We start from the raw sequence: 72,089 nt of genomic DNA on the forward strand, positions 1-72,089 counted from the left end.
CAGCCCAGCATTTCACATGATGTACCCTGCCTATAAGTTAAATAAGCAGGGTGACAGTATATATCCTTTTCGTACTCCTTTCCCAATTTTGAACAAGTCCATTGCTCCATGTCCCATTCTAACTGTTACTTCCTGACCAGCATACAGGTTTCGCAGAAGGCAGGTAAGGTGGTTTGGTTTTCCCATCTCTTTAAGAATTTTCCAAAGTTTTTTTTTTTTTTTTTTTTTTTTTTTTATCAACAGAGTTAAAGGTTTTAGCATAATCAATGAAACAGAAGTAGATGTTTTTCTAGAATTCCCTTGCTTTTTCTATGATCCAGTAGATGTTGGCCTTTGATCTTTGGTTCCTCTGTCTTTTCTAAATCCATCTTGAACATATGGAAGTTGTTGGTTAATGTTGAACAACTAGGCATGCTGAGGCCTTGCTTGGAGAATTCTGAGCATTTCTTTGCTAGGGAGTGAGATGAGTCCTATTGTGTTTTGAGCATTCTTTGGCATTGCCTTTCTTTGGGATTGAAATGAAAAGTGACCTGTTCCAGTCCCGTGGCCACTGCTGAGTTTCCCACATCTGCTGGCACCCTGAGTGCAGCACTGTCACAGCATCATCGTTTATGGTTTGAAAGAGCTCAGCTGAAATTCCGTCACCTCCACTAGCCTTGTTCTAAGGTCTGCTTGACTTAGCACTCCAGGATGTCTGGTTCTAGGTGCGTGATCACACCATCGTGGTTATCTGGGTCATTAAGATCTTTTACGTCTAGCACTTCTGTGTATTCTTGCCACCTCTTCTTAATATCTTCTGCTTCTGTTCAGTTCAGTTCAGTCGCTCAGTCGTGTCCAACTCTGTGACCCCATGAATCACAGCATGCCAGGCCAACCTGTCCATCACCAGCTCCTGGACTTTACCCAAACTCATGTCCATCGAGTCAGTGATGCCATCCCACCATCTCATCCTCTATTGTCCCCTTCTCCTCCTAACCCCAATCCCTCCCAGCATAAGGGTCTTTTCCAATGAGTCAGCTCTTCACATGAGGTGACCAAAGTATTGGAGTTTCAGCTTCAGCATCAGTCCTTCCAATGAACACCCAGGACTGATCTCCTTTAGGATGAACTGGTTGGATCTCCTTGCAGTCCAAGGGACTCTCAAGAGTCTTCTCCAACACCATGGTTCAAAAGCATCAGTTCTCCGGCACTCAGCTTTCTTCACAGTCCAACTCTCACATCCATACGTGACCACTGGAAAAACCATAGCCTTGACTAGACAGACCTTTGTTGGCAAAGTAATGTCTCTGCTTTTTAATATGCTGTCTAGGTTGGTCATAACTTTCCTTCCAAGGAGTAAGTGTCTTTTAATCTCATGGCTGCAATCACCATCTGCAGTGATTTTGGAGTCCCCAAAAATAAAGTCTGACACTGTTTCCCCTGTTTCCCCATCTATTTACCATGAAGTGATGGGACCAGATGCCATGATCTTAGTTTTCTGAATGTTGAGTGTTAAGCCAACTTTTTCACTCTCCTCTTTCACTGCTTCTGTTAGGTCTATACCATCTCTGTCCTTTGTTGTGCCCATCTTTGCATGAAATGTTCCCTTGGTGTCTCTAATTTTCTCAAAGAGATCTCTAGTCTTTCCCATTCTATTGTTTTCTTCTATTTCTTTGCACTGATCATGTAGGAAGGCTTTCTCTCCCTGCTATTCTTTGGAACTCTGCATTCAGAGGGATGTAGCTTTCCTTTTCTCCCTTTACTTTATTTTTTTATTTCTCTATTTTTTTTTTAAATTTTGAATAACCAAAATTGTAAGTTTAAAGTTTAATCAGCAATATTATTTTCCTTTTTTGTTTTTCATTTATTTATATTAGTTGGAGGTTAATTACTTTACAATATTTTAGTTGTTTTTGCCATACATTGATATGAATCAGCCATGGATTTACATGTGTTCCCCATCCTGAATCCCTCTCCCACTTCCCTCCCCATCCCATCCCTCTGGGTTGTCCTAGTGCACCAGCCCTGAGCACTTGTCTCATGCATAAAACCTGGACTGGAGATCTGTTTCACAATTGAAGAAGGCGAGGGTGCTATGATCTGAGAGAATAGCATTGAAACACATATATTATCTCCCTTGACTTTATTTTATTTATTTATTTTTTTGGCCATTAATATATTATATATATATTTTTTAAACTTTATTTTTTTTTATTAGTTGGAGGCTAAATACTTCATAACATTTCAGTGGGTTTTGCCATACATTGATATGAATCAGCCATGGATTTACATGTGTTCCCCATCCTGAACCCCTTTCCCACCTCCCTCCCCATCCCATCCCTCTGTGTCATCCTAGTGCACCAGCCCTGAGCACTTGTCTCATGCATAAAACCTGGACTGGAGATCTGTTTCACAATTGGAGAAGGTGAGGGTCGGATGATCTGAGAGAATAGCATTGGAAAATATATATTATCTCCCTTGACTTTAGCTGCTTTTCTTTTCTCAGCTATTTGAAAGGCCTCCTCAGACAACCTTTTGGCTTTTTTGCATATCTTTTTCTTGGGGCTGGTCTTGATGACTGCCTTTTGTACAATGTTACAAACCTCCATCCATAGTTCTTCAGGCACTCTATCTATAAGATCTAATCCCTTGAATCTATTTGTCACTTCCACTGTATAATTGTAAGGGATTTGATTTAGGTCTTACCTGAATTGCTTAGTGGTTTCCCCTACTTTCTTCAAGGTAAGTCTAGTTATAATTACTAAGATTCATTCCCAACCATAGAACATTTCTGACACTAAAAATGTGGGTTTTCCCCACCAAACAGTTCTCTAACTCTGTGAAGATTCCAGCTGGGTGTCCTACAATTTAATTTAGTCCTGACACTAACTACCTGGAGTTAGCTCAGCCCCACAAGACTGCTCTCCCACTCCAGATAGCAATTGCAAATATTGGGTCCCTAGTTACCCACAATTTATCTGACTTGTCTTAAAATTTGGGATTTCCATGACACTCTCTTCTAGTTTGATAATTTGCTATGACAACACATGGAAATCAGGGACTTTCCTTATTTACAGCTAAGTATATATAGGATATATAGTTATATATCCTTCTAAAGGATGTTAGAAAATATATAAATGAAGAACCTGATTAAGAGGCAAGTAATATGAGGTACGAAGGTGTCCTGAATACAAGGGCTTCTGTGACTGTAGAGGTTGGGGTACACCACCTTTCTGCATGTGGGGGTGTTTACCACCCTAGAAGCTCCCCAAACCCTTTCCTTTATGGTTTTACGGAGGTTCCATGACAAGCATGATTAAATCATTGGCAACTCTGGATTAACTCAGTCTCTCTCTCGTTTCCCTAATGGAGGTGTGGATATTTGGAGCTGAAAGTTCCAACCCTCTAACCACGTGGTTTCGTTGGCAAGCAACCTCCATCATCTAGGGGCTCAGACAGAGTCACTGCATTAACATAAACTCAAGTATTCTCAACAGGAACTTTTTAGGAGTTTCAAAACTATCTCCTCTCATCCCTGTAACTCATGAATTTCCAAGAATTCTAGGAGCTCTGCTCCAGAAACAGGGACAAAGGCTGGATATATCTTTGTTATTATATCACAATATTGTACTAGTTAATAATGAGAAGTAATTGAAAACATCTCCTGGAAGCAGCCCCTTCCTTTTCCAGAAGAGACTCATTTGTGTTGTCAGTTTATTTCTCCTCTTGTCCCTCTTCCTCATTTTTCTTCATCTGTGTGTAACCTGTTCATTGAATGAGCTGGACTCAGTGGTATATGATTGGAATATTCCTTTATTTATCTCTACCCTTGCTTGTCACCATGTTATTTTGGTTCTCCCCGCCCCCATTCCTGATAATATTCTTGGGAAAGTGACTTTTCTAGTCACTTTTGGTATTAGAATATCTAAAGTCTTAGGCATTAAAAAGTTTAGTCCTATCTACTATCAAAACTTCCATCTCTCATTAAATCCTAAGCTGGCTCTTTGACCACCTTTTACCACCTCCATCAAGTTCAGGCCTGATATACAATTTCATAGAATAGGAGGGAGTAAACTGAACTGAAGTGTGTATGGCCTGTTTTCTTTTTCTCATTTCTTTACTTCCTTTCCTCCTCCTACTCCATTATTTGGTTTGAGGGATGAGAGCTGAAGGGTAGCTAGTGCTATCTGTGATTGTTCTTTTAGTTGTTGAATATACAGTAGGGGCTTATTGTGGCTGTACTTTTGTGGTCTTCAGAATGCCCCCATACACATAATGACCTGACAGTGTACTGTTTGCTGACATCCCAGGGTAACCTCTTTGACTTTCCCCTCATTCCTGCTTTTGGCAGTATATTTCCAGTTGTCTCTGCTGAAGTGGGTGGTGGGCGTGGTGGGGCGTGGAGGGGTGAGGAAACTCTGTTGGGCAGAGGATCCAATCTGTATCCCATGGACCTTGGAGAAATTCACCATCTTGTTCAGGAGTACAGGACACTAGTGATCATTAGCAGGTAGCCCCAGCCTCCATGTTAACTGCCATTATTGCTGTTTCCTGGAGTGTGCTCAAACTCAATGATGCTATCTAACCATCTCATCCTCTGCTGCCCTCTTCTTTTGCCTTCAATCTTGATATCTCCTCCAATGAAAAGACATATAAATCTGTCTTAAATCCCTATGGATTTAGGGATAACAGTAATAATTAGTCCATCATAGTCCATAATACACTTCATTCACATTGAGATCTAAATGAAAATCATCTTAGTGAATATTTCCCCCCTTTTTTTAAAGCATGTGCTGGTGCTCAGTCATGTCCAACTCTTTGTGGCCTAATGGATGGTGGCCCATCAGGCTCCTCTGTCTGTGGAATTTTCCAGGCAAGAATATTGGAGTGGGTTGCCATTTCCTTCTCCAGGGGATCTTCCCAACCCACGGATTGAACTTTGCTGTCTCTTTTATCTCCTGCATCGGCAAGTGAGTTCTTCACCATTGGTGCCACCTGAGAAGCAACTCACAAGTATTTGTGTTATTTATCTTGTCCTAAAATCCATCACTTTCCTAGCCCCATTCCTGCAGGATTTGTCCTCTCTAGCTTAAATCACTCTGGAAATTCCCTACATCTATTGATGTGGTGACCCCCAATTCCTTTGTTCCCGTGATCCACATTTTCAGTGACTCTGACAGACTTTCTACTGATTGTGTGAACCTTACCTCCAGTGACCGTACAACACTGGCCGTCTCTAATCCCTGTGACCTACACTGGGCCCAGCATCTCCCACTTTTCATGACTATATGATTCTCACCCCTATGAATTCTATCACCCTACTCCAGTGTTCCTAAGATCTCCCTCACTGACCTCAACCCATTGACACTTTGATCCTGACCCCACCTTGATGGCACTTTACTCTCCACTACTATCATAGAAAACCACATTCATATGTTTCCATCTACCCTCATCCCCAGCTTATGTCTAGCCATTTTGTAGAGAACTCTTGACACCATTTCTGAATTGCATTTAGTAATCACTCTACTTAAATGCCTGAGGAATTGACAAAAAATTATTTGTTTATACACAAGAATTTTGCCTGAAAATCAAAGTTAACTATGATGCTTCTTAGTTAAAAGTTTTAATGGGCTTATTGAACAAATATGAAAAGCATTGAACAAATGTTAACATTGCACAGTTATCAAGGATGCAGTGATGTCAGAGACAGGGGCTATATTGTGCATGGGTTCTGTTTTTGTCACTTATTTCAACTTTATCCTATTCTGAGGCTTCTCCAACTCTCAGTGAGGCTATTTTTAAAGAACAAAAGGAAAATCCATCTATTCAAGAACATCTGCTTTCTATACAGTTTTTCTGTTTCATGATTTCTTCTGGAGACATCGTCATTTGACCTGAAACTGAAGAGTATGCTTGGGGCACAAAGATAGCAGAGTTGAGCACTCCTGTCTCCCAGCTCCGATGATCCATGTCTTTGATTGTTCTTCTTTGTACTGTACGTTTTCATACAGGCTGTGGAGTGGTAGGGAGTGTACCCTTAAATGGAAGCAAATGAATGGCCCTATGTCAGATATGAGTAACTTTTTTCTTTGCATCAGGATTCCTTCAGATCATCAGCTTTGAGAATCTAGCATAAGTCATCATTTCAGAAGGTATAGGTTTGCAGAGTGGAGATTTCCTCCCCTCTCACGTCCTTGGTTGGCTTCAGCATGTTCTCCTTTTTTATTTCTGATCATGACTCTATGGCTCAAATAGTGTGAAAAGTCACAAAGGTGCTTGATTTGGAGATAAGCATTTCCTTACATTTTAACATACAGAAACATTTCTTATTAAATTATCACTATGGTTTAGTCACTAAGATGTGTCTGATTCTTGTGACTCCACGGACTGTAGCATCCCCAGGCTCCTTTGCCCATGGGATTCTCCAGGCAAGAATACTGGAGTGGGTTGCTATTTTCTTCTCCAGGGACTCTTCCCAACCCTGGACTCGAACCCGGGTCTCCTGCATTGGAGGCAGACTCTTTACCGACTGAGCTACGAGGGAAGCCCCGACCTGGTCCACAGCCTTGATTAAAATGGCCCTTTTTCCCTGGTCATAAATCTTGTTCTATAAACAGGTCCTTCTCAGACCTGTACAGAGCTCTAGGCCATGAACACTTAAACTCTTGTGAATTTTTTCTTAACCTTTTAAAAAAAACATGCACAGGCCAGTGCCAAAGTGCCCACGAAGAAGAGAAAAGTGGTTAAATTAGAGAAAATTATTTAACTTATATTTTTCATATTTGTTTAATATTATTTTCTGAATTGATGCAGGCTCTATCCTGGCCACATTTCTTTTCTTTTTTTTTTTTTTATTCCTATAATAGAATAGCTCTAAATGGCATTATATTTGAGAATTGGAAATCTTGAATTTCCTATGAATGTTTTTGCATTCAAGCATTAATAACTCTTCCTCACAGTTTAAGAGAGTGAAAAAAATACACTTAGAAATGAAAAGTATTTGTAACTTCCAGTTAGTAACTGTATATTGATAAAAATATTCGTATAGTTATTCTATAGATTTTGTAGCAGCCTGCAATGATTTTAATCTCCCTCTAAGAAAATGACTTTCTTGAAGCTTTATATAACATTACATATTTAGGAGAAGGAAATGGCAACCCACTCCAGTATTCTTGCCTGGGAAATCCCATGGACAGAGGACAGTGGAACCTGGTGGGCTATAATCCATGCGGTAGCAAGAGTTGGACACGACTTAGTGACTAAACCACCACCACCCCCCATAAAAGAGGATGATGCAATATAGAGAAGGGAAAACACACACAAAAAAAAACAAAAACAAAAACAAAATAACATTACATATTTAAAAATAAAAACATTCATAATAATAATGTAAAATATGCTGTCAATATATTAAATGGACTTTATTGGATTTTATCATGTACTCATGTATATCAGTTATCTGTTTTTAAAGAAGAAGGAATTGAGGCAAAAAAAACCAAGGTTCTTACTCAAGAAATCTTCAACTCTTGCTATCGATTTAGTTTTAGATGTTTCATTTGAGAAAAATTGATACAAGAAAGGTTTTCATTCTGAGTGGGTGGTATTTTAGGCTTGTTCTGGTAATGTGCCTTCTTTGTTTAGATACTGGAACTCTTATCTGGTCATTGAGTATTACTTTGTTTTCAAGTCATCAAGCACGTCCTGCTTTGTGATTTTCTTCCAGGCATCAGGAATTTCACCTTTATTGATAAACTTTTTGTAATATTTTTCTTCTAGCTTTGATCTGAAGTGACAGACAAACCATTTCCAGTATGGCTGGGTAGATGTGTCTGGGGTGATGCTCCACGTGGCATACTCCCCTCCTGCTTGTCGATAGGTCTTATATGGGATTCTCCTGCCATCATTCAAAATAAAAATGCAATCACTTGCTACTGAACTAGTACAGTAATCAATGGAAAAATTGTCTGTTTGATGCCACCACATTCCACCGAGAGCCTCTGGACGGTGGAAGGGGACACTGTGGTCTCCTTCATGGTTAGGGATTGTGTTCGTACAAATTGCTTTACAGAAGGGACACTGTTTCCAGCAGCCACAGAGATGTTCAGAGAGCATTGTCTGGATTTCAGGAATCATTTCTTCTACAAGTCTAGACATACAGTTCTCTTCTACCTTCTTCATTTCAGGATCCAAAGCTTTGCTCATGGCCTCTTTGAGAAACTCGGTATCTTTTATCTCCTGGTGTTCAATGCTTATCAAGTCTTTTCGTGGAAAGATCAAGGTACTCCCCAGGTGATCACAGAACACATCTAGCCACCCAGACACTGTGTTGCTTTTATCTTTGGCTATTGCTGTAGATTCATGTATAGCTGAGAGGATGGCACTCTTGATGTCATCTAAACTCATTTGTAGAAAAGTCTTTATTTTTTTACTTCCTGTGTCAGAAAAATATCTTTTAACATGGTTTTCAATGTAATTCTTAAAAAATGATTCTGGTTGATGAAGGTACTGCCAGTAGTTGTCAAAATTTTCCTCTTCTGCCAGAGAGATGAGAATGTGTTTCTCCAGGTTAGCTCTGTTTTCATTGAATGCCCGGCAGGTGGTTCGAATGTCCCCAGCAATTTTGAGGGCCATTGTTTTCCTTATGGTGCTGGAGACAGCAGGTGTGAGTTTCTTCCACAGAAAATCAGCAAATGTTTTAATTGAAGTTGCTCCTTGACAAGAGATCTTAAAGCTCATGAAGAAATCATCTTTCTTGCTTTGCAGATAGTTCACAGGATCATTTGCTCTCTTGAATGCCTTGTGCATCTCCTTAAACTTCACTGATGCTCTTCGGAAAAAACACAATGATAAGTCTATTTCATATCTTCTTGTAAATGTGTATCTTTCCTGAGTGGGTGCAGACTTCACCTCCTTATCTATTATTATCAGGATTTCATGGAAATAAGTTGGATTGTAATCATGCTTTTGCTGAGATATTTTGTTAACAATTTCATTAACTTTTGAAATAATGCAGTCAGTAGTCATTTTTATGGATTGTTTATCCTGGGACTCTATTTTCATTGTAGAGAGTCCCAAATATTTCTTGTTCATCTTAACATGTTTGTCATAGTTGATTTCAAACTTTTCTCCAGAATAGTTCTTCAGTGTGGTTACCATGTCTTTTTCCTTTTTGAAATAGTCCAAAAGGATGTTTTCAGAATCCACTTCAATTGCAGGCCCTTTGGCTGGAGGGAGACTTGAGGAGACATCATAGATCCATGTTTCCCAAAGTGGGTTGAATTTCTCATGGAGCTCTTCCTCACTCAATTCGGTGCCATTCAGTGATAAAGCCAACTTCTGGCTTTTTTCCAATAATTCCTTTTCATAATCTGACTTTTTCTTATCCACTTTTTCTTGATTTTTTTTAAAGTTAATGAGTTCTTCAGCTTTTCTTGCACTCTCTGTAATTAGTGCCTCTTTAAGGTAATTTAGCTTATTTTCAAAATTTCCTTTCCACTGTATCAATTTTTGAATATCTGGATCGTCATTAAAACATTTTTCAAGTTCTTGTTTGATGGCTTCATATTTCTCTCTAACTGGATCCTCCAGTGCATGTGTTACCAGTGTCTGAATTTTTCCATTCTGAATCTGGTTGATCAGCTCGTCCTGTAAGCTCCGCACGTGACTCCTCAGCTCCCATGTCCAGTAATTATACTTGGTTTCCAGTTTGCTCATGGCCAGGGCCTCTTCAGTATTCCTGAAACTGAAAATAAAGTTCTCAGTCAACAGGGCTCTCCACAAATCTTGAACTCGTAATTTTACATCTGATATCTTCATGATGCTTCCCCTAGATTCCTGTTGGGCAGTCACAAGAATTCTGCTTTTTAGTTCCTGGACATTGTGGCTGTAGCGAGGATTGGGAGGGGCCATTGGGGGATTGCCATCCCAGAGGTGAGCAAAGTAGTAGACGTGGGTATTGACATCAAACTTTATGACATCTCTAAAGCAGGTTACGTCGGAGCACTGCTCTTCTTCAGCTGCTAATGCTGCCATTTTGTCCAATCTCTCCTCAAGCCTGCTTCTTCCATCCATAGTTTGATCTTTAGCTGTAACTTCCCCCACATTCTGATGGACAAAGAGACAACTGGGAGAAATTTTTACTTGTTTCATCCTCAGAAAAGCTTGGACAACTATTTGTAGAATATCTTGCATTTCTGATGGATTTTCCCCCATAATATTGATCAGAGTCAAGTTTCCAAGTCCGATGACAAAGGTTGCCAACTCATTGTCATGATTCTGGGACTTGTTGCTGAGTTCTGGGGCTCGAAGTCCCTCTGTGTCCACAACAAGCACAAAGTCAAAGCAAAGTTCCTCTGTGAATGTCTCCTCCACTTTCAGAAGCTGCATGTAGGCCCCCCGGGTACACCTCCCAGCACTAACAGTGAACTGCAGCCCAAAAAGGGCATTCAGCAGAGTAGACTTTCCTGAACTCTGCAGACCAAGGACAGAGAGAACAAAGAGCCGCTTGTCTCCAAGTTTCTCAGAGAGCTTGTCAAAAACAGCTGCCACCCACCTCAGGGGCACATATGAAACATCCCCATCCATCAGCTCAATGGGAACACCAGATATCATCAGATCTGCAGCAATGTGGGGAAGGGAGAGAAATAGGGTATTGTCCATGGATGAAGTTTCTTCCAGAGCTTCATAGATCTGTCCAGCTTCTCTAAGAATGTGCTCAGTTCCCAAGGTACAGTCATTAATCTCTCTGGAAATAGCTTCTATCCTCTTTTGCCTGTCTTTCAGAGAGCTACTGTTTGTGGCTTCTTGCTTTTCTTTTTGAACCAATGCCTTTTTCTTCTCATTTAGATTTTCCAAGTGTCGTGCAGTCAGGTTGTCCAAAGCTACATTCAGCCATTGGAGGAAGTAGAGTTTGGTGTGAGTTTCTGAATGATCTTGGAGAATTTTAAGGACAGAATCCATTAAAGCATTGAGAGGAACGGTTTTTCTCAACTGTTCCTGTCTTATCATTTGTTTCTCTGTCTCAGTCTCACTTTTATGTTGTTCAATGCTGCGATTCCCCTTTTCTCTAAGATGATAGAGTTCTCTGTCCTTTTCACACCAACGTTGCCACAGTTTTCCCTGAAGAGGTAGTAAGTTTTCCTTGACCTGAGGTATTTCCATTTTTCTCAATATGGTCATTAGAGCCTCTGCCTTTTCTTTGGCTTCCTTGCAATCTCTCTGGTCTTCATCAATAAGCATTCCTTGCTTGCGAGCAACTTGGGCACAGTTCTCCAAGCTGAGTGCACTGTTAGAGAGCTTCAGCAAATGTCCGATTGCAGTTGTGAGCTCCGCTATTAATTCTGCCTCATTTCTGTTCCTGATCCCAATTCTCACTCTTGACTCAGATTTATTGACTGTGATTTTTCCTTTATCATCAAGCAACAAGATTAAAGGTTTTGTTGACTGACACATGTCATTGACTATTTTTCGGTTTCCTTTATTGTCATCAGAAATTGACATCAGGATCACAATTATGGAAGAGACTTCCTGCAAAAAGGCGAGTTGCTTCTCATGTTCCTTTGCATCTCCATGAAGATTGGTAAAGGTCAAGCAGTTGTCAAATCTGTCCTGCTCTTCCCCCCCAGGACAGAACCAGGCAACTTCCACCACTCCTCCCATCAGGAGACAGTCTCTGCTGCTGCCTTTGCAATGTCGGTGAAAAAAGACATCATGTTTGCGTTCACTGAGAAGGCAGTTCATGATCTGAGATTTGGAGGTAGAGAAACCAGTTCCAACTCTAATAAAGGACACAATGGGGACCGAAACATGACACATCCGTTGATTTTTATAATTGCCCTTCTCCCCTTTTATTGATTTCCCTTCTTGCTGCCAGCTCCTTCGAATTTGACGGAGAGACCAGAGAGAGAATTCAATTTGAGCACTGCAAGGATTAGGTATGAGAAGGGGGAGGGCAAACTGACAAATGGAAAGTTTGTCCAAAATATATTGTCTGGCAAAATCATCTGCACAGTGAAGAATTGCCATCTGAATATCCATAGGGTGAACATAGGGTCTGACATTGGTGGCTGCTGAAGGCTTAGTAGGACTAACACTTTCTTCAGGTAGATCTTCATATGGATCAAAAACCTCCTTTTCTTGATTTGAGGTGCTTGAATAGCCTTGGTTCTCTGTGTATTCTTCATGTTTGATGATCAGGTATCTCAGCCCATAATCCAGCATCAATAGCTTCTGTAGGAAATAGAAGGGAAGTTCTCTTTCAGAGCAGGGCTGGGTGTTGCACACAGAAGTCCTGTGGATCAGTTGGAAGTTAGCTCTGCTCATTTTTTTGGGATAGTAATGTTCTAGGCCTAGACGCTCAAGCAAGTCTCGGAAAGCTCCATTTTCTATGAATTCTTCCTTTTTATTTTCATTATTGTGTGGTTCATGGAGGTCTTTCTTTTCATGGGAAACACTTTGCAATTGTTTTCTCACCTCCTCCACTGGCAATGAAGAGACAGTAGCCTCATAATTCCCATCAATGAGCAGTCTCAAGTCTTTTTCTAGGTTTTCCAAATCATGATCTTCAGGTTTGGTGAGGACATAAACAACTTCTTTAGTCAAAGAATGTTCCATGTGATGTTTTATCAATGCCAAGCGTTGTGTTTTCTCCTCTGGAGAAACAGCTTTGATGCCCACTGTTGCTGTCAGACCTGTGAGCACCAGGAATGCCTGAGCCCTGTAGTTGCAAATCTTTTTGAGCTCTTGGTATTTATTTTGTGCAGTTTGCATTTTATCCAATAGGAAGTCTAACTCATCATGCCCCAGGAGATACTGAAATATATTGTGAACCACATGATATCCTGCACCAGATGCTATCAAAAGTAGCAAGATGTGTGTGTCTGGCTTCCCCGTTTCTCGGAGGTATTTCAAGAAGGAGCCAAGAGACAAGCTGACCTCATAAGTCAGCTTTCTTTGAGCTTCCTCCACCAACTCTGTGGATTCGGAGTTGGTCTTTACTTCCATAAGGTCATTCTGTGTTTTTTTAAGTATTTCAATTAGCTCAGAAAATTGGGTGATATGGACATTTTCTTCCCTTGGTTCTGACTGAAATATCCACTGCATAATGGAATGAGCCTGAGGAAAGTTTGTTACTGTATAGATGTGAGGATCCAAAAGACTTCTCAACTGAGATTTAATAAATTTAGTTCCATAATTGGAGGATTTTTTGCAAAAGTTAACAGTGTTTACCAGAAAATTCTGCAGACCCCAGTCTTTGAGGCATATGTTAGTCCAAATGGTATAGCTTTCAGTTTTTTGACTCAATCTTTGCATGAAATTTATCAGCCTTTTAAGCTGTTCTTCAGGATCAAAAACTTTCCAGGATTTCACATCCTCTAGGAAAATCCTAGCCTCCCTCTCAATACTCAGTAATTCTTCTCCCTCCTGGATCTGGGCAGTGAGTTCAGTCAGAACAGTATAGTTGTCTTTCAGACAGTTAGCTACTTTAAGAGGATTCTTAAAATCACTTCTGTGGCTAGAGAGGACAATGTCCCAAACAGGTACCAGCTGAGTTCCACGATCAATGACACACCAGGTTTGATTATTGGCAACTAGACCATCTTTCCAGTCCAAAAAGCCAGTTGCTTCTGGTGGGCCACCTGTCTGGGCCACGGATAATTGGACTTTGGTTTGGAGATTTTGGAAGGTTGTTCTCTGAGAGGCTTTTTTCAAATGAGAGTCTGACGTATCCAGATCTGTACCAATGTTCACTCCAAAACCCTTGTAACTGCCCCTTATGTAAATATCCAGGACCTCTGCTGCTTGCTGTTTCACTTCTGTCAGCTGCTCTTTTTGGAAACCCTCTGAAATGGCTTTCCACCAGTAGATTCCTCCCAGGTGCAGAGGGCCCTGGTTAGCATGAGAGCCAAACCTCTGGAAGAAGGCTTCAGTCCTATGCCTCAGCAAGAGTAGTTTGTCTGGGTCTTCTGGCTGACTCAAAATGTCTTCAATGTATTTTAAGCCCTGGAGAGCAGCATTGGATAGTTGGAGTTGGTCAATGGGAAAGATGCAGGAGGCCAGTGGGATATAGATGAACTTGGTTGAGCAGAAATAAGAGTGTTTAGATTGTGACTTTTGTATTTTCTTGGATTCTGAATGCATGATCTGATTCATACCAGCTTCCAGGCTTATCCCCCAGCCTCCACCCTTTGCTAAGGCAGTTATACTGAAGCCCAGCTTCCCTACAGTCTGAGTGAACATGGATTCTTCTAGAGAAGATGTAAATTCCTTCACTTCCTCCCGTATACTCTGATTAGGGCCACGGAGTACAAATTCCTTGGGGACACAGAGTAGCTCTTCTTTGTTCTGTATAAGACATCTTTGGTCACTGGTTTTGTAAATTCCCTGTAGGGCTAGTCCTCCAGATGCGTATCTCACCAATTCTCTATCTGAGAGATGTTTCCTGTGAGAAAGTGCCCCTTGCATGAGGTTGAGTTGTCTCTGCATATCTTCCATGACTTCTCCTAGGGGCTTTTCCGGAAATGGCTTGAACTCTTTGGGGATCTCCATTGTTTGCCTCAGTTCTGCTTCCTTTTTCCTCACTGCCTCTTCCTGTTGTTGCTTCCCTTCTGACAACATTTCTCTTTGTTCCTGCAGAGCCTGTTCTGCCTCCTCCTTCTGTTTCTTTAATGATTCCATCCAAGACTCCTGTAACTCTGAAAGAGTATTTGAGTATGATAGGTTAAGCAGTTTCTCCAGGGCCCTTTTCTCCCAGGAATGTTGCACCTAGCATTTCAGTTTCTGGAGGCCTTTTTCTTCTAGGTGTTGTAAGGCATGGGCAGAAGTCACACCCAGGTGTTCCTGCAGCTTTGACAACTTGTACTCAACTGCCAGTCCTATTCTCTGAGCATCTCTTGGAGATCTTGTCTATTTTTGCCTCTAAACAGGGGTTAATTAGGCATAGACTCTGCTGTGTCCATGGCTGTGGGAAGAAAAGACACTCAGTTAGCCTGTGGCATGTTAATATGCAGAATTCTGTGATTTAGAGATATCTGTTGCTTTTGTATACACTAATAATGAACTATCAGAAAAAAAAATTCAGGGAACAATTCCATTTATATCACACTAAAAAGAAAAAAATACCAGGTGAAAATCTTAACCAAGAAGGTGGAAGACCTATATTCTGAAAATTATAACCACTGATTAGGGAATATGAAAATGATAAAAAGGAATGGAAAGATATCCTGTGTTCCTTGATTAGAAGGATTAATGTTGTTAAAAATGGCCATCTTATCCAAAGCAATCTATAGATTTAATGAAATCACTATCAAAATACCCAGGACACTGTCACAAAAGTAGGAGAAAATGATTCTAAAAAATTTTTTGGAACTGCAAAAGACCCAGTTGCCAATGCTGACTGGAGAAAAAAAAATAGCTGGCTGTACCATGTTCCCTATTCAGACTATACTACAAAGCTACATTAATCAAAAGAGCATGACATTGGCATAAAAGAAAACACATACATCAATGTGTTAGGTAGTTAGAATAGGGAAAAAGAGCCCAAAATGGCCATGGCTAAAAGAGCTGGAAGAGAAAAGCCCACAAAAATAAAACAAAGGAAGGTCCGAGGACTGGAGTGAGGACCTCAGGTAAAACAAACAGCACTCCTGGCTGGCCCAATTTACATAGGACAGGCCCAGGGAGAGAAAAACATATAAAAAGAGGAGCCAAAGCTAGCTCTCTCTCTCTCTCTCTCTCTCTCTCTCTCCCTCCTGTGCGCTGGGGCGCTCTTCTCTTCGCGTCTTTGGGTCAACATGACCTCACGCCTCGAGGATGATTTTCCTGCTATTATCTAAATAAAATAGAGATGTAACACTGATTTGTCTAAGAGCTATACACGGTTCATTCAAAACTTGAGAGCTATAACATGGTCTGTCCAAGACCTGAGAGCTCTGACATTCCAAGGGGGCTTTAATCTCCATCACTCCAAATCTTTGTTGTGACGAGACAAAAACTGAGGAGCAAAAACTCGCCTGACAAATGAAACAGAGTAGAGAGCCCAGAAATAAACCTACACACTTATGGTCAATAATATATGACAAAAGAGGTGAGAAAACAATGGAAAAAAGAAGATTCCAATAAGTGATGCTGGGAAAATTGGATAGCTACATTAAAAGAATATTAGGAATAAATAGGCAAAGAATAAATAGATGTTTCTCCAAAGAAGACATACAGATGACCAACAGGCACGTGAAAAGTCACTCAACATTGATAATTGTTGGGGAAATGCAAATCAAAACCATAATGAGGTATCACCTCAAGCCAATCATAATGACCATCATCATATAGTCTACAAATAATAAATTATAGTGAGGGTGTGGAGAAAAAGGAACCCTTGTGTACTGTTGCTGAGAATTTAAGTTGGTTTAGCCACTATGGAAAAGATTGTAGAGTTTCCTCAAAAGTGAAAAATAGGATCACTGTATTACCCAGCAATTCCACTCCTGGGTATATATGCAAAGGAAGTGAAGATGGGATATTGAAGAGATATATGCACCCTCATGTTTACTGCATTGTTATTCACAGTAGCCAAGATATGGAAACAGCCTAAGTGTCAGTCCATGGGTCAATGGATAAAGGATATGTGACACAGCATGCACAAGTGTGCACACAGACACAAACACACAATGGGATATTATATAGTCACGAGAAAGAGGGAAATCCTGCATTTGTCTGTGACAACACGGAGGGACCTTAAGTGCATTATGCTAAGTGAGATAAGTCAGACCAAGAAAGAGAAATTCTGTATAATATCACTTACATGTGGAATCTAAAAAAGTCAAACTTGTGAAAACAAAGTTGTATGGTGGTTACCAGGGGTTGGAAGGTGTAGGAATTAGGGAGATGCTGCTTAAAGGTACAAATGTGCCATCAGTAGATAAAAAGTCCTATATATCTAGGCTTCCCTGGTGGCTCAGGTGGTAAAGAATCCACCCGCAATGCAGGAGACCTGGGTTTGATCCCTAGGTTGGGAAGATCCCTGGAAGAGGGCATGGCAGCCCACTCCAGTATTTTTGCCTGGATAATCCTTATGCACACAGGAGCCTGGTGGGCTACAATCCATGGTGTCACAAAGAGTTGGACACGACTGAGCGACTAAGCATAGCACATAGCACACATAGTGATTATAAACAATATACTGTATTATAAACTTCAAAGTTGCCAAGAGACTTTATCTTAATTGTTCTCACCACAATAAAGAAATGGTACTGTGATGTGACAGAAGTGTTAGCTAACTCTATCTTGGTCATATGGCAATATAAAAATGTATCATATGAGCGCCTTGTATACCTTAGACTTATGCAAGGTTATATGTTAATTTATCTCAATAAATAAAATGCACTTCTTAGCTGATTTATACTTGACACCCACTACTCACTCTTCCTCTGACACTAGTTAATATCATTATATTATATATATTTATTTTATATTATAAAATATATATGTATAATCAAATTCTCTTTATCTATTGATGCCATCTTAATGTGTGTATGTAGAACCAAATATGCTTATATTCAATGTTTTCTCAATGCTGTTTCTAACTCCACTGTCTTTGAGACATATTATATGAGATGAGATTTCACACGTTTCAACTTCACACATAATTCAGGTTTCCTCTCTTCTTGTATTTCCTGTCCAACTGAATGTCACTATTATAAGCCTATGCATCCTCTTCTTCCTAATGTGAATGTTGTTTCATGTTCTTTCAAATTATCCTTTTCAATCTCTCCTAAATCTCAATTCTTTTTAATCCCCTACCAGCTCTCCTTTAGATTTTTCCTTCATTTTGTCCCTATTGAATCACTATAATCGTCTTCTCATCTTACAGTCATTTTGATTTTGTGCTTTCCATCTTCGCCAATGTCACTAAAAGTTGAATCTAAATTTAATGGCAGACTCATTAATTCAAAAAACAACTTTTCAGGCCTTCTCTGGTGGACAGTGGTTAGCAATCCGCCTTGTAATGCAGGGAACACTGGTTTGATCCCTGGTCCAGGAAGATTCCACATGCCACGGAACAGCTAAGCCTGTGCACCACAACATCTGCACCTGTGCTTAGAGCCCGGAAACCACAACTACTGAGCCCATTTGCTGCCACCACTAAAACCCATGTGCCCTAGAGACTGTGCTCCACAATAATAGAAGCCACCACAATGAGAAGCCCTGGGTATTTATGCAAAGGAAGTGAAGACTGGATATGGATGAGATACATGCAGTGTGCATGTGCACAATGCAACTAAAGTAGCCCCCACTTACTGCAGCTAGAGGAAGCCTGTGCACAGCAATAAGGACCCAGCGCAGCCAAAACATAAATTAATTAAAAAAGAGAACAACTTTTCCAACTGAATTATCTAAAATATCTAGATAAATTTTAAGACATTCTTTGACGTCTCAAGGAATTTAATAGATAGTGAAATAATATCTGATGGAAGAGGTAAATAAATTTGAAGCAAGTGAAACACTTCCATTACAAATTAAAGACAACTTTTAGGATACCTTGGCATACACCTCGGAAGACAAGCAAAAGAAATTCACACTCAGACATATCATCGTGAAAATGCAGAAAATACAATAGGAAAAACAAAGCATTTGGAGAAAAGCAGATTTTTAAAAAATAATGTATTTTAACTGAAGAATGATTACTTTACAATATTGTGATGGTTTGCCGTACATCAACATGAATCAGCCACAGGTATATAGGTGTCCCCCACAAATCTGAACCCCCCTTCCTACCTTTCTCCCCACCCTATCCTGGGTTGTCCCAGAGAACCTACTTTGGATGCTCTGCTTCATGCATCGAACTTGCACTGGTCATCTGTTTTACATATGGTAATGTACATGTTTCAGTGGTATTCTCTCGAATTCATCCCACCCTTACCTTCTTCTACTGACTTCGAAAGTCTGTTTTTTATATTTATGTCTCCCTTGGTGGCCTGCATGTAGGATCGTTGGTACCGTCTTTCTAAATTCCATATATGTTATTATACATTATTTGTCTTTCTCTTTCTGACTTACTTCACTCTGTATGATAGGCTCCAGGCTCATCCACCTCATTAGAATGGACTCAAATGCACTCTTTTTAATAGCTGAGAAATATTTCATTGTGTATATGTACCATTGTGTATATGTACCACAACTTCCTTATCCATTCATCTGTCAGTGGACATCTAGGTTGCTTCCATGTCCCAGCTATTGTAAATAGTGCTACACCAAACACTGGGGTACATGTGTCTCTTTTAATTCTGGTTTCCTTGGATTGTATGTCCAGCAGTGGGATTACTGGGTGGTATGGCAGTTCTATTCCCAGTTTTTTAAGGAATCTCCACACTGTTCTCCATAGTGGCTGTACCAGTTTGCATTCCTACCAACAGTGAAAGAGCATTCCCTTTTCTCCACACCCTCTCCAGCATTTATTGTTATAGACTTTGATGATGGCCATTCTGACTGATGTGAGATGATACCTCATTGTGGTTTTTATTTGTGTTTATCTAATAATGAGTGATATTGAGCATCTTTTCCTGTGTTTATTAGCCATGTGTATGTCTTCTTTGGAGAAAAGTCTTTTTACATCTTTTGCCCACTTTTTGATGGGATTGTTCATTTTTCTGGTATTGAGCTACATGAGCTGCTTGTATATTTTGGAGACTAATTATTTGTCAGTTTTTTCTTTTTTTTCATTTGCTGTTGCTTTCTCCACTCTGAGGACTGTCTGAGGTAAGGGATTTTATCTTCAAATAATAATTAGAGAGAATGATGACCTCAACAGCACTGATGGAAGCCAGAAGGCAGTAGGATGGAGTGTTAAACCTACTGAAAGAAAACAGCTGATAAAGTAGGATTCTATAGAGAGTTAAAAATATCCTTAAAGAATTATGGTGGAAGAAAAACATAATTTAAAACAGCACAGTAACAGAATTTGTTACCTGGAAATGCACACTGAAGGAACTACTATAAGGCAGAAGAAGAAGGAGAAGGAAAATATCACCAATGAATAGTCAGAGTTGCAGGAAAAGATGGTGAGCAACAAATGAATAAGGTTATGGCAAAATCTAAATAAATGCATAAAACAGTGGGGTTTAAAATACATGATGGCAATTGCATTTAGGCTGGAGTGTGCAGCCAAATGGATTTAAAAGACCCTCAGTTCCTTGAGGTATTTGAGAGGAAGGTCAAAGATTCTACTGATTTTGTAGAATATATGTTGCAATTTCTAGAACAATCTCAAATATAAGAGTCAAGAATATATAACTGTCAAACTAACACAGGAAAATAAAATAAGAAACATTTGTGTATACATCTTATCAAAATTTGTGGGCTACAGTGAAAGCCGTGCTTAGAGGAAAATTTACATTGAATGCATACATAACAAAAGAATAAGTATATAAAAACAATAATCTAAGTTTCCATCAGAGGAAATGAAGAGAAAGTTAAATCCAAATAAATCAGCAAGAGAAAAGAAATAAGAACTAAACAAACCAATAAAATTGAAAACAGGAAATCAATAGAAAAAAATCAGTAAAAGTATAACATGATTCTTTGGAAATACCAACACGACTAATAATTCAGACTGTGAAAAGAGGGAAGATGCAAATTACTAATATCAGAAATAAAATATGGATTATGGATATGAATTCTATAGACATTGAGGATGAAATAAAGAGTAGTATGAAAAACTGTTTGCTCTCACATTTAATAGCCTAGATAAAAGGCATCAATTCCTTGGAAGACAAATTATTAAGCTTACATGAGAGGAAATAAATAATCTGAATAGGCCTGTGTCTGTTTAAAAAATTGAATCAATATTTTACAACCATTCAAAACAGAAAGCACCAGTCCCAGTGGGATTCACTGGTGAATTCCACCAAACATTTAAGGAAGAAACTGTACCAAATATCTACACTCCCTTTCAGAGGACTGAAGCAGAAGGAATACTTCCTAATTTAGTTTATGAGATCAGTATTAGCCTCATACCAAAACTAGTTAAGGACATTACAAGAAAGAAAACTGAAAACCTACATCTCTGATGAAAAAAAATTAACAAATTAAATCTAATGATGTAAAAAGGAATTATATACCACAACCATTTGGGATTTACCTCAGGTAGGCAAAGTGGATTCAACATTCAGAATCAATGCATGTAATATACTACAATGATCTAAGAAGAAAAACCACATGGAGAGAACCCATTTGACAAAATCCAATACTTACTCATTATTAAAACTTCCAGCAAGCTAAGAAAAGAGGGAAACTTACTGAACTTGATAAAAAACATTAACAAAAGCCCTACTATTAACATTAAACTTAATGGTAAGAACCTAGAAATTTCCTCTTAAAGAAAAATAGGTTAATGATATCCCCTCTCATCACTCCTATCACACATTCTATTGGAAGAGTTAGTTAATAAGATAAGGAAATAAAATATACTGATTGGGAAGAAATAAATAAAACATGTCTTTGTTTGTAGATGACACTACGTAAAAAATGTCAAAGAGTCAACAAAAAATCTCCTGGAAGTGATAAGTGAATACAACAAGGTTGTAGAATATAAGGGTTAGAATACAAAAACTATTGTTTTTTAATATGGTAGCAATAAGCAATTGGAATTTGAGATTCAAAACACAATACCATTTAAATTATCACCCTCTCAAAATAAATACTTAGATATAAACCTAATAAAATATGTGCAAGATCTATATAAGGAAAACTACAAAACTCTGATGAAGGAAATCAAGCAATATCTATATAAATGGAGAGATATTTATGTTTAATATTGTTAAGGCATCAGTTCTCCCCAACTTAATTAATAGAGACAATGTCTTCTTCAGCACCACAATTTGAAAGCATCAGTTCTTCAGCATTCAGCTTTCTTTATGGTCCAACTCTCGCATCTGTACATAACTGCTAGAAAACCTATATCTTTGACTATATGGACCTGTGTTGACAAAGTGATGTCTCTGCTTTTTAATATGCCATCTAGTTTATTATTACTGTCTAGCTAAAAAGCTAGAAAAGAATTGAGCTGTAAAGCTATGAAAGACACAGAAGAATCTTAAATCACATTGCTGTGTGAAAGAGAACAGACTGATAATGCTACAAACTTTATGGTTCCAACTCTATGAAATAGTGGAAGTCAAAACTATGGAGACTGTAAAATAGATCAGTGGTTGCCAGGGATTGTGGAGAGAAACAAAAATTGGTGCCTATAGACTTGCTTAATGCAGGGTTGCACCAAAACTTCAGTTTGTAAACAACACAATATCTACAATGCACAATAAAATGAGATATGCCTGTATAACTATTCAGTTCAGTCACTCAGTTGTGCCCGAGTCTTTGTGATCCCATGGACCTGAGCACACCAGGCCTGCCTGTCCAACATCAACTCCCAGAGTTTACCCAAACTCATGTCCATTGAGTTGGTGATGCTATCCAACCATCTCATCCTGTCGTCCCCTTCTCCTCCCGCCTTCAATCCTTCTCAGCATCAGGGTCTTTTCCAGTGAGTCAACTCCTCACATGAGGTGGCCAAAGTATTGGAGTTTCAGCTTCAACATCAGTCCTTCCAATGAACACTCAGGACTGATCTCCTTTAGGATGGACTGACTGGATCTCCTTGCAGTCTATGGGACTCTCAAGAGTCTTCTCCAACACCACAGTTTGAGAGCATCAATTCTTCCGTGCTCAGCTTTCTTTACAGTCCAACTCTCACATCCATACATGACTACTGGGGAAACCATAGCTTTGATAGATGAACCTTTGTTGGCAAAGTAATGTCTCTGCTTTTTAATACGGTGTTTAGGTTGGTCATAACGTTCCTTCCAAGGAGTAAGTGTCTTTTACTTTCATGGCTGCAGTCACCATCTGCAGTGATTTTGGAGCCCCAAAAAATAAAGTCTGACACTGTTTCCCCATCTATTTGCCATGAAGGGATGGGACCGGATGCCATGATCTTAGTTTCTGAGTGCTGAGCTTTAAGCCAACTTTTTCACTTTCCTCTTTCACTTTCATCAAGAGGCTCTTTAGTTCTTTTTCACTTTCTGCCATAAGGGTGGTGTCATCTGCTTTTCTGAGCTTATTGATATTTCTCCTGGCAATCTTGATTCCAACTTGTGCTTCATCCAGCCAGTGTTTCTCATGATGTACTCTGCATATAAGTTAAATAAGCAGGGTGACAATATACAGCCTTGACGTACTCCTTTTCCTATTTGGAACTACTCTGTTGTTCCATGTCCAGTTCTAACTATTGCTTCCTGACCTGCATACAGATTTCTCAAGGGGAAGGTCAGGTGGTCTGGTATTCCCATCTCTCAGAATTTTCCACAGTTTATTGTGATCCACGCAGTCAAAGGCTTTGGCATAGTCAATAAAACAGAAATAGATGTTTTTCTGAAACTCTCTTGCTTTTTTGATGGTCCAGGAGATATTGGCACTTTGATCTCTGTTTCAGCTGTCTTTTCTAAAACCAGTTTGAACATCTGGAAGTTCATGGTTCACATATTGCTGAAGCCTAGCTTGGAGAACTTTGAGCATTACTTTACTAGTGTGAGATCAGTTCAGTTGTGCGGTAGTTTGAGCATTCTTTGGCATTGGTACACCTACTAGAATGGCTAAAATTCAGATCACTAGCAACACAGATTGTGGCAAGGGTGTGGTGTGAAAGCAACTCTTATCCATTGCTTCTGGGAATGCAAATGGAATAGCTACTTTGAAAGACAGTTTGTTTCCTTCTTACAAAGCTAAATGTTCTTTTTCCATATGACTAGCAATCATTTTCCTTGGTATTTATACCTAAATTATATTCACAAAAACTAGTACAAACATATCTATAGCAACTTTATTTATAATTTCAAAAACTTGGAGACAACCAAGACATCCTTCAGTAGGTGAGTGGATAAATAAACTGTGATACTTCTAGACAATGGAATATTATTCAGTTCTATCTAAAAAAATGAAAATAATTAAATGAAATGAAATGAGAAGCCATGGAGGAAATGTAAATGTATATTGCTAAACATATAAAGCCAGATCAAAAAGGCTACATACGGTGATTCCAATTATAATATATTCTGGTAAAAAACAAAATTATAGTGAAAGCACGAAGATGAGTGGTTATAAGGAAAGGATGAGAAAGAGGAGCACAGAGGATTTTTGGGGCAGTGAACCTATTCTCTATGTTTAAAAGTTTGTTACACTTCATTAGACGTTTTTTTAAAACCCATAGAACGTGCAAGACATATATAGACTATGTGCTCTGGGTGATATTGACATTTCAGTGTGGGTTCATCACTATAGCAAATGTGTCACTTTTTTGGTGGATACTGATAATGCAGGAGATCATGCATTTGTGGGGTTAAGAGGTATATGGGGAATCTCTGTAACTTCTGCTCATTTTTGTGTAAACCTGAAACTGCTCTAGAAGATAAATTCAATAAAAATAAAACAAAGTTTATAGGCTTGGTGAAATTGAATCTACAACTACTTTAGGGAAGATTTAGTATTACCATGTATTTTGTACCTGATAAAACAAACCAAGAAAAAATCAGTAAATACAAAGAGCACTCACACAATATGATTAACAACTCAACCTAATGTCCTCATTTAAAACTGCTCACAACATGTTTGCATTGTGTCTCTAATGACTTTGGGAAACTTCTAGGTTCGGCACAAGCAAACTGTTTATCTGGACAGAGGACAGACGCATATTTGGGTACTGTTTGTGGACAGTTGAAAGGAGAGAAGAAAGTTGAATACCTGAGGTGAGGGTATGAAGATATGTATTTGGAGAGCCAATCTAGAGATCTGCCTAAGACAGAGATGTGGTCTTCAGCAGAGAGGACTCCCCATGAAGGTGGATCAAAGAAGGATGTCCCAATTTGCACTTATCACCACATTTCCAGACCTCTTCCTCCTTTTGTTTTCCCATCATATTCATCCCACTCTAATTTTTCCAGTGTCTCAGGTTCCAAATAGTTCTCTTTGACTTCTGTGTCTCTTTAGCTCACTGCAATCAGACATCATATTCTGAAATTTTTCCATCCTGTTCAAACATGTATAAATCATAGACTATGTATCGGATGTTCTGATGAAAATGGGGTTATAGGTATAAATAAGACATGGTCAGACAAGGTTCTCCATCAGTCTAGGAGGAAAGAAAATCTTGTGTAGTCTAGGAGAAGGGAGAAACAGCTTTAATAGGAGCTCCCCTAATCCTCACTAGAATAATTTTAGTTATTGATTCTCTAGAGAAGGCATAAGGTTTATCCACCTTGTTTGAGCCTTGCTCTCTCCGTTCAGTTGTTCAGTCATGTCCAACTCTTTGTGACCCCATGGACTGCAGTATACCAGGCTTCCCTGTCCATCACCATCACACCATCTCCCAGAACTTGCTCAAACTGATGTCAATTGAGTCAGTGATGTCAACCAACCATCTCATGCTCTGTCATCCCCTTCTCCTTCTGCCTTCAATCTTTCCCAGCGACAGGGTCTTTTCCAATGAGTCAGTTCTTTGTTTCAGATGGGCAAAGTATTGGAGTTTCAGCTTCAGCATCAGTCCTTCCAATGAATATTCAGGAATGATTTCCTTTAGGATGGACTGGCTGGATCTCCTTGCAGTCCAAGGGACTCTCAAGAGTCTTCTCCAACACCACAGCCCAAAAGCATCAATTCTTTGGCTCTCAGCTTTCTTTATAGTCCAACTCTCACATCTATACATGACTACTGGAAAAACCATAGCTCTGACTAGATGAACCTTTGTTGGCAAAGTAATGTCTCTGCTTTTTAATATGCTGTCTAGGTTGATCATAACTTTTCTTCCAAGAAGCAAGTATCTTTTAATTTCAAGGATGCAGTCACCATCTGCAGTGATTTTGGAGCCCAAGAAAATAAAGTCTTTCACTGTTTCCATTGTTTTCCCATCTATTTGCCATTAAGTGATGGGACTGAATGCAATGATCTTTATTTTTTGAATGTTGAGTTTTAAGCCAGCTTTTTCACTCTCCTATTTCACTTTCTTCAAGGAGCTCTTCAGTTCCTCTTTGCTTTCTGCCATAAGAGTAGTGTCATCTGCATGTCTGAGATTATTGATAGTTGTCCTGGCAATCTTGATTCCAGCTTGTGCTTCATCTAGCCTGGCATTTTGCATGATGTACACTGCATGTAAGTTAAATAAGCAGGGTGATGATATACAGCTTTGACGTGCTCCTTTCCCGATTTGGAACCAGTCTGTTGTTTCATGTCTGGTTCTAACTGTTGCTTCATAAGCTGCATACAGATTCCTCAGGAGGCAAATAAGGTGGTCTAGTATTCCCATCTCTTTAAGAATTTTCCAAAGTTTGTTGCAATTCATACAAAGGCTTTAGTGTAGTCAATGAAGCAGAAATAGCTTTTTATCCCCCTAGAATTCTGTTGCATTTTTTATGATCCAACGGGTGTAGGCAGTTTGATCTCTGGTTCCTCTGCCTTTTCTGAATCTAACTTGAAGATCTGAAAGTTCGTGGTTCATGTACTGTAGAAGCCTGGCTTGGAGAGTTTTGAGCATTACTTTGTTAGCTTGTGAGTTGAGTGCAATTGTGCGGTAGTTTGAACATTCTTTGGCATTGCCCTTCTTTGGGATTGGAATGAAAAGTGACCTTTTCCAGTCCTGTGGCCACTGCTGAGTTTTCCAAGTTTGCTGGCATATTGAGTGCAGCACTTTCACGGTGTCATCTTTTAGGATTTGAAGTAGCTCAACTGGAATTCCATCACCTCCTCTAGCTTTGTTCGTAGTGAAGCTTCCTAAGGCCCACTTGACTTTGTATTTCAAGATGTCTGATCTAGGTGAGTGATCACACTATCATGGTTATCTGGGTCATGAAGGTCTTTTGTGTATAATTCTTCTGCATATTTTTACCACCTCTTCTTAATATCTTCTGCTTCTGTTAGGTCCATACCATTTCTGTCCTTTATTTTGCCCATCTTTTCATGAAATGTTCCTTTGGTATCTTTAATTTTCTTGAAGAGATCTCTAGTCTTTCCCATTCTATTGTTTTTCTCTATTTCTTTGTATTAATCACTGAGGAAGGCTTTCTTATCTCTCCTTGCTATTTGGAACTCTGCATTCAAATGGGTATATCTTTCCTTTTCTCCATTGCCTTTAGCTTCTCTTCTTTCCTCAGCTATTTCTAAGGCCTCCTCAGAAAGCCATTTTGCCTTTTTACATTTCTTTTCCTTGGGGATGATCTTGATCACTGTCTCCTATACAGTGTCATGAACCTCCGTCCATAGTTCTTCAGGCACTCTGTCTATCAGATCTAATCCCTTGCATCTATTTGTCACTTCCACTGTATAATCATAAGGGATTTGATTTAGGTCATACCTGAATGGTCTAGTGGTTTTCCCTACTTTCTTCAATTGAAGTCTGAATTTGGCAATAAGGAGGTCATGATCTGAGCCACATTCAGCTCCTAGTCTTGTTTATGCTGACTGTGTAGAGCTTCTCCATCTTTGACTGCAAAGAATATAATCAACCTGATTTCGTTATTGACCATCTAGTGATGTTCATGTGTACTCTTCTCTTGTATTGTTGGAAGAGGGTGTTTGCTATGACCAGGGCTTATTCTTGGCAAAACTCTCTTAGTCTTTGGCCTGCTTCATTTTGTACTCCAAGTCCAAATTTGTCTGTTCCTCCAGGTATCTCTTGACGTCCTACTTTTGCATTCCAGTCCCCTATAATGAAAAGGACATCTTTTTGGGTGTTAGTTCTAGAAGGTCGTGCGGGTCTTCATAGAACTGTTGAGTTTCACCTTCTTCAGCGTTACTGGTCAGGGCATAGACTTGGATTACTGTGATATCGAATGGTTTGCCTTGGAAACAAGCAAATTTCATTCTGTCATTCTTGAGTTTTCCCCTAAGTACTGCATTTCGGACTGCTGTTGACTATGAGGACTACTCCATTTCTTCTATTAGATTCTTGCCCACAGTAGTAGATAGAATGGTCATCTGAATTAAATTCATGCATTCCAGTCCATTTTAGTTCACTGATTCCTAAAATGTTGATGTCCACTCTTGCCATCTCCTGCTTGACCACTTCTAATTTACCTTGATTCATGAACCTAACATTCCAGGTTCCTATGCAATACTGCTCTTTACAGCATCGGACTTTACTTCCATCACCAGTCACATCCACAACTGGGCATTGTTTTCGCTTTGTCTCCGTCTCTTCATTCTTTCTATAGTTATTTCTTCATTCTTCTCCAGTAGCCTATTTGGCACCTACTGACCTGGGGAGTTCATCTTTCAGTATCATATCTTTTGCTTTTCATACTGTTCATGGGGTTCTCAAAGCAAGAATAGTGAAGTCATTTGCCATTCCCTACTCCAGAGAATGCATAAGGTTCATCCAACTTCTTTGAGCTTTGCTCTCTCACTTATCCTTTATTTCTTACTTTGCATCCGTCTTGTTCCCCTGATTGTTTCATATTAGCCCCCAGAGAAGCTCAGGCATTGCTATTCTAAATAAATACAGGTTGGAGTTAGTTTGTCTCCTCTTTAAGTTCTCAGTCTCTATATTCCTTTCACTATAATATTTCCCAACACTTGAAACATTATCTTAGTACGTGTGACTATGTGTGCTGTGCTGTGCTTAGACGTTCAGTCATGTCTGACTCTTTGCGACCCCATGGACTATATTCCCCCAGGGTCCTCTGTCCATGGAATTCTCCAGGCAGTTCTCCAGTGGGTAGTCATTTCCTTCTCCAGGGGACCTTCCCAACACAGGGATTGAACATGGGTTTCTGACACTGCAGGTGGATTCTTTACTCTCTGAGTTATCAATATGAATGCGCTTAGTCGCTCCTGACTCTTTGTGACCACATGGACTGTAGCCCACCAGGCTCCTTTGCCGATGAGGATTCTCTAGACAAGAACACTGGAGGAGGGTTGTCATGCCTTCGAACCCAAGTCTCCCACACTGCAGGTGGATACTTTATCATCTGAGCCATCAGGGAAGCCCTCAAATATAAATATATGATAGCTAAATAAGTTAATGAACATTCAGTTTACTATTTTTTCATAGGTTTAGGTTGTGCTATATGACTTTTAATAACACAATCCTGTCCTTCAGTCTCTGGTTGCTAAGTTAAATAACATATTTTTGTTCTCTCTCTTCATCTTACTGATTGTTAAGACCAATGAAACCCTTTTCTTCTTTCTTGTGTTTATCTAAGCTAGTTTAATACAGTAAATACTATAGACCAGAATGAGCAAAAATAAAACAAGGTTGTGCTGTGCTGGGCTTAGTCACTCAGTCGTGTTCAAATCTTTGTGACCCCATGGACTGTAGCCTGTCAGGCTCCTCTGTCCATGGGGATTCTCCAGGCAAACAAAACTGGAGTGGGTTGCCATGCTTTCCTCCAGGAAATCTTCTCAACCCAGGGATTGAACCCAGGTCTCCCACATTGAAGGCAGATTTTTTTTACCATCTGAACCACCAGGGCAACCCTAACCAAGAATGCCCCACATTTATTTCAGTGTTTACCAATACTGGTCTTTTGCCAGTAATGTTCTAGGTTCTATAGATTGCTCACTGAAGAAGACAGAGATGGCCTTGCTCACCCATGGTAAAGAGAAAGATAATTCATACATAAATTGTTATAATATAATAAATAATAACAATATAATGTTAACTATAATATTATTACAATGTTATAATAAATACAATAGCATTATAAGAAGATGACTACTGATTATAAGGTGGGTTATCTTGTGTTTGTATGTGTGTGAGTGCCCCTGGGTGGAACATCACACATATAAGCCTTATTCATCACCCAGCTGTCAAGGTGAGCCCCTCCATTGCTTCTACCCACTGCTGTGGAAATGCTTTCAGTTTTCTTTCTCTTTCTCTCATTTTCCAGAAACAATAGCTTTTCTTTTCTTTTTTTTTTTTTTTTAATTCAGCAGTGTCTTGGCAAGGATAGAAAACTTTTCCACATAAGGAAATATTGTCATGTACTATAGACTTTGTCTCAACTTCATTCTTGCAACAGAAGTTTAGCTTAGAAATAAACATTTTAGTACTGTTTTTATATCCTATGACCCTAGTCATAACTATAATATTTAAAATAATAACACTGCCTATGAAAATTTGGTTCATACATTTTCTTCTACAAAGCTTTGATTTAGAATATTATCTGACATTTATGTTATGATACTGCAATATTTTATTACTTTGCCTGCTGAAAGGAGCCTAAAATCTTCAGGAGCTTTGGTAACTGAGAGCTAGAGCAGGTAAGGGTCTATGTTGTGAGAAACTCTCATTGAGATTAGAAGTGGGTATGTGTAGGGGACAAGAATAAGTGATAAATTCGTTAGAAAAGCATACAAGAGCATTTTCAGGGAGGAATAAAATCTCAGTCATATGCCTTCAATTCTTGACTGATTTGGGAAACTTTTCTTATAGATTCCCTTTTAGTGCCTTCTCAGAAACCTCTGTAAGCATCTTTTATGCCTTCAGTGACCATATTTCATGGCATCATGGAATCAGGTTATACTGTCTCATGAGAAAATTGGTAAATGTTCAGGATTTTGTAAGACAGTTATTAAGCACAACCATTATGAAAAGTAAATTACAAGGGAGCACATCTACAAATATGAAGGGATAAATAACTCCAGGGATCCATCCTTCTACTGAAACAATAAATGAGGAAAAAACATCAGATTCTACTTTGTGAAAATCTGGAAAACAATTAAAGGTGTATGTGTGCTGACCAAGAAAAAGGCAACTTAAAAATGGGAGGGGAGTGTTGTGGCACTTTTACTTGCCTTTAGGCCACCTTCCTCCCCTGCTTGAGAGAGTCGTGAAGGTATAGGCCACGTTCCCATTGTGAGAACTTTGTCCCTGCTTTCAGAGGGAAAGGAGCAGACTCTGATCTCAAAGATTGTGTTTCTCTACTTGGAGCCCTCTGGGGTTATTGAAAGACTGAAGAAAGGCAGTTTGGCTTTTATTTTGTGCAGCACAGAGCTCCATCAGAATGGAGCCAAGTGGAGGGCATTCCTTGCAAACAAGAAAGGTAAATAGACAGTCCCTCCTATCTGGGGGAAGATGTTAAGGTTGAGGTAAACAATAGACATGTTGAAAACTTGGTAAGAAAGACTGAGAAAAGACATTTTGTGGGAAAGTGGAACAGTAAAATGTTCCCTGTGTGTAGGATTTATACCTCTAAATGATCTTTAGGTTCAAGAGAAGCAGAAACTAAAGGCTAAAGCGGAATTGTAAAGGACCTGGTTAAGCACTGAAGGATTTAGAAAAGGCACAGGAAGCAGCGATCAAATTGCCAAGATCATTGGATCATAGAAAAAGCAAGAGAATTCCAGAAAAATAACTACTTCCTCTTTACTGACTACACTGAAGCCTTTGTGTGAATTGCAACAAACTGTGGAAAACTCTTTAAAGAGATGGGAATACCAGACCATCTTACCTGTCTCCTGAGAAACATGTATGCAGGTCAAGAAGCAACAGTTAGAACTGGTCATGGCAAGTGCTCGGGCCTGGTGCACTGGGAAGACCCAGAGGAATCGGGTAGAGAGGGAGGTGGGAGGGGGGTTTGGGATGGGGAATACATGTAACTCCATGGCTGATTCATGTCAATGTATGACAAAATCCACTACAATGTTGTGAAGTAATTAGCCTCCAACTAATAAAAATAATTGGGGGGAAAAAAAAAGAACTGGTCATGGAACAATGGACTGGTTACAAATTGAGAAAGGAATATGTCAAGTTTGTATAGTGTCACCTTGCTTATTTAACTTATATGCAGAGTACATCTTGTGACATGCCAGGCTGGATGAAGCACAAGCTGGAGTCAAGATGGGCACAATAAAGGATAGAAGTGGTATGGATCTAACAGAAGCAGAAGATATTAAGAAGAGGTGGCAAGAATACACATACAAAAAATATCTCCATGATCCAGATAATCACGATGGTGTGATCACTCACCTAGAGCCAGAGATCCTGGAATGAGAAGTCAAGTGGGCCTTAGGAAGCACCACTACGAACAAAGCTAGTGGAGGTGATGGAATTCCAGTAAAGCTATTTCAAATCCTGAAAGATGATGCTGTTAAAGTGCTGCACTCAATATGCCAGCAAATTTGGAAAGCTCAGCAGTGGCCATAGGACTGGAAAAGGTAAGTTTTCATTCCAATCCCAAAGAAAGGTAATGTCATAGAATGTGTGTGAGAGTTGGACCATAAAGAAGCATGAACTCCAAAGAATTGATGCTTTTGAACTGTAGTGTTGGAGAAGACTCTTGAGAGTCTCTTGAACTGCAAGGAGATCCAACCAGTCCATCCTAAGGGAAATCAGTCCTTAATATTCATTGGAAGGACTGATGATGAAGCTGAAGTTCCATTACTTGGGCCATGTGATGCGAAGAACCAGCTCATTAGAAAAGACCCTGATTCTGGGAAGGATTGAAGGCAGGAGGAGAAGGGGACGACAGAGGATGAGATGGTTGGATGGCATCACTGACTCAATGGACATGAGTTTGAGCAAGCTCTCGGAGATGTGATGGACAGGAAAGCCTGGCATGCTGCAGTCCATGGGGTCTCAAAGAGTTGGACATGACTGAGTGACTGAACAACAAGGCATTGAAGGCATGCTGAACACTGAGCTAGTATGCAGAGAGGTGGTTTTTTTCTTGCTGTTTGGGTATGTTTTTGTTTTGTCTCCAGGCAAAAAAATTCAGTTCAGTTCAGTTCAGTCACTCAGTCGTGTCTGACTCTCTACGACCCCATGAACTGCACCATGCCAGGACTCCCTGTCCATCACCAACTCCCGGAGTCTACCCAAACCCATGTCCATCGAGTTGGTGATGCCATCCAAACATCTCGTCCTCTGTCATCTGCTTCTCCACCTGCCCTCAATCTTTCCCAGCATCAGGGTCTTTTCTAATGGATCAGTTGTTTGCATCAGGTGGCCAAAGTATTGGAGTTTCAGCTTTAACATCAGTCCTTCTAATGAATATTCAGGACTGATTTCCTTTAGGATGGACTGGTTGAATCTCCTTGCAGTCCAAGGGACTCTCAAGAGTCTTCCCTAACACCACAGTTCAAAAATCAATTCTTCAGTGTTCAGCTTTCTTGATAATCCAACTCTCATATACATACATGACTACTGGAAGAACCATAGCTCTGACAAGGTGGAACTTTGTTGGCAAAGTAATATCTCTGCTTTTCGATATGCTGTCTAGGTTGGTCATAACTTTTCTTCCAAGGAATATGAGTCTTTTTTTCATGGCTGCAGTCACCATCTGCACTAATTTTGGAACCCCCCAAAATAAAAGTCTGTCAGAGTTTCCACTGTTTCCCCATATGTTTGCCATGAAGTGATAGGACCAGATGCCATGATGTTAGCTTTCTGAACGTTGAGTTTTAAGCCAACTTTTTCACTCTCCTCAACTTTTTCACTTTCATCAAGATGCTCATAAGTTCTTCTTCGCTTTCTGTCATAAGGGTGGTGTCATATGCATATCTGAGGATATGATATTTCTCTCAGCAATCTTGATCCCAGCTTGTGCTTCATTCAACCTGGCATTTCACATGATGTACTCTACACATAATTTAAAAAAGCAGGGTGACAATATACAGCCTTGATGCTCTCCTTTGCCAATTTTGAACCAGTCCACTGTCTATGTCCAGTTCTAACTTTCTTCTTGACCTGCATACAGGTTTTTCAGGAGGCAGGTCAGATGATCTGGTATTCCCATCTCTTTCAGAATTTTCCACAGTTTGTTGTCATCCACACAGTCAAAGGCTTTGGCATAGTCAATAAAGCAGAAGTAGATGTTTTTCTGGAACTCTCTTGCTGTTATGATGATCCAGTGGATGTTGGCGATTTGATCTCTGGTCCCTCTGCCTTTTCTAAAACCAGCTTGAACATCTGGAAGTTCATGGTTCATGTACTGTTGAAGCCTAGCTTGGAGGATTTTGAGCATTACTTTGCTAGCATGTGAAATGAGTGCAATTGTGTGGTAGTTTGAGCATTCTTTGGCGTTAACTTTCTTTGGGATTGGAATGAAAACTGACCTTTTCCAGTCCTGTGGCCACTGCTGAGTTTTCCAAATTTGCTGGCATATTGAATATGTGCAGCACTTTCATAGCATCATCTTTTAGGATTGTTTCCATTGCTGCCCTGTACATAGGTTCATCAATACTGTCTTTCTAGATTCCATATATATGTGTTAATATACCATATTTGTTTTTATCTTTCTGACTTACTTTACTCTGTATAATAGGCTCTAAGTTCATCCACCTCATTAGAACTGGCTCAAATGCATTCCTTTTTATGGCTGAGTAATATTCTGTTGTATATATATATACCACAGCTTCTCTATCCATTCATCTGTCAATAGATATCTAGTTTGATTCTATGTCCTAGCCATTATAAATAGTAGTGGAGTGAGCACTGGGGTATGGGTTTCTCTTTCAATTCCAGTTTTCTTAGCGTATATATAGTCCACTAGTAGGATGGCTCGGTCATATGGTAGTTTTATTTCTAGTTTTCTAAGGAACCTTTATCCTTAAAATGATAGGAAGGCCTATTTTTATGCCTAATTCTTTCACCTTTTAATCTTTCTGAAGTTTTAGGGAAAAGTTGTACAATCATGCTAAACAGAGATTAAGACTGTGAATCTCTTAATTCTTACAGATGGTGAGAAATTTCAAAATTGTATGGTCTTGATTTCTTTTTGTTTAATAGTTCTTTCCTCAATTTATCATTCTCCTCTCCCATATTATCATAAATAGAAAAAAGAATGCAAGAGTCACTTTTAACACTTTACTTGGAAATCTCCCTATGTAGAAAACCAGCTTTTAAGTATTTTCTTGAACATAACTCCAGGATATAATTTTGCTAATTTTTTTTTTTTTATCACTTTGTAACAAGAATCTTCCTCCTTCTGTTTCTAATAACATGTTCCTCAATTTCTTCTGACTCTCACTATGGCACACTTAAAGATTAGATTTCTACCAACAGTCTGTTGAAAACATAGGCTTTCTCTCAAAGATCTTCTAGTCCCTGCTCAATTGACTGTTTTCAGAGCTATTTCCAAGTTTTTAGGTACCACTTCTAGGCATCAAAATCTGTATTATTTTTATATTGTTTTATAATGGATTACCACAGACTTAGTATCTCAAAACACAGACATATCCCAGTTTCTGTCAGGAGTCTGGCATGACTTAGCTGGGTGCAGTACTTGAGGTTTTGTAAGGCAGCACTCCAGGTGTTGACTGAACTGTATTTTCATCTAGAGTTTCAACTAGAAAAGCTACTCTTAGCTTATACATATTGACAGAATTAATTTACTTGTGATTTTAGGACTGTTCACAGTTCCTGGCCACCTTATCTTTTTCATAGGCCTTCCTTCACCATAATAGCTTACTTCTGTAAGTCAGCAGGAGGGAAAATTATCTCTAAAGAAGGGCTGAGTCTCTCTTTAAGGCCATTTGCTTGATTAAGTTGAGCCTATCCAAGATAAACTTCCTTTTGGTTAAAGCAAAACCAATTGGTTTGGGTCCTTCATTTTATCTGAAAATTTCTACATCTATGCTACATTCTATTGTTTAGCAGCAAAAGGAGGTCATTAGGTAGGCCTGGAATCATGGAGCTAACCTCATCTGCATGCCAAATTGTTAAGTATGTGAATTGCTCAGTCCAGTGTTTGACATAGACTAAGAGCTATGTTATGTGTTATGTTATATGTTATGTGTTATGTTATATGTTATGTGTTAGCAATAAATGTTAACACCTCCTATCTTTTATTTTTCTAAAGTCTCTGTTGGAACCACAGTGTCAGTGCCCAGAGGGATGTGGGACTCAATGAGGTAAATCCCACTGAAGGGGAAGAGGATCTGAAGGAGATTGCCACCACCTAGCCAAGGGAGAATCAGATTCTTTTACTTATAAGAGCATGCTTCACAGCTTAGGAAAATCTGGAGAGAGAACTGTTAGTGGAGACTTGAAGACCTAAACCAGAGAACTTGGAAGGAATACTTATGCAGATTAGGCTTCAGGGAATTTTTCAGTGCATCAGGGTAGAGTATAGAAAGGAGTTAAGAGAGAAGAATAGCAGGGGGAGTATATGCCACCCAAACAAGTAAGATGGCTATTATATGGAGATGCATATAACCTTCAAGATATCCTTTTAGTTGACCAAAGGGACTTGGAGTTTAGGTGGTTTAGGATTATAACTGAGCTGTTCTGTACATGGAATTCATTTGGTGCTTATACCTATTCCAGGTGGTAGAGGCAAATTTTAAGAGATGATATTCAGTTAAGATTGGCCTATGAACTTAAGTAACCTGAAAAGTGGCAAGTGTATCAGGGAAAACATGAAAAGAGACAAAGGCTGTTTGAATGGGATGAATAAAGCCTAAGGACTAGAGGACTCTATGGGACCAAGAATGGAAATGTAGGAAAAAGAGAAGCTCCCCAAGGTAGAAGCAGATTCCCATCTCCAGGAGACCATGAAAACTGAAAGTAGAATGTCAGATCCACCACTCCAGGGAGAATAAATAAAGGGTTTAATGATAATATGTCAAGTCCAATAAAGATTGGGAAGCTTACATACATTTGAGAATGAAAGGAAAGATCAAGACTTAAGGGTCGGGAGGAGGAGCTAAGATGGCGGAGGAATAGGACGGGGAGCTAAGATGGTAGAGGAATAGGACGGGGAGACCACAAATTCATCGAAAGATCATTTGAACGCTGAGCAAACTCCACAAAACAACTTCTGATCGCTAGCAGAGGACATCAGGCACCCAGAAAAGCAGCCCATTGTCTTCAAAAAGAGGTAGGACCAAATATAAAAGATAAAAGAGAGACAATAGAGTTAGGGATGGAGATCAGTCCTGGGAAGGGAGTCTTAATAGAGGAAGTTTCCAAACACCAGGAAACCCTCGCTCTGGCAGGTCTGGGGAAAGCCTTCGAATCTTGGAGGGCAACCTAACTGGGAGGAAAAATAAAAAACCCACAGATTATATGCCTAAAAGCAACTCCCAGCAGAAAAGTACCCCAAACGATCGCATCCACCACCAGCAAGTGGAGGTTGAACGGAGAGGAGCGGGCGGCATAGCTTAGGGTAAGGACTGGGCCTGAATGCCCTGAGGGCAATCTGAGGGAGCTAAGGTGAGACAGCAACTAAACTGTGGGATAGCAAGAGAGAGAGAATTAATCTGGGAAAAGCCCTAAATTAAGGCACTGCCCTCCCATTTCCAGAACAAAGGACTGAGCAAATACCAGAGAAGAGCTAGCCAGCTGCAGACCGGCCCATCCTCCACTGGAGTCAGGAGGAAGGGAGGAGGGGAAAGGGGCAAACTCAGCCCCAAAGCCGGGATCCCCTGCCAAACTGCAAACAGGCTTCCAGTCTCTAACCAAAGACTTCCTGATATTCTGGATGGTTGACATCTGCCAGGAGGGTCGCAGCCAGAGATCAGCTCCCCAGAAGAGACACAAGCTGCACTGGACCAGCGTGCCCGGGAAACTGAGGCTGGGACCGCGGAGGGAATAAGGCGCACTGCACCTGGGGAGAGTGCGCTTGTCAAGCTCCTGGTTGCCTGGGCTGCATAGATGGGAAGGCACAAAACTAAGGCCCAACCAAGTCTGTGCCTTTGTGGATTACCCGAAAACCTGAACCTGAGCAGCTTGGGCCTAGGAAGTGCATGCAACTCAGGGCCCGCTCCCTGTAGAGCAGCGTGGAGCCTGAGCAGTGTAGACGGGGAAAACACACACACCGCGAGCGGGGGCAAACCCAGTGTGGCCAGAACATTGTGAGCACTCCCCACACACGCCAGTGATATTTGTTTGCAGTGCCCCTCCCTCCCCACAGCACGACCAAACAAGCGAACCTAAACAAGAGACCACCTCTGCCCACTTGTGTCAGGGCAGAAATTAGACACTGAAGAGACTGGCAAACAGAAGCCAAATAAAGAGGGAACCGCTTTAGACGGGACAGGTGCAACAGATTAAAATCCCTGTAGTTAACACTGACAACACTGGAAAGGGCCTATAGATATTGAGAAGTGTAAGCTGGAACAAGGAGTTATCTGAAACTGAACCGAACCCACACTGCCCGAAACAGCTCCAGAGAAATTCCTAGATATATTTTTACTATCATTATTTTTCTTTTTAATTAAAATAAAAACTTTTTTTTTTCTGTCTTTCTTTCTTTCTTTTTCTTGAAAGTCCTCTATCACTCCTCTACTACTCCTTAATTTTCATTTTTATAACCCACTATAACCTGGCCAAAAAAAAGGGGGGGCCCAATTTTTAAAGCAAACTTCATATATATTTCTTAAATTTTTTCTTTTTGTTCTTTTAATGTTGTATTTTTAAGAGTCTAACCTCTACTCTAGATTTTTAATCTTTGTTTTTCAGTATTTGATATCAACTTTGGACATTTAAGAACCCAATCTTCATTACCCATTTTTACTCAGGAGTGTGATTACTGGTTTGATTACTCTATCCCTCTTTCGCTCTCCTTTTTTTCTCCCAGATCACCTCTATTTCCTCCTCCCCCTTCTCTTCTCAATCGAATTCTGTGAATGTCTGTGGGTGTTCTGGGCTGCGGAGAACACTTAGGGAACAGAGTACTGCCTAGATCTGTGTCTCTTCTCTTGAATCCCCCTTTTTCTCCTCCTGCTTACCTCTATCTCCTTCCTCCCTCTCCTCTTCTTCATGTAACTCTGTGAACCTCTCTGGGTGTCCCTCACTGTGGAGAATCCTTTGACTATTAACCTAGAAGTTTTATTATCAGTGCTATATAGTTGGAAAAGTCTTGAGGCTACTGGAAGAATAAGACTGAAATCCAGAGGCAAGAGGCTTAAACCCAAAACCAGAGAACACCAGAGAACTCCTGACTATAGGCAACATTAATTAATAAGAGATCATCCAAAAGCCTCCATACCTACACTGAAACCAACCACCACCCAAGAGCCAATAAGTTCCAGAGCAAGACATACCATGCAAATTCTCCAGCAACACGGGAACATAGCCCTGAACGTCAACATACAGGCTGCCCAAAAATCACACCTAACACATCGACCCATCTCAAAACTCATTACTGAACACTCCATTGCACTCCAGAGAGAAGAAATCCAGCTCCATCCACCAGAACACCGACACAAGCTTCCCTAACCAGCAAACCTTGAGAAGCCAATCCTCCAACCCCACCCACTGGGTGAAACCTCCACAATAAAAAGGAACCACAGACTACCAGAATACAGAAAGTCCACCCGAAACACACAAATCTAAATAAGATGAAAAGGCAGAGAAATACACAGCAGGTAAAGGAATATGAAAAATGCCCACCAAGTCAAACAAAAGAGAAGGAGATAGGGAATCTACCTGAAAAAGAATTTAGAATAATGATAATAAATATGATCCAAAATCTTGAAAACAAAATAGAGTTACAGATAAATAGCCTGGTGACAAAGATTGAGAAGATGCAAGAAACGTTTTAGAAGAAATAAAAAAGAGTCAATTAAAAATGAATAATGCAATAAATGAGATAAAAAAGACTCTAGAGGGAACCAATAGTAGAATAACAGAGGAAGAAGATAGGATAAGTGAGGTAGAAGATAGAATGGTGGAAATAAATGAAGCAGAGAGGAAAAAAAGAATCAAAAGAAATGAGGACAACCTCAGGGACATCTGGGACAGCATCAAATGCCCCAACATTCGAATCACAGGAGTTTCAGAAGAAGAAGAGAAAAAGAAAGGCCATGAGAAAATACTCGAGGAGATAATAGCTGAAAACTTCCCTAAAATGGGGAAGGAAATAATCACACAAGTCCAAGAAACCCAGAGAGTCCCAAACAGGATAAACCTAAGGTGAAACACCCCAAGACACATATTAACCAAATTAACAAAGATCAAACACAAAGAACAAATATTAAAAGCAGCAAGGGAGAAACAACATATAACACACAAGGGGATTCCCATAAGGATAACAGCTGATCTTTCAACAGATACCCTTCAGACCAGAAGGGAGTGACAGGACATACTTAAAGTAATGAAAGAGAATAATCTACAACCCAGATTACTGTACCCAGCAAGGACCTCATTCAGATATGAAGGAGAATTCAAAAGCTTTACACGCAAGCAAAAGCTGAGAGAATTCAGCACCACCAAACCATATCTTCAATAAATGCTAAGGGATCTTCTCTAGACAGGAAACACAGAAAGGTTGTATGAACGCGAACCCAAAACAACAAAGCAAATGGCAACGGGACCATTCTTATTAATAATTACCTTAAATGTAAATGGGTTGAATGCCCCAGCCAAAAGACAAAGACTGGCTGAATGGATACAAAAGCAAAACCCCTATATATGCTGTCTACAAGAGACCCACCTCAAAAGAGGGACACATACAGACTGAAAGTGAAGGGCTGGTAAAAATATTCCTCACCAATGGAGACCAAAAGGAAGCAGGAGTCGCAATACTCATATCAAATAAAATAGACTTTAAAATAAAGGCTGTGAAAAGAGACAAAGAAGGACACTACATAATGATCAAAGGATAAATCCAAGAAGAAGACACAGCAATTATAAATATATATGCATCCAACATAGGAGCACCACAGTATGTAAGGCAAGTGCTAACAAAAATGAAAAGGGAAATTGACAATAACACAATAATAGTGGGAGACCTTAATACCCAACTCACATCTATGGATAGATCAACTAAACAGAAAATTAACAAGGAAACACAAACTTTAAATGACACAATGGACCAGCTAGACCTAATTGACATCTATAGGACATTCCACCCCAAAACAATCATTATCACCTTTTTCTCAAGTGCACACGGAGAATAGATCTTCAGAACAGATCACATCCTGGGCCATAAATCTAGCCTTGGGAAATTTAAAAAAAAAATGAAATAATTCCAGTCATCTTTTCTGACCACAATGCAGTAAGATTAGATCTCAATTACAGGAAAAAAAAACTATTAAAAATTCCAACATATGGAGGTTAATTAACACGCTTCTGAATAACCAACAAATCATAGAAGAAGTCAAAAAAGAAATCAAAATATGCATAGAAATGAATGAAAGTGAAAACACAACAACCTAAAACCTATTGGACACTGTAAAAGCAGTGCTAAGAGGAAAGTTCATAGCAATACAGGCTTACCTCAAGAAACAAGAAAAAAGTCAAATAAATAACCTAACTCTACACCTAAAGCAACTAGAGAAGGAAGAAATGAAGAACCCCAGGGTTAGCAGAAGGAAAGAAATCTTAAAAATTAGGGCAGAAATAAATGCAAAAGAAACAAAAGAAACCATAGCAAAAATCAACAAAGCTAAAAGCTGGTTTTTTGAAAAGGTAAATAAAATTGACAAACCATTAGCCAGACTCATTAAGAAACAAAGGGAGAAGAACCAAATCAACAAAATTAGAAATGAAAATGGAGAGATCACAACAGATAACACTGAAATACAAAGGATCATAAGAGACTACTACCAGCAGCTATATGCCAATAAAATGAATAACTTGGAAGAAATGGACATATTCTTAGAAAAGTATAACTTCCCAAAACTGAACCAGGAAGAAATAAAAGATCTTAAGAGACCGATCACAAGCAAGGAAATCGAAACTATAATCAGAAATCTCCGAGCAAACAAAAGCCCAGGACCAGATGACTTCACAGCTGAATTCTACCACAAATTTAGAGAAGAGCTAACACCTATCTTATTCAAACTGTTCCAGAAAATTGCAGAAGGCAAACTTCCAAACTCATTCTATGAGGCCACCATGACCCTCATACCAAAACCAGACAAAGATGCCACACAAAAAAAGAAAACTAGAGGCCAATATCAATGATGAACATTGATGCAAAAATCTTTAACAAAATTCGAGCAAACAGAATCCAACAACATTTTAAAAAGCTCATACATCATGACCAAGTGGGCTTTATCCCAGGAAAGCAAGGATTCTTTAATATTCACAAATCAACCAATGTAATACACCACATTAACAAATTGAAAGATAAAAATAATATGATTATCTCAATAGATGCAGAGAAAGCCTATGACAAAATTCAACATCCATTTGTGATAAGGACTCTCCAGAAAGCAGGACTAGAAGGAATGTACCTCAACATAATAAAAGCTACATATGACAAACCCACAGCAAACATTATCCTCAATGGTGAAAAATTGAAAGCATTTCCCTTAAAGTCAGGAACAAGACAAGGGTGCCCACTCTCACCACTAATAGTCAACATAATTTTGGTGTGTTGGCCACAGCAATCAGAGCAGAAAAAGAAATAAAAGGAATCCAGGTAGGAAAAGAAGAAGTAAAACTCTCATGGTTTGCAGATGACATGATCCTCTACATAGAAAACCCTAAAGACTCTACCAGAAAATTACTAGAGCTAATCAATGAATATAGTAAAGTTGCAGGATATAAAATTAACACACAGAAATCCCTTGTATTCCTATACACTAACAATGAGAAAACAGAGAAATTAAGGAAATAATACCATTCACGATTGCAACAAAAAGAGTAAAACACTTAGGAGTATATCTACCTAAACAAACGATAGACCTATATATAGAAAACCATAAAACACTGATGAAAGAAATCAAAGAGGACACAAATAGATGGAGAAATATACCGTGTTCATGGATTGGCAGAGTCAATATTGTGAAAATGACTATACTACCCAAAGCAATCTACAGATTCAATGCAATCCCTATCAAGCTACCAACAGTATTTTTCAGAGAACTAGAACAAATAATTTCACAATTTGTATGGAAATACAAAAAAACCTCGAATAGCAAAAGCAATCTTGAGAAAGAAGAATGGAACTGGAGGAATCAACCTGCCTGACTTCAGACTCTACTACAAAGCCACAGTCATCAAGACAGTATGGTACTGGCACTAAGACAGAAATATAGATCAATGGAACAGAATAGAAAGCCCAGAGATAAATCCACGTACCTGTGGACACCTTATCTTTGACAAAGGAGGCAAGGGTATACAATGGAAAAAAGACAGCCTCTTTAACAAGTGGTGCTGGGAAAACTGGTCAACCACTTGTAAAAGAATGAAACTAGAACACTTTCTAATACCATACACAAAAATAAACTCAAAGTGGATTAAAGATCTCAATGTAAGACCAGAAACTATAAAACTCCTAGAGGAGAACATAGGCAAAACACTCTCCGACATAAACCACAGCAGGATCCTCTATGACCCACCTCCCAGAATATTGGAAATAAAAGCAAAAGTAAACAAATGGGACCTAATGAAACTTAAAAGCTTTTTCACAACAAAGGAAACTATAAGCAAGGTGAAAAGACAGCCTACAGAATGGGAGAAAATAGTCGCAAATGAAGCAACAGACAAAGGATTAATCTCAAAAATATACAAGCAACTCCTGAAGCTCAATTCCAGAAAAATAAATGACCTAATCAAAAAATGGGCCAAAGAACTAAACAGACATTTCTCCAAAGAAGACATACAGATGGATAACAAACACATGAAGAGATGCTCAACATCACTCATTATCAGAGAAATGCAAATCAAAACCACAATGAGGTACCATTACATGCCAGTCAGAATGGCTGCTATCCAAAAGTCTACAAGCAATTAATGCTGGAGAGGGTGTGGAGAAAAGGGAACCCTCTTACACTGTTGGTGGGAATGCAAACTAGTACAGCCACTATGGAGAACAGTGTGGAGATGTCTTAAAAAACTGGAAATAGAACTGCCATATGACCCAGCAATCCCACTCCTGGGCATACACACTGAGGAAACCAGATCTGAGAGATACATGCACCCAAATGTTCATTGCAGCACTGTTTGTAATAGCCAAGACATGGAAGCAACCTAGATGTCCATCAGCAGACGAATGGATAAGGAAGCTGTGGTACATATACACAATGGAATATTACTTAGCCATTAAAAAGAATTCATTTGAATCAGTTCTAATGAGATGGATGAAACTGGAGCCCATTATACAGAGTGAAGTAAGCCAGAAAGGTAAACACCAATAGAGTATACTAACGCATATATATTGAATTTTAAAAGATGGTAACAATAACCTTATATGCAAAACAGAAAAAGAGACACAGATGAACAGAACAGACTTTTGGACTCTGTGGAAGAAAGTGAGGTTGGGATATTCTGAGAGAATAGCAGTGAAACAAGTATACGCTCATGGGTGAAACAGATCACCAGCCCAGGTTGGATACATGAGACAAGTGCTCAGGGCTGGTGCACTGGGAAGACCCAGAGGGATGGGATGCGGAGGGAGGTGGGAGGGGGGATCGGGTGTGCAACACATGTAAATCCATGGCTGATTCATGTCAATGTATGGCAAAAACCACTACAATATTGTAAAGCAATAAGCCTCCAACCAATAAAAATAAATGAAAAAAGAAAAAAAAGGGAACGTAACAAGGCATATCCTCTGTACCTTGTCTTGGATATCACTCAGTATAAAATAAAATTGAAAATGTTACAGAATAATATGGATATACATATTGTTATTTATCTTATGAAAAGTATAAAGTAAATAATAAATATATGTGCATATGATTATTTTTAAAAAAAGACTTAACGGTCTAAATTAAGGCCAAGGTTTTATTTTTGTTTGTTTGATTTTTATTTTAACTAGAAACTACATACCACAACTGCAGTCAGGAATGCTGATCCTGTAGGTTTTCTTTCAGAAGTGACTTCCCATCCCCTGGAGCTTCTGTCAGGAGATAATAGGCAATGTTAGGAAATAGCAATTTGGAAATTTCCAATTTCCGGTTAGGAAATAATAGGAAATAGCAATATGGAAATTGCTGCAACATGGAAAATAACTTTCAACTTATTGGTATAGACTGAAAGTTAATGGAGATGCTGTGTGTCTTTCCTGCTAATGTTTTAGCAATTCTATTATTTTCTTGTTGTCTCAAAATGGGGAGATGATTTCCTTCAGGAGATGTGTGAGATTGTAACCCAAAGAAGGCCTCTTCAGCATTTGAAATCCCATGGTCATTGACCTCCATATAGGTTAGGAAGGAACAAAAAATGTGGGACAGTAGCTGTAGCTGCGTTTTCCTTCTAAGACTTTAAGCCTACTGACCTAGAATTCTCAGAGCTGTCAGTTCGAGGGCACAGACAAAGACACATAGAGAGGAGGGTAGACTTCTCAATGATTGTCTCCACTGGATGGTCTGGTTCAGATGTGGACAAATATTGTTGTGACACTGGAAAGCTGGAGAGTCTGTCCTGTTACACTGTCAGGCTCCTGGTAATTCTTTATTCTGCATGAGTGACTGTGCTGAGTGTTGGGTAGGGGTTGAATGTGTCAGAAGATATTTTTCAAGATTACCTTCCCTGAAGGGAACTGGCACACTATGGATATAGCCCCACATTAGGAGATGATCTGCCTGTGATTTGAGAGCATTGGTTTATACCCCAATGGACACAGGCTTTGATCACCAAGCAGCATGGTAAAAGTAAGATTTTAGATTGACTACAGAAAGTGTCATGTGGAAATCAATCCATATATTTAATTCTTGCTAAAGACTGAATCCTTGGTATCTGTTGTAACCTAACAAAATGATCTCTGCTGAAGATAAATGCCGAGGCCTTAACTAGGTGTATGTAGGTCCAGAACACACTAGTATTTTCCTCAAGAATAAATCAGTTTTACAGTTAAGTTGTATACCAGGATCCCTCCTTTCCACCTCTGACTAGACTGTCTGGGAAGAAATCCTTTGAAGTCACATAAAAATCAAGTTTGTCAGTTCCAGCAAGGATCTAGTAATAGTAATAGTCATAGAACTATATCATTGTTGAAGATCCTGTTTTGTCTTTCACTGACTTATTCTTTAAGGAAAATACATATAAAATGGTGTGTATATTTGAGCACTTGTGTATAAGGCACTTGTTCTAATAGTTTCCAATGTCAGTGAGTCATTCTTTGTAGCTTTGTGTGCCTCAGAGCTAGTACTGGTGTTATGTCAATGAAAGAAAAGTAGAGCTATGTGTAGTAGGAAGAAGGATGAGGAGAAGAAAAGATTCTTTTAGTTCCTGTCTACTTTGCTTTTGCTTACAGTGAAGGACTTTTGGGCTAGAGGTAGATTATTTACCCATTCTTCGTGGTACTGGAAAGATTTTATCAATGATTTCTCTACGTTGCTTATCATATGAAAATTAAGTGAAAGTGTTCGTCTCTTACTTGTGTCCAACTCTTAGTGACCCCATGGATTGTAGCCCGCCAGGCTCCCATGTCCATGGAATTCTCCGGGTAAGAATACTGGAGTGGGTTGCTATTCCCTTCTCCAAGAAGTCTTCCAAACCCAGGGATCAAACCCAGGTCTCCTGCAATTTCAGGCAGTTTCTTTACCGTTTGTGTCACCAGGGAAGTGTATAGTTTTGGTCTATGTGAGTGCCAAACCATAGAGACAGATTTAAAGAAGGCAGAAATCTATTCCAAAAACTCAGAAATTGCAGCAAATTAATGCAGGTGTTAAAGATTGTAATGTCCTCGCTCTTCTGACTGATTGAACTTGACTTGGTTTTAAACCCATTTAAAGTTAAAAACATGAGTTAATCTTTCAAAGTAATTGTCCTCAGACTTTATATTGTGTAATGATTACCTGAGCACATCTTAAAAACGTGGATTCCCAGCCCCACTCACAGAGAATCTGACATGGAGGGTCTAGCTTGCTGCTCAGGAACTATGGTTTTTATAAACACCTCAACTTTCATTGTACAAATGATGCCAAGTGGTAAATCACACTTTGAAAAAAACTCTATTCTAAGAAAACATTTTCTAGTGGAGAAAAGGTGGGAGTGTAAAAAATGAATTTGCCATTTCTGTTGGCCTGAACATGATGATGTATCATTTGACTGTCTTTACTTCTTAGTTTCCAGTTGAAGTACTTTTTCTGTCTCAGTACTGGAATGAATACACATGAAAATTCAACTACTGTGCTGGAATGTTCAACTGAGTTAAATTTTTTAAGACTTTAACTTCAAAGGATAAAGAAACGGAAAGGTCTGTGCAGAGTTGTAAAGCTTTTTAAGGAGACAGGTAGGCTAGATCCAGGAGTGCTGTTGACATATGACTAAGTCTAATATGGTCAGAAAAATTACCTGAAATTTCTGATAATTTCTGAAATTATCAAAGAAAAAAAATAGGCTATTTCCCAGAGCTATAATAGGCCTGATTGTCCATGTTGAAAATGTAGATCAAATGTTGTATGAAGTTAACAACAACAGAAACAACTCTGTTTAATAGATCCTGGGAATCCTCTCCTATTCATAGAATAGATAGTAAGGAGTTTGAATATTAAACAAATCAACAAACTTGGTTATTTACAGATATCTTATTAATCAAAGCAGACCGATGTCAGAGTTCCCAGTAGCAGCATGCTATTGCTACATGATATTATAGCACTATTTTTAATATTCTTAAGGTATATGATTTGGATCCTAAGATCCAAATTAGTAACCAAGTTAGTAAAGGAAAAAGTAACGCTACTATTGTAAATGATTTTTATTGTATAAGGTAAAAGTTAAAAACAGTTATAATGAAAATTCTCGCTAGTTCATACAAACAATGAATGCTTGAGAGGTTGTGGAGAAAAGGGAAACCCCTTGCACTGTTGGTGGGATTGTACATTGATTCAGCCATTAAGGAGAACAGTATAAATATTCCTTAAAAAAATAAAAATAGAACTAAAATGTGACCCAGCAACCCCACTATTGGGCAGTTACCCAAAGAAAACCATATTTCAAAAAGACACATGCACCCCTATGTTCATTGCAGCATGACTTAACAATAACCAGGATATGGAAACAACCTAAATGTCCATCAACAGAGAAATGGATAAAGAAGGTGTGGTTCATACACACAATGGAATATTACTCAGTCATAAAAAGGAACAAGATGGGGTCATTTGTAGAGATGTGGATGGACCTTGAGACTGTTACACAGGGTGAATTAAGTCACAAAAAAGAAAAACAAATATCATATATTAATGTATATATGTGGAATTTGAAGAATTGCCATAGATGATCTTATTTATAAAGCAGAAATAGTGACAACAGATGTAGAGAACAAATACATAGGTATCAAGGGGGAAAGGGGGATGGGATGAATTGGGAGGTTGACACTGACATATACATGCTATGTATAAAATAGATAACAAATGAGAGCCTACTGTATAGCACAGGAAACTGTACTCAGTGCTTTGTGGTAAACTAAACAGGAAGGAAATCTAAAAAAGAGAGGACATATGTATTTGTATAGCTGATTCACTTTGCTGTGCAGTAGCAACTAACACAATATTATAAAGCAACTATACATCAATAAAAACTTTAAAAATTCCAGTTAGCTTAATACAGGATGAGGTGGTATAGGTGAGGATACTGTGTGTGTGTGTATGTGTGTGTGTGTGTTTGGTGGTAATGAGAGTGAAAATGTACCAAGCTGGTAAAAATTTAATTTTGAATGTGACAGATAAGAATGAAAGTTAGTGATGACATAAAAGGGTGATTCCTTTCTCTCTATGTGTGCGCATGCTCAGTCGTGTCCAACTTTTTGTGACCACATGGAATGTAGTCCCCAGGCTTCTCTGTCCATCATCTTAACTAATGAAATAATAAAATGAAATAAAGAAATCTTCATTGGTATCAAAAAAGTATACAAGAAAAAATTCAAAGGAAGAAATTATGGGTACATGTAAATAAGTGACAGGAATAAGTCAAGTTTTTCATCCTTATGTATATGCCAGTAGAACTGTGTGTAAACATACATCAAGACGTGTCCACCAGAATGTTCACAGCATCACTATTCATAAAAGTAAAAAATTGGAAACAATCCTGATGTCCTTTAACAGTCTCATGGTAAATAAAAAGTGACATATTCGTACAATCATAAAAACAATATCATGGTGATACACAACAATATGGGTAAATTTCACAATTTTAAGTTTTGAAACAAGCCAAATACAAAAGGATACATATAATACGAATCCATATACAGAAAGATAAATACCTGCCAAAATGTATTTGTAATATCACAAGTCTGAGTAATGACTAGTGTAAAATGTTAGGAAGTAGCGAGATTAATGATAAGAAGTAGCTAAGACTATGAGAGATTGTTCTAGAATATGGGCAGTGTTCTAATTCTCCACCTGGGCATGCTTTATGTAGTCAATGTGTGATACTTCATTAAACTATAGATACTGGTAGACTTTAATCTCATGGCATGATATTCTCTATGGGTTGAGAAATCATTGGTCAGTGGAGGAAGGATCAAAGAGACCAGGAGAAAAGACCAAAGCAGTCTTTGTTCCATCCCAGGAGGCCTGTCAAGTTAATCTGTGTTGTTCCTAATCAGGGTAAAGTCACAGGCACATGTTTTATGGTTATTGGGCTCAAGTCTATCATAGTCACATAAACAGAAAGCAAAAAATCTCAGACCTTATATGGAAAACCCCTGAGAACCTGTTTGTTATTTCCTGAGCTAAAAAACCTGAACATGGTAGGTGTGAGAGAGACTTGAGGGTACAGTTGGACAGGAATAGAGAAAGACTTGTAGTTCTTTAGGGTAAGGGTCAGGCCACTGAGAAATGGAGATTTTCAGAGACTAGCAGGTAAACTTAGGCTTATTATTAAATGACTTGTCCTCTGTAAAAAAGGAGAGCATAATTCTTTGTTTAATTTCCTGTTGTCAAAGAAAAACACAGATAAAGTTGTGTGGACACCTATGTGACAGAAAAATAACATCAGATAACTTGTATCCAGGGATCTTCTCTGACATCCGCTAACTCAAAATTTCCTTTCTATTATACCTCAGGTTCTAAAGAGGAAGACTGTGGAGAATAGGCCTCTCAGCCATATTTAGCAGAAGTTCAGTAGAAGGGATATAGTTGATGACATAGATGTTATAAAAGTTTAGATAATTGTTCACTTTTCTAATCTATATTGATCTCTACCTTGTTAAAGTTCATGAATACTATTAACTCCAACTTGCTGAGATTATCAAGAAGCTTTGAGGTATTCAAACTCAAGATGTCTTCTCTCAGAAATAGGGATTCTTTTGACTTTTTTGACCTAAGTAAATTGCACATGTATATGTGGTTTGGGTGTGTATGTAAAACAGAAGGAGGTCATTACATTGTCTCATTTTAAGACTTACATAAGAGCTACCAAGAACAAGATGGTATTAATGAAGACAGATATAGGTCAATGGAAATGGAAGAGTACAGAGGATCTAGAAATACACTCATACATATGTGCTACACCAGTTTGCAAAGAGGAATGGAAAATCTATTCAACAAATGGTACTGGGACAATTGGATATCCATGTGGAAAACACCTGATCATTGACCCTGCTTTATACCACACCCAAAATAGCTCATCACACCACAGCCAAAATAACTCAAAAGAGACCAAAACTTAAATGTAAAAATTAACCTATTAAACTTCTGGATGAAAGAAGAGTGAAAAATACTAATATTCCTGGCCTTGCAGTGGGCAAAGCTTTCTTAGGACACTAAAATCATGAGCCATAAAAAAAACTGATCAATTAGACAATCAAAATGAAAAATTCGGCTCTCTGAAAATTACGTTAAGACAATTAAAGGTCAAACTAAAGAATGGAAGAAGATATTTTCAATGAATATATCTGAAAAAAACTGGTATCCAAATTATATAAAGACTCTTACAGTTCAATAATATGTAAGAGAATGCAGTAAGAATAGGGCAAAGTGTTTGAATAGCTGATTTCATAAAAGAAGGTATTGAGTAGTCAGTAAGTGCATTGAAAAGATGGTCAACATCATTAGTCATTAGGGAAATTCAAATTAAAACTGCAATGAAAAAACAGAACAAACTCATTAGAAAGGCTAAAATTAAGAAGACTAAAATCAAGTGTCAGAGTATGTAGAGCAGCTAGAACATGCCTCACTAATGGTAGTAACGATTGCAGAAACTTGTCAGGCACTTGTGAAACATGCACACACCATATGACTCAGACATTTCACTTCTAGATATCTATCCAAGAGAATGAAAAATTTTTGTCCACACAATGATTTGTGTATAGATGTTCATAGGATATTTTTGCATTATAGCTAAAAACTGGAAATACTCAAAATGTCCAAAATTAGGTAGATACCAGGTTGGCCAGAAAGTTCTTTTGGGTTTTTGTGTAACATCCCTGAATGAAGTTTCTGGCTAATCCAATAGCTAAACAAAATACACTATACAATAAAATACTGGTTAATAATAGAAATGGATAACTACTCATACAAACCACAACATGATTGAACTGAAAATTTATTATGCTGTGTGAAAGAAGCCATCAATGAAAGAATGTTTCATGTATTATTCCATTTGTATAAAATGCAAACTAATTTATAGTAACCCAAAGCATATCAGTGGTTGCCTGGGACTGGAACAGAGGAAGGGGCAAAGACTGCAAAGGGGCACTGTAACATTTTGGGGGTCATGAAAATATTTTATGTCTTGATTGTGGGAATAGTTTCAAGGGTTTAGTAGTTTCAACTTGGCAAAATTCATCAAAATGTAAACCTTAAGTGGATGCATTTTTTGTGCTAGGTTTTTTCTCAATAAAATTGACATAAAAATAAGAAAATAATTTTAAACTAGCATAGAGGAAGCCACATGATTCCATCTTCTCTGGGACCTTTCAAGTGCGAGAACATAGGGCCCGTATAGGTGAGAGTGTATGCTTACACGTAGACATGACTTCCTTGAGACCATTTTATTCCCATATTCTAATTTGCTTTTAGACTAGTGAGGCTTCTGGGAGCATTCTAAAACCACATAGCAAGAGAAGATCTTTTCCCTTTCCTTAGTTTTTACATTTTTGTTTTCATGTACTTAGCGATTAGTAGCAAATGCCTTAGCGACAGTTGAAACATGAGGCATTGTCTTGAGGACAGAAAGAAACTGAACTGGGACCTGAACCAAGAGCAGCCAAGTGTGTAGAGGATGTTTTTGGATAACTGAGGAGACTGATGAAAAAAGGTGAATCCCTGGGGTCCCAAGGGAATGTGAAACCAGCATGGGAATAGCCTAGGACAGAGTTGTACTTCTTACCAGCAGATGAGACCCTTGAGGTGGAATATAAGTGCATCCTAGCTTGCACCCAGTTACTTGTTTAAACCTCTCTCTGCCTTTTGTTTTCTCAATGCATCTACTATGTTGCCATCTTCCCAGGGTCTCGGGCCCCAAAAGAGTCTAGCTTGACTCTTCTTCATTCTCTTCTTCACTTCCCACAATCAAACAATTCATCTTCATAATTTTACATATAGTTTACACTTACTGGTCTAGTCCTAAATGCCAGCCACTTTTTGAAACAATGGGGTTAGAAAGATAAATATGAAAAAGCCTGAGAAGTTTCTTTGAACTGATAGTCCAGAAGCATTGAGAGGGGTCTATGAATACAGGAAAGATTACATCAAAGAGAGCATTATTTGAGGCTCTTCTCACATTTGGTGACCTCCTTTCCCATTTCTACAGGGTGTAGAAGCTATGTGGTCAAACCTTCCTCATCTTCAAAGGTTGTCACCTTCAAATTAAGACTCTATTATCCATTCTTGTGTTCTTCCTTCTGGTCCCCAAGGAAGAGGCATCCCTAAACTCTTTGCAATACTAACTCTGTTCTTTAAATCCTGCTGCTACTCACCTCCCATTGGCCTTTTTCTTCTTTTTTTTCTTTATCTTAGTTCTATAATATTTGGGGTAATTTTACTTTTGTGGTTGCTTCACTTTGAATAAAAAAATACATCTTCCCATTTTGTTTGAATATAGAGTGGGTATTGCCTCCTCCATAAGCTTTTCTCTGTATTTCTTTTATTGTTAGATTTCTCAAAAAGGAATTTCAAATTTAGCACTTCTGGCTCAGTAAATGTTGGTTGATGAAATAAATTGCTGAATGCATCCTATCCACTTATTATTATTTAGTTTCACTTCTGACCTCATCTTTTTCTAGAAAAAGTTCTCCTCAAGTCTGATATTCACATTCTAATTATCCAGTCCAGGGAGCCTTTCTAGCTTTCTATCCTGTTAAATCTGGGAGCTCCTCTTTGTTGACCATCTCTCCTCTCTTGTACCCATGATGATAATGTGCCTTTGAGTGAATGAGATCATACAAGTACCGCTGATTGGAAGTTTGGTAAAGAAGTTTTAAATGTCAGCATCTTTTTCACACATATTTATTGAGGGCTTTCAGCACGCTGGGAAACGATTTAGGTACTGAGTGTTGACTAATGAATAAGGCAGGTTAGCTCCCCGCCTCTACAGTGTTTACCTCTACCTGAGGGAAGCAGACCATAAACTTCAAAATATTTGGAGAAGGAAAATAATTTCAGGTTAAGTGTTAGCAAAGAAACAGTCAGATAATTGGATGGAGAGTAACCTGAGACTGCTTTTGATCATGTAGTTAGAGAATAAGTGTTCAAAGACTTTGCTGCTAATCGTGAGCTGCTTTAGGCTCTTTATGCAGCGTCTAGCCTTTACCAGTTATCAAATATCATGATTCACCAGTGACACCACTGGGTGTTTATCTAAAGGAAAAGAAAATACTAATTTGAAAAGATCCTCCCCATCCCTGACCAGGTCCATTCCAGCATTATTTACAATAACCAAAGTTGAAAGCAACAGAAATGTCCATTGATGGATGGATGGATAAAGAAAGTGTGCTACATTTCTAATATATTCAGAAAAAAAAAAGAGAGAGAAATCCTGCCATTTGTGACAACATGGTTTGACCTTGAGGGCATTATGTTAAGTAAAATGTCAGACAAAGATAAATACCATATGATCTCACTTACATATGGAAGCTAAAACAAACATAACATAACCAAAAACAAGCTAAATGATAGAGAGAACAGATTGGTGGTTGCCAGAATTTGGGGGAGAAGGATGGAAAATGGGTGAAGGAGGTACAAAGGCTGAAATTTCCAGTTATAAAAGGAATGAGTCCCGGGAATATTATGTGCAGCATGATGACTATAATTGATAATACAGTATTGTGATTTGAAAGTTGCTAAGAAGACCTTAAAATTTTTCATCATAAGGAAAATAAACTATAACTGTGTGGTGATGGATGTTTACACAGGCTTGCTGTGTGTTATCATTTTGCAATGTATACACATATGGAATCATGTTACACAGTTTAACTAATATTATATGTGAATTATATCTCAATAAAAAAGAAAAAAGTAACAACATGTTAGCTTATCTCTTAATCTCTACCTCCTATTGTAGATTTTACTGTTTCTGTAGCTCCTCTTGGACTTGGATTTACGGTGTTGAATGGCTCTTCCAGTTAGAAACTTATTTTGAATTCCTAACTCTGGCCCTTTGGGGGTATTATTCCATTTTGATGGGCAAATGGTGATGTAGGCACATTTTATTTCTTGGAAGCCATTTTTTCCTACTTCTTCACCTAAATTATGTTCTTGTTAGTTACCTACTAAATGCTGGGCATTAGTTTGTGCTATTTGACTGCTCTGTATAAGCAGCTCTCGAATCCTTATCTCTATCCTTGTATGGTCCACCTTTCACAGGGCATCCTGAAACGCATAGGTAAGTCATTTACTTGTTTACAAAACTCGAAAAGTCCTCATTGGTTTATGCCATGATCAAATTACTTGGCACTAGCATTCAATCCCCCTCACAGTCTGGCAATAATCAGCCCAGTCCCCCACTCTTTTTCTTTGAAGTGAAGTGAAGTCGCTTAGTTGTGTCCAACTCTTTGTGACCCCATGGACTGTAGCCTAGTACTGGAGTGGGTTGCCATTTCCTTCTCCAGGGGATCTTCCTGACCCAGGGATTGAACCCAGGTATCCAGCATTGTAGGCAGACACTAAACCATCAGCCTTCTGTTATAATACTACTTCTCTTTTGTGGTTTGGTTTCCTGGCTGCAAGGCAGGTGGCATCTTAGCTCCCCCACTGGGGGTCAGACCTCAAAAAGCAGTCTTAACCACTGGACTGCCAGGGAAATCGTAACCCAATTCTTTTTACAACCACTCTTTTTCCTTTTCTGAACTTCTAGTTCCCTTTCTTCCCTTAAAAGCTGTACTCTATCATCTTTCCTTGATCTCATAGTTTTTTTTTAACCCTGTATGTTGAGGTGGACCAGAATATGCCACCTTCAAATCTGTCACATTGACATGTGGATTGTTCTGTGCAGAAGGCAATTAAGACCCAGCAGACTCAGGAAAAGCCTTTTTACCTCTCCTTGAACTTCCTAAAAGAATTATATAGAGGGCCTGTACCAGTAAGTATTGGAAAAGGAAATGATAACCCACTCCAGTATTCTTGCCTGGAGAACTCCATGGACAGAGGAGCCTGGTGGGCTACAGTCCATGGGGTAGCAAAGAGTTGGAGGGACTGAGCGACTAACACTGTACCAGAAAGAGCTATTACCAGAGACAGCTTTTTTACCAGAAAGACACATTTGCACGGCATCTCAAACATTTGCTTACCAATCATTTGCTCTTCCCATGTTAACTGTGTTCCTCCTCTTTGAAGCCCCAGACCCCTACTGCCTTCTCCTTAGCTTAAGATGGTTTATATGCCTCAAATCCCAGGCCATCTTTGAGTCTTGGTGGGGATTCTGTAAGTATGTAATTAAACTTAACTTTGTCCTGTTAGTCTGTTTTATATTAATTCAAATATTAGATCAGCAAAATATATTAGATGAGTATTTTCCAGGACACTATACTCCTAATCCAATTCTCCTTATTTGTGAAGCCTTCCTTTATTCTTCCAGGTCCAGTTAGTTCCCTTCTTCTCTGTATTTACCATAGAACCTCTTACTTACATGAGTCATAGTAAAGTTAAACTTTTCATGAGGCCTTTTCTCTTAGAATGCAGTGATGGTTAAAAGAAATTCACTCAATCTTTTGTGTTCTGAGAATTAACTTACTGCAAAGAGCCACCTTTTTGCATACGACTTAGGTAAGACTCATTTGTGTGTTCCCCTATTACTATTACTTATAAGGAGGCCAGACACAGGCCCCCTTTTTAAAAATTAACTGCTTTTCTTTCCCTATTTCTTTATTGCTATACAGTAGATCTTTCTTGGTTACTTGTTTTAAATATAGCATCAGACAAAGACCCTTTAAATTCCATTCTTTGCCTCATGAAACTTTCACTGAGCTGTTTGTCCCCCTGATCAATTGGAGCGTTTGAAATTAAAGTTAATTAAACTCCTCTCCTTTTTAGCCCCTCAAGGATGGCCCATCCTCGATCTGATCCAGCATACAACCTGCCTTAATGATCCCTCCTAAGAATAAAAATATTTCCTTTTATACACACCCTCTATTCTCTGTTCTTTCTAGCCTGTTGACCCTTCCCTACAAAAGAAAATTCCTTTCTGCCTGTCCTTTGCAGTTCTGTTTGAATTGTTTTCACTATTACAGTAGTTTCTTTTGCTTTATTGCAATAATCTTTTCAAATGAAATATCTTTTTATGTTACTGTAGATTTATTTTTATCTGATGATAGAAGTTACCAAATTGATTGTCTGTTTTGATAATGTACTCCCTTTCCCTGAGATTTGGAGCTGTTTATTGGAACAATGAGAATGTTAGATTCATATTTGTGTTCTCATCATGCCTTAAACTGCCTTGATTTCTGACTGTCCCTATTGCCGTTTCCATCCATTTCTGTTTTTATTTTAGTCTCTGAGTGTGTTCTCTCTCTCTGTCTACCCATTTTGTATTTTAGTTTGTATTTTGTTTGTAGTTTAGTCTCTGAGTATGTTGTTGTATCTCCCTGTCTACCCATTTCCCTCCTTCTCCTTCACTTACCTGTCTCCTTGAGGCCAAGCTCCTGTCTTCAGTTTGCTCCAGAGAGATGAGCGAGAAAGCAGAGCAGGTTCCTTCCCCGAGTCTAGCAGTTTGCTTATTGAAATCTCTAGCCTAGACTTCAGCTCCTTCTGTGGTAAAAGGGCAAGCAGGAAGTGAAAAACTGGTTTCACTTTAGTTTCCGCCCCCCCGCCCCTTTTAAAAGATCAGCTGATTTTAAGGAATCCTTCTCATTTATTTATTTATTTATTCATTCATTCATTCATTTATAATTGTGATTTATATTTATTTATATTATTATGATTAGATAATTGTGATTTATAATTGTGTTTACATTGTGATTCCTGGGTGTTAAGGTTTTTCCAAATGGAAGACTATTGTTCAGGGGGAGCGGTGTGTGTGCATGTTTATTTATGGTGGCCTGGGGTGAGCACCAGATAAAGAACATGGGAGAAACAGGATAGGGAAAGAATTTCAGAAAAGAGACAAGGGCACAATCAAATGTCTTCCTCAGGGAACTTGCTTTAACTGATTTACTGTTCTAGCTGTGTGATTGATTTGAAAATTAACAAAGTTTCAAAATTGTCTTAGCTGATGTGGATGATTCAACACTACCATGAGCTAAATTCTTAAAAGCATACTGTATGTTTATAGTGAGAAAGAGAATTTTACTGTTCTCTAATTTTATATTAGAGCTTTTGTAGTAGTTTAGTTGCTAAGCTGTATCCGATTTTTGCAACCCCATGGACTGTAGCCTCCCAGACTCCTCTGTCCATGGGATTCTCCAGGCAAGAATACGGGAGTGGGTTGTCATTTCCATTTCCAGGGAACCTTCCCAACAAAGGAATTGAGCCCAGATTCTTCTGCATTGCAGACAGATTCTTTGAGTGACTTACAAGGGAAGCAGAGCTTTTGAGTATTGTTAAAAATCTGTTTTCCCTTACATATCTCATGTAAAGCATTTTGTTTCATTGATTATCATCTTACCCCATGATTTAATTCATTATGATTTTGCTTATAAACAGTACTGCCTGCTTCATTGTTCCTCTGTTTCAAGCTGTATATGTCTGCACATGTCTTCTTGGAGGAGAACCTCATACTCATTTTCCCAGGACCTCTAGAAAGTCTCCCCACGTCATCTCACATTTCCCCTTCCACCCCCAGTGCACCTGTGCGTCTCCCCTGCAGGGACCTTACTGAGCTGGCTGGGAGTGCTCCCAGAGCACTGAGTCCACTGCCCATGCTCCTGCCACAGTGCGCTGCTCTCTAACTGTGCTTGTCCACTCCTGTCTCCCCCAACCTCAGACCTCCCCCCTCCCTGTCTTCCTCCCAGTTGTGGGCAATCTGTCTTATTCATCTTTGTATCCCACACGTAGTGCGTGAACCATATAGATGAACAAAATGCCATGATTGAATAAGAAAATGATTGGTCTGTTTGAGCCTGTGTCTCCAGTTATATGTGAGAATATTAACAGCTATTTCAGTGAGTGACATGAGACACAAGGAAGGGATAAGAAGGGCTGGAATGGTACCCTTCCCGTAAGACTTCCCTTTTCCTACTCTTAGAATAGGAATGAAAATGCTTTCTAGCAGGCCAGAGTTTCAATGTCAGCCATTAGTTGGAGTCCAGGATCCAGCAGTTCCTAGCTATATTTGCTTATGAGTGTGAAGAGGGTGACCTAAGTAATGAGGAGCCGTAGAGTAGTGGAATCAATTTGTGTCAGTAGCACCATCCACTCGCATATTATTAATGAGGATAAAATGAGGTAGGTTAATCTCACCCAGTGCTTGGCCTGAAGTGGACGTTCACGTATGAATTCTTTTCCTCAGCACACAATTGCTTTGATGATCAAATCTGTCAGAAAAAGAAATATCAACGGACGTGTCTTTAGCGGCAGAGTTCCTTCCACTGTTCAATCTGCACCTCTGAGTACTTCTGTTATCTGCGTGTCTTTGCGATTCTTGTGCTGGGCTTTGCATCAGTGCCCGTGTCTTCTCTGTTGCTATGCTTTGGGTCTAGAGGTCACAGAGTCTTCCTGATGTACCTCAGATTCTCTCACGGAGTGAGTAAATTTTCTGTACATGGTAAGATTTCAGTAAATGTATAAATCAACGAAGGAGTATAAGCAATCCCTTAGAAAAAAATCAGGTTTGAAAGCAAGTTTATTTCACCACATATTTACCTCCTATTACTCCACATCAATACTCAAAACAGAAAACATACTTCTGCTTTCTCTTTCACTTTTCTCTCAATTCCAGGAAATGTTTGTTTTTAACATGAACTTCAGTTAAATGACTAGTGACTGTTGTTTGAAAGATGTTTTCTCCGGGCTTTTTTGTTTCTTTCCTTATTGCTAGTTTTTAACTTATATTCTCTTTGAAAAAGTATAGCTTTATTCTGAATAAACAGTGCAAAAAGGAAATCACCCAGTCCTCCACAGTGATACTAGAGAGAACCAAGCATCCGGGGCTGGAATTAGGGTGAAGCAAGAGAAATTTAGGGTACAAGGGAACTTGTGAGTGAGAGAGATTTAAATATTGTGGTTTGGGTGCCTGACTTGCTTCACCCGAATTTCAGCCCTTCTTTTAGCTTCAGCTAAACATCCTGGCATGAACCAATCCATCTGTAACCCACTGATTACAGAGAAAAGGGCAGCTGAGATCACTGGGTCTCTCTTGTCTGACATTTTCCCCTGATTCTTTCCTTCTAATTGGCTCTTCTTTGACTAAGAGAATATGTCCATTAAGGGACTCTGTTGCTTCTTCTGAAATCAGGTGGGTGATACTTGCCAACAAAAAAGGGGGGTGGTAGTATTTTCCTTTTCCCCCTTTTATTTTTTTTGGCTAGTCAAATAATTAAAATGACATAAGACATTCACAGTAGAAAATAAGTTTAATACATATGTCTGGAGACTTAACATAGGCATGAGAAATTTGAAAAATAGTAAGGCAGCAGCCATCCTGACTGGCATGTAATGGTACCTCATTGGGGTTTTGATTTGCATTTCTCTGATGATGAGTGATGTTGAGCATCTTTTCATGTGTTTGTTAGCCATCTGTATGTCTTTGGAGAAACGACTGCTATCCAAAAGTCTACAAGCAATAAATGCTGGAGAGGGTGTGGAGAAAAGGGAACCCTCTTACACTGTTGGTGGGACTGCAAGCTAGTACAGCCGCTATGGAGAACAGTGTGGAGATTTCTTAAAAAACTGGAAATAGAACTGCCATATGACCCAGCAATCCCACTTCTGGGCATACACACCGAGGAAACCAGATCTGAAAGAGACACGGGCACCCCAATGTTCATCACAGCACTGTTTATAATAGCCAGGACATGGAAGCAACCAAGATGCCCATCAGCAGAAGAATGGATAAGGAAGCTGTGGTACATATACACCATGGAATATTACTCAGCCATTAAAAAGAATTCATTTGAATCAGTTCTAATGAGATGGATGAAACTGGAGCCCATTATACAGAGTGAAATAAGCCAGAAAGCTAAAGACCATTACAGTATACTAACACAAATATATGGAATTTAGAAAGATGGTAATAATAACCCTATATGCAAAACAGAAAAATAGACACAGATGTACAGAACAGACTTTTGGACTCTATGGGAGAAGGCGAGCGTGGGATGTTTCGAGAGAACAGCATCGAAACATGTATATTATCAATGGTGAAACAGATCACCAGCCCAGGTTGGATGCATGAGACAAGTGCTTGGGCCTGGTGCACTGAGAAGACTCAGAGGGATTGGGTAGAGAGGGAGGTGGGAGGGGGTATTGGGATGGGAAATACATGTAAATCCATGGCTGATTCATGTCAATGTATGACAAAACCCACTACAATATTGTAAAGTAATTAGCCTCCAACTAATAAAAATAAATGAAAAAAAATGAAAAATAGTAAGGCAGGGTAAGGTACATTTATAAGTCATAGTGGACTAAGGAGAAAGAGGTCAGAGTCTGGGACTTCTAAGGGAAGTAAAGTAATTCACAGGAAAACATAGAGATTTAATGTTTGTTAAACCAATGTTCGCTGCTCAATCTAGAGAGAATACGACTCAGAGAGGACTTCAATCAAACTGGCCTTGCTAAGTTCTTCCCTGTTTAGCACACCTAGTTCATAGTATACTATAGTTATATACAGTGTTGTATAGTTATCTATAGTGGTATCTCCCTCCTGGAACAGGCTCTATATTCTGTTCTTTTAGGCAGTTAGGCAGAAGTTCAAAATTTCTTTCTTAGTCTTTTGGATCTTCCTTACTTTCAGGTTGAAATAATCTACACCCCAAAGTGGGACATGTTGTGTCACCTGCACTGTGTCCCATCAAAAGAGTGGAAGAAGAGGAGGAAAAAATCAGACAACCTAGCTGTTTTAGAAAAAACAAAAAACAGTTTTCCTCTGTTTCATCACCAGATGTGTGTGGGGCTTTCCCCACAACAAGCAATTCTGCAGTACTAGCCTGGTGTCTTACAATTTAACTAGACTCTGACACTATGGATCTTTCTGGATGTACTGTCAGGTCCCACAGTTTAAGGGCTCCCAGGATACTGCCACTGGCTTCACATGTCAATTTCAGGCAGTAGACCCCCAGGTTACCCTCAACTTCTGTATGACTTGGCTATAAATCAGAAGTTCCCGAAAGCCGCCTTTTCAGGTTTGATGTACTTGCTAGAGAAACTTCTAAAACTCAGGGAAGACATGTTTGCTAGTTGAGTAAAGAATGTGATAAAGGATACAGATGAACAGACAGATGAAGAGATACATAGGTTGAGGTCTGGGTGGGTTCTGTCCCTGTGGGGTAGGGGTCCATCCCTCTTTTGATATATGTGGATGTGTTCACCAAACTGAAAGCTCTCCAACCCCCATGCTCTTGGGATTTTATGTAGGCTTTCTCACATAGGATTTATCTGTTATTAATTTTCAGTCCCTCTCTGGAGAATGGGAAGTAGATGCCTGAAAACATGAAACATCTAATCATGGCTTTGTCATTCTGGTGACCATTTACCATCCAGGCCCATCCAGACTTGCCTCATTAGAACAGAAGTGCTTCTATCATTCTTACTACTTAGGAATTTATAAGCATTTCAAGAATCTGTTTTATGAACTGGGACAAAGATTACTTATATATTTCTTATTGAAAATAAGAATATTTCACAGGGAAAGAGAGGCATCAGATCCTGCCTTGAGTGGGCTTCCCCCCTACCTCTCAGGGCAGTGCCCAGCTGAAAGCAGCAGGGCATTGCTAGCCCTAGTAGAGGTAGAGAGGAAGAGCGTCCTCTTCTGTGAACCCTGAGATTTTCCTGCTTCTGCTGTCTGATCCTACTTCCAGTCTACTCCCTTTAGGAAACATGAATTTCTAAGTGAATATTTAGGTGGCATTATCCTTGCAGATGACAGGGATATAAAAATTTGGGCTGATTTGTCAAGTTTAGGAATGGCTATCAGTACTAGTCTCCTTAAAGGTATGTATTTACATGAAAGTGGACCTGAACTCCATTGTTGTTACTTTCTAATTATGCAGACTTTGGTCACTCATTTAATCTTTCTCCGTTTTTCAGTAACTAAGTTGGACCCTGTAGGGCTTTCCCAAAACCAAAGGGCTCACCCTGCCATGTGCTCCATCTGCCTCTTGTAGAAAAGCTTTAGTCTCCCAGGTCTCCCCTGAGTTACAAAAGCCTGGCTCAAGGCTTAATTTAAACACTGTGAATTTGTAGTAACTAAAAATACCAGCTGGGCCAGGATAACTAGTAACAATTTAAACAACAGATCAGGGATATAGCAAAGTTACAGGATCTCTAGTTCCTTCCTGAAGTACATAGATAATGGTGTCTGATACAACTTCCTGAGTTGTTTTGCAAATACTAGAAAACCTCCACCAGATGTAAGAAGTTAAATGCATTAGAACTATGAGAAGATGGCCCCCAGACTGATTGGAGTCTGAAGATTGATGGTATTGACCCCTATGACACAAACTTGTTATATCACCATCAGCTAATCAGAGAATTATGCAAAGCTGATCACACACCTGTGATTCTCTCCCTCACTTTGCTTTTTTTTTTTAAACAAAAAAAGTCTTTTCTGAAATCTACTGGGGACTCTGGACCTTTTGAGCCCATATGACTCGTTGTATGGCCCTGTAATAAATGCAGCATGTGCTGTAGTTCAGGTGGTGAAGAATCTGCCTAAAATGTAGGAGACCCCAGTTCAATCTTGGGTGGGAAAGATCCCCTGGAGAAGGGAAAGTTTACGCACTCAGTATTCTTGGGCTTCCCTGGTGGCTCAGCTAGTAAAGAATCAGCCTGCAATGAGGGAGATCTGGGTTCAATTCCTGGGCTGGGAAAATCCCTGGGAGAAATGAACAGCTAGCCACGCCAGTATTCTGGCCTAGAGAATTCCTTGGGTATATTCCACAAGGAGTGGGATAGGACTGAATGACTTTCTCTTTCACTTTCCTTCACCAAAATTTGGTGTCAGTAGATTGCCTTTACATGTGCTAGTGGACTCAGGTTTGTAAACGTTCAGTAACATTTCTTCTTGCTACTTTTCATTGTGTTAATGAAATGAGAATTCCAGGGCTTAACCTGAGGGAGGGGCTCAAAATATTAGTTCTTTCCATCTCTTCTTCCCATTTAAGTTCTGCTTGAAGGAATCTCCAGTGTAAACTCCATCTCAGTCTTAGATGGAGATACTGAAACTACTTATGCAAAACTGAAGGTGTCTCAGAGAGTAAAGAATCCACTTGCAGTGCAGGAGTCCTAGGTTTGATCCCTGAGTCAGGAAGATTCCTGGAGAAGGGAATGGCTACCTACTTCAGTATTATTGCCTGGAAAATTCCATGGACAAAGGAGCCTGGCAAGCTACAGTCCATGGGTTGCAAAGAGTTGGACATGACTGAGCGACCTACTTTCACTTTCACACTGCACAAAGCAGAAGATGGAATTCAAGGAATCTTCCATCACCAAGCCAAGGGGAGAATTTACTATGCCTTTCTAGACATTAGAGTAGGTTTTATAATTGATGATATTGAATACTTTAGAATCTAGAGTAAATATTTATCAATATGAATCTAGAAGAACATATGTAGAAAATTTATAGTGGTTGGGGATATAAGGTGGCCCCCATTTCAGAAGAATCTGAGGGATTTTCAGAATAACCAAGAAGAATGCAAAGGGAAATTAAGTCAGAAGCCTAATTCAGAGTGGCCACCATGGAAATGCTAAGAATGGACTTAGGGAAGTGCTCCCAATAATATGGGAGCAGTTGCGGATTTTGCTGGCTCTGAAAGGGATTCAGTTGCATTCTGGTACTACTCATGAATATTGAAATCTTTAGAAGAGATTACTAATTACTAAAGGTATCCCTCAGGTTTGGGGTCAGATAGGAGGGGGAAGCAGATCCAGGATTTTTGCTAATTTGGTCAAATAGAGACTTGGAGTTGATGTAATTTGGGATACAACTTTAGGGGAATATTTGTGAACCCTAAAACTAATTATCCCAGACACGTTGGGATGTCTGGGATATTAATTCAATTCAAGCAAATCTTATTGGTTCTACTATTAAAATATACCCTGGATTAGGTCACAGACCATGTGTAGCACTAAGCTGTCCTAATACAAGCTGCTATCATCTCTTTCCTGAATTGTTGCAATAGTCTTCTAACTTATTCCCCTAAATTGTCATTGTCATTGTACTCTACCTCATTTTCTCTGTCTGTTCACACAGTATGAACATTTTAATAAGAGAATGACCCTTTTAAATAAAAAATAAGATGTCACTCCTCTCCTTAGAAATCTCCAAGAGCTTCCCCTCTCTCTCTTAGCAAAAGTAGCAAGTCCTACAATGTGCCACAATCACTTATATCAGTTTCCTCTCTGATGAGCACCAGAAAATGATTGTTCTTTTGTGCTACAACTATACTGGCTTCTTTGTTAGACCTTACCTGCTTCCATCTTTACAGTCTTTGCTCTTGCTCTGTCTGAAAAAAAGTTTTGTTTCCATCCCTTTCTTCAGAATTCTGCTCATATTTCACTGTACCTGGGAAAGTGTTTCCTGATGACCCTATATTAAATAGCAGTCTTGTGTGCCCAGCACTCTTTACTTTCCTTATTTTCCTATATTTTTTCTTCTTAGCATTTGCCATCATCTGGCGTATCATTTATGACCTAACTCATATCTCTTATGATTATACAGTGAAAGTGACAAATAGATTCAAGGGATTATATCTGATAGAGTGCCTGAGAACTATGGACAGAGGTTTGTGACATTGTACAGAAGGCAGTGATCAGGACCATCCCCAAGGGAAAAAATGCAAAAAGGAAAAATGGTTGTCTGAGGAGGCCTTACAAATACCTGAGAAAAGAAGAGAAGCCAAAGGCAAAGGAGAAAAGGAAACTCTGCATTTGAATGCAGAGTTCCAAAGAATAGCAAGGAGAGATCAGAAAGCCTACCTAAGTGATCAGGGCAAAGAAATAGAGGAAAACAATAGAATGGGAAAGACTAGAGATCTCTTCAAGAAAATTAGAGATGCCAAGGGAACATTTCATGCAAAGATAGGCACAATAAAGGACAGAAACAAAATGGACCTAACAGAAGCTGAAGATATTGAGAAGAGGTGACAAGAATATACAGAAGAACTATACAAAAAAGATCTTCGTGACCCAGATAACCATGATGCTATGATCACTCACCTAGAGCCAGACATCTTGGAGTGCAAAGTCAAGTAGGCCTTAGGAAATATCACTACGAACACAACTAGTGGAGGTGATGAAATTCCAATTAAATTATTTCAAATCCTAAAAGACGATGCTATTAAAGTGCTGCACTCAATGTGTCAGCAAATTTGGAAAACTCAGCAGTGGCCGTAGGGCTGGAAAAGATCAGTTTTTCATTCTAATGCCAAAGAATGTTCAAGCTACACACAATTGCATTCATCTCACATGCTAGTAAAGTAATGCTCAAAATTCTCCAAGCTAGGCTTCCACAGTATATGAACTGAGACCTTCCAGATGTTCAAGCTGGATTTAGAAAAGGCAGAGGAACCAGAGATCAAATTGCCAACATCCATTGAATCAAAGAAAAAGCAAGAGAATTCCAAAAAACATCTACTTCTGCTTTATTTATGATGCCAAAGCCTTTGACTGTGTAGATCACAACAAACTGTGGAAAATTCTTTAAGAGATAGGAATAACAGACCACCTTACCTGCCTCCTGAGAAATCTGTATGCAGGTCAAAAGCAACAGCTAGAACCGGACATGGAACAATGAACAGGTTCTAAATTGGGAAAGGAGTATGTCAAGCCTGTATATTTTAACCCTGCTTATTTAACTTATGTGCAGAGTACATCATGTGAAATGCCAGGCTGGATGAAGCACAAGCTGGAATCACGATTGTTGGGAGAAATCTCACTAGCCTCAGATATGCAGATGACACCAACCTTATGCCAGAAAGCAAAGAGGAACTAAAGAGCCTCTTGATGAAAATGAAAGAGGTGAGTGAAAAAGTTGGTTTAAAATTCATCATTCAAAAAACTAAGATCATAGCATCTGGTCATATCACTTCATGGATATAGATGGAAACAGTGATGGACTTTATATTTTTGGGCTCCAAAATCACTGCAAATGGTGACTGCAGCCATGAAATTAAAAGACGCTTACTCCTTGGAATACCAGGCAGCACATTAAAAAGCAGAGACATTACTTTGCCAACAAAGGTCTATCTAGTCAAAGCTATGGTTTCTCCAGTAGTCATGTATGCATGTGAGAGTTGGACTCAAGCTCAGCTCAAGAAAGCTGAGCACCAAAGAATTGATGCTTTTGAACTGTGGTGTTGGAGGAGACTCTTGAGAGTCCCTTGAACTGCAGGGAGGTCAAATCAGTCAATCCTAAAGGAAATCAGTCCTGAATATTCATTGGAAGGACTGATGCTGAAGCTGAAGCTCCAGTACTTTGGACACCTGATGCAAAGAACTGACTCATTGGAAAAGACACTGATGCTGGGAAACACAGGAGGAGAAGGCGACGACAGAATGGTTGCATGGCATCACCAACTCGATGGACATGAGTTTGAGCAAGATCTGGGAGTTGGTGATGGATGAATTGGGAAGCCTGGCATGCTGCAGTCCATGGGGTCAAAAAGAGTTGAACATGACTGGGCAGCTGAGCTGAATTGAACATACTATTTATATCCTTGTTTATTTATTGTCTCTTTCCAATAGAAAGGTTATAAAAATAAGGACTTTATCTCTTTCTTTCTTTTAACACTTGAGTCACTAACTTTTGTAATAATATCTAGAGCACAGAATGTACCTCAATGATTATTGAACATATGTAACACTAATAGTTTCTTTATTTTACCAAAATTGGATCATATTATAGACAGTTATTTGTACCTTGCTTTGTCTATTTAATGTGTCTTCATATTTTTCTATGTAGATGTACAAGGAGTTTTCTCATTTTTCTTAATTTCTTTTTAAATCCTTTTGAAGAGATAGAGTGTTTCTCTGCTTAGCATCTTCAAAATAATGGACCTTTAAACGATTTTCACATTTTGTTTTTATTTATGATTCTGTGACCAGTGCTTTTCCATAATTCAGTTCAGTTCAGTCGCTCAGTCATGTCCGACTCTTTGTGACTGCATGAACAGCAGCACGCCAGGCCTCCCTGTGTATCGCCAAATCCCGGAGTCCACCCAAACCCATGTCTATCAAAACAGTGATGCCATCGAGCCATCTCATCCTCTGTCGTCCCCTTCTTCTCCTGCCCCAGCATCAGGGTCTTTTCCAATGAGTCAGCTCTTCGCATGAGGTGGCCAAAGTATTGGAGTTTCAGCTTCATCATCAGTCCTTCCAATGAACACCCAGAACTGATCTCCTTTAGGATGGACTGGTTGGATCTCCTTGCAGTCCAAGGGACTCTAAAGAGTCTTCTCCAACACCACAGTTCAAAAGCATCAATTCTTCGGTGCTCAGCTTTCTTCATCATCCAACTCTCACATACATACATGACCAGTGGAAAAACCATAACCTTGACTAGACGGACCTTTGTTGACAAAATAATATCTCTGCTTTTAAATATGCTATCCAGGTTGGTCATAACTTTCCTTCCAAGGAGTAAGCGTCTTTTAATTTCATGACTGCAATCACCATCTGCAGTGATTTTGGAGCCCCCCAAAATAAAGTCTGACACTGCTTCCACTGTTTCCATCTATTTCCCATGAAGTTATGGGACCAGATGCCATGATCTTAGTTTTCTGAATGTTGAGCTTTAAGCCAACTTTTCCCCTGTCCTCCTTCACTTTCATCAAGAGGCTTTTTAGTTCCTCTTCAATTTCTGCCATAAGGGTGGTGTCATCTGCATAGCTGAGGTTATTGATATTTCTCCTGGAAATCTTGATTCCAGCTTGTGCTTCTTTCAGCCCAGCGTTTCTCATGATGTACTCTGCATATATGTTAAATAAGCAGGGAGACAATATACAGCTTTGATGTACTCCTTTCCCTATTTGGAACCACTCTGTTGTTCCATGTTCAGTTATAACTGTTCCTTCCTGACCTGCATACATGTTTCTCAAGAGACAGGTCAGATGGCCTGGTATTCCCATCTCTTTCAGAATTTTCCACAGTTTATTGTGATCCACACAGTCAAAGGCTTTGGCATAGTCAATAAAGCAGAAATAGATGTTTTTCTGGAACTCTCTTGCTTTTTTGATGATCCAGTGGATGTTGGCAATTTGATCTCTGGTTCCTTTGCCTTTTCTAAAACCAACTTGAACAACTGGAAGTTCACGGTTCATGTATTGCTGAAGCCTGGTTTGGAGAATTTTGAGCATTACTTTACTAGCGTGTGAGGTGAGTGCAATTGTGCGGTAGTTCGAGCATTCTTTGACATTGCCTTTCTTTGGGATTGGAATGAAAGCTGACCTTTTCCAGTCCTGTGGCCACTGCTGAGTTTTCCAAATTTGCTGGCACATTGAGTGAAGTACTTTCACAGCATCATCTTTCAGGATTTGAAATAGCTCAACTGGAATTTCATCACGTCTACTAGCTTTGTTCATAGTGATGCTTTCTAAGGCCCACTTGACTTCACATTCCAGGATGTCTGGCTCTAGGTGAGTGATCACACCATAGTGATTATTTGGGTCATGAAGATCTTTTTTGTACAGTTCTTCTGTGTTTTCTTGCCACCTCTTCTTCTGCTTCTGTTAGGTCCATGCTATTTCTGTCCTTTGTCAAGCCCATCTTAACATGAAATGTTCCCTTGGTATCTCTAATTTTCTTGAAGAGATCTCTAGTTTTTCCCATTCTGTTGTTTTCCTCTATTTCTTTGCATTGATCTCTGAGGAAGTCTTTTTTTTTTTTTTTTAATCTCTCCTTGCTATTCTTTGGAACTCTGCATTCAGATGGGGATATCTTTCCTTTTCTCCTTTGCTTTTCGCTTCTCTTCTTTTCACTGCTATATGTAAGGCCTCTTCAGACAGCCATTTTGCTTGTTTGCATTTCTTTTCCATGGGAATGGTCTTAATCCCTGTCTCCTGTACAATGTCACGAACCTCTGTCCATAGTTCATCAGGCACTCTGTCTGTTAGATCTAGTCCCTTAAATCTATTTCTCACTTCCACTGTATAATCATAAGGGATTTGATTTAGGTCATACCTGAATGGTCTAGTGGTTTTCCCTACTATTTTCAATTTCAGTTGAATTTGGCAATAAGGAGTTCATGATCTGAGCCACAGTCAGCTCCCGGTCTTGTTTTTGCTGACTCTATAGAGCTTCTTCATCTTAAACTGCAAAGTATATAATCAATCTGATTTTGGTGTTGACCATCTGGTGATATCCATGTGTAGAGTCTTCTCTTGTGTTGTTGGAAGAGGGTGTTTGCTATGACCAGTGCATTCTCTTGGCAAAACTCTATTAGCCTTTGCCCTGCTTCATTCTGTACTCCAAGGCCAAATTTTCCTGTTACTCCAGGTGTTTCCTGACTTCCTACTTTTGCATTCCAGTCCCCTATAATGAAAAGGACATCTTTTTTGGGTGTTAGTTCTAAAAGGTCTTGTAGGTCTTCATAGAACCATTCAATTTCAGCTTCTTTAGTGTTACTGGTTGGGGCATAGGCTTGGATTACTGTGATATTGAATGGTTTGCCTTGGAAATGAACAGAGATCATTCTGTTGTTTTTGAGATTGTATCCAAATACTACATTTTGGACTCTTTTGTTGACCATGATGGATACTGCATTTCTTCTAAGGGATTCCTGCCCGCAGTATTAGATATCATGGTCGTCTGAGTTAAATTCACCCATTCCAGTCCATCTTAGTTAGCTGATTCCTAGAATGTCGACATTCACTCTTGCCATCTCCTGTTTGACCACTTCCAATTTGCCTTGATTCATGGACTTAACATTCCAGGTTCGTATGCAATATTGCTCTTACAGCATCAGGCCTTGCTTCTATCACCCATCACATCCATAACTGAGTGTTGTTTTTGCTCTGGTTCTGTCTCTTCATTCTTTCCGGAGTTATTTCTCCACTGATCTCCAGTAGCATATTGGGCACCTACTGACCTGGGGAGTTCATCTTTCAGTGTCCTATCTTTTTGAGTTTTCATGCTGTTTATGGGGTTCTCAAGGCAAGAATACTGAAGTGGTTTGCCATTCCCCTCTCCAGTGGACCACATTCTGTCAGACCTCTCCACCATGAACCGTCTGTCTTGTGTGGCCCCACACGGCATGGCTTAGTTTCATTGAGTTAGACACGACTGTGGTCCTGTGATCAGATGGGCTAGTTTTCTGTGACTATGGTTTCAGTGTGTCTGCCCTCTGATGCCCTCTCGCAACACCTACTGTCTTACTTGGGTTTCTCGTACCTTGGACGTGGGGTTTCTCTTCACGGCTGCTCCAGCAAAGCACAGCTTTGACATTCATGACTGAGCACTTTTCTAGTTTCCCTCCTTTGCAAACCTGAATGCACTTCTCTGTTGGCTTTGCAGACTCACCAAACCTTATACAGACTTGTATACTGTAATTCATTATGGCAATGTTGTATCACTCTCCTCATCTACTTAGTTCTCTCACTCTAAGTGACCCCTTGGCTTCACTGGTCAATTTGTATGTAAATTATTGTTTTGTCTATCAAGCACTGTATCAGAGTTCTATGTAAAAGAAAACTGTTGCTTTGAATAATTTGGAATATGGGATTTATTATAGGGGTTTGATTTCATGAAGCAGTATGACTATTGCCTCTGTGATTAGTGGGCCTAAGCCATGGGGACAGGCACTTGGGGAGAAAAGATAAATATGACATGGGGGAGGATAATGATAAACTGGAATCCATGAGGATGAGCTATAGACTGCTTTGGTCCTTTACAACCTCCAATCATCTAATTACCTGACTTTGATAATTCAGGTAATCTACAAAAGAAGCTGGTGCCCTTGGTCACAATATTAAACTTCTACCTGGCTCATGAGTCAGTGAAGATGAAGCAGGGGAGCTGAATGGGAACTGATGGAGTTGTCAACTGAACCACTGCCCCACATCTACAAAGTGAGTCAGTGACAACATCTGTGAGTTGAGATAGTGTCCCTAATCAACTTCCTACATGGAAGAAGGATACAAAGAATATACCTACTGCTTCAGCTCTGCCTTCTAAATCTCACACAAAATATCTCTGTGGTTTACACTAACCTTTAACTATTAATGAAGATGGTGACAGCAGCCATGAAATTAAAAGACACTTGCTCATTGGAAGAAAAGCTATGACCAACCTAGACAGCTTATTAAAAAGCAGAGACATTAGCATGCCAACAAAGGTCCATCTAGTCAAAGATATGGTTTTTCCACTAGTCATCCATGGATGTGAGAGTTGGACTATAAAGAAAGCTGATTGCCAAAGAATAGATGCTTTTGAACTGTGGTGTTGGAGAAGACTCTTGAGAGTCTCTTGGACTGCAAGGAGATCCAAAAGGAATCCTCCTACACTGTTGATGGGAATGTAAATTTGTGCAGCCACTATGGAAAACTGCGTGGTCATGCCTCCCTTTTAGGAGAAAGACAATAATTAAATGGAAAGTTAAACTTGGCAATCTGCATAACTTTAAGTAAGTGAAAGTCACTTAGTCATGGACTATACAGTCCATGGAATTCTCCAGGCCAGAATACTGGAGTGGGTTGCATACTTTCTCTTCAAATGTCACTTGTGGCAAAAAATATAACACCAAACACAGGTACGTATGTACAGGA

At 39.2% G+C, this 72,089-nt stretch overlaps 1 protein-coding gene across 1 annotated transcript; it reads right to left on the bottom strand.

Moving 5' to 3' along the window:
- Positions 1-5,508: 5,508 nt before the first annotated feature.
- LOC136174333 (interferon-induced very large GTPase 1-like) lies at positions 5,509-58,699 on the bottom strand. Its single transcript, XM_065944425.1, has 4 exons — positions 58,633-58,699; positions 56,855-56,982; positions 44,684-44,753; positions 5,509-14,938 (listed from the first exon to the last, which is right to left on the bottom strand). The coding sequence occupies exon 4, from the start codon at positions 14,653-14,655 to the stop codon at positions 7,651-7,653; it is 7,005 nt and encodes a 2,334-aa protein (XP_065800497.1). The 5' UTR covers positions 14,656-14,938; positions 44,684-44,753; positions 56,855-56,982; positions 58,633-58,699; the 3' UTR covers positions 5,509-7,650.
- Between the last annotated feature and the right edge of the window lie 13,390 nt (positions 58,700-72,089).

The sequence above is a fragment of the Muntiacus reevesi genome, chromosome 9 (genome assembly GCF_963930625.1).
Source record: "Muntiacus reevesi chromosome 9, mMunRee1.1, whole genome shotgun sequence".
In the NCBI taxonomy this organism is placed as follows: domain Eukaryota; kingdom Metazoa; phylum Chordata; class Mammalia; order Artiodactyla; family Cervidae; genus Muntiacus; species Muntiacus reevesi.

What these genes read in the sequence shown, in the direction of transcription:
- LOC136174333 (XM_065944425.1), bottom strand. Translation starts at nt 14,655, where the DNA reads ATGGAATCATTAAAGAAACAGAAGGAGGAGGCAGAACAGGCTCTGCAG.